The sequence below is a fragment of the Salvelinus sp. IW2-2015 genome, linkage group LG14, assembly GCF_002910315.2.
Source record: "Salvelinus sp. IW2-2015 linkage group LG14, ASM291031v2, whole genome shotgun sequence".
NCBI classification, from domain to species: Eukaryota; Metazoa; Chordata; class Actinopteri; order Salmoniformes; family Salmonidae; genus Salvelinus; species Salvelinus sp. IW2-2015.
Window position 1 is genome coordinate 30,034,525 of NC_036854.1, and position 70,375 is coordinate 30,104,899.

At 42.5% G+C, this 70,375-nt stretch overlaps 6 protein-coding genes and 1 long non-coding RNA gene across 9 annotated transcripts in view; 2 read left to right on the forward strand and 5 right to left on the reverse strand.

The window, feature by feature from the left end:
* The window catches only part of LOC111973136 (brefeldin A-inhibited guanine nucleotide-exchange protein 1), a 2,371-nt gene extending 2,362 nt beyond the window's left edge, over positions 1-9 (reverse strand). The window contains exon 1 of the mRNA XM_024000380.1: positions 1-9. This exon is cut by the window's left edge and continues 554 nt beyond it. The gene's annotated coding sequence lies outside the window, so the exon portion shown is untranslated.
* A 5,967-nt stretch (positions 10-5,976) lies between these two features.
* LOC111973262 (COP9 signalosome complex subunit 5) lies at positions 5,977-10,364 on the reverse strand. The gene is made up of 8 exons (XM_024000567.2): positions 10,039-10,364; positions 9,544-9,778; positions 9,220-9,348; positions 8,707-8,772; positions 8,262-8,347; positions 7,959-8,070; positions 6,936-7,084; positions 5,977-6,237 (listed from the first exon to the last, which is right to left on the reverse strand). The coding sequence occupies exons 1-8, from the start codon at positions 10,173-10,175 to the stop codon at positions 6,147-6,149; spliced, it is 1,005 nt and encodes a 334-aa protein (XP_023856335.1). The 5' UTR covers positions 10,176-10,364; the 3' UTR covers positions 5,977-6,146.
* Positions 10,365-10,807: 443 nt separating this feature from the next.
* LOC111973516 (centrosome and spindle pole-associated protein 1) lies at positions 10,808-30,318 on the forward strand. The gene is made up of 25 exons (XM_024000903.1): positions 10,808-10,894; positions 11,117-11,196; positions 11,363-11,453; positions 11,619-11,722; positions 12,071-12,151; positions 12,538-12,630; positions 12,815-13,206; positions 13,976-14,074; positions 14,745-14,839; positions 15,462-15,558; positions 15,724-15,781; positions 16,338-16,699; positions 16,810-16,928; positions 17,850-17,937; positions 18,192-18,312; positions 19,329-19,476; positions 21,875-22,006; positions 22,117-22,229; positions 22,445-22,594; positions 22,693-22,836; positions 22,933-23,046; positions 23,393-23,459; positions 23,644-23,773; positions 24,339-24,487; positions 30,227-30,318. The coding sequence occupies exons 2-25, from the start codon at positions 11,119-11,121 to the stop codon at positions 30,316-30,318; spliced, it is 3,117 nt and encodes a 1,038-aa protein (XP_023856671.1). The 5' UTR covers positions 10,808-10,894; positions 11,117-11,118.
* On the forward strand, positions 30,006-45,848 carry LOC111973272 (serine/threonine-protein kinase Sgk3). The gene is made up of 16 exons (XM_024000576.2): positions 30,006-30,489; positions 33,996-34,079; positions 34,604-34,676; positions 34,989-35,064; positions 35,390-35,459; positions 35,833-35,882; positions 36,073-36,130; positions 36,820-36,903; positions 37,018-37,149; positions 39,779-39,891; positions 40,602-40,638; positions 41,267-41,353; positions 44,608-44,703; positions 44,827-44,982; positions 45,219-45,308; positions 45,423-45,848. Exons 1-16 carry the CDS (start codon positions 30,364-30,366, stop codon positions 45,588-45,590), a joined length of 1,500 nt encoding a protein of 499 aa, XP_023856344.1. The 5' UTR covers positions 30,006-30,363; the 3' UTR covers positions 45,591-45,848.
* An 8,150-nt stretch (positions 45,849-53,998) lies between these two features.
* LOC111973311 (uncharacterized) lies at positions 53,999-57,580 on the reverse strand. Its single transcript, XR_002878551.2, has 7 exons — positions 57,472-57,580; positions 56,112-56,167; positions 55,821-55,873; positions 55,538-55,593; positions 54,991-55,037; positions 54,735-54,774; positions 53,999-54,508 (listed from the first exon to the last, which is right to left on the reverse strand). It is a non-coding gene; the product is annotated as an uncharacterized lncRNA (long non-coding RNA).
* A 2,039-nt stretch (positions 57,581-59,619) lies between these two features.
* On the reverse strand, positions 59,620-62,547 carry LOC111972605 (transcription factor 24-like). 2 transcript variants are annotated; one of them, XM_023999620.2, is made up of 3 exons: positions 62,237-62,547; positions 60,916-61,342; positions 59,620-60,331 (listed from the first exon to the last, which is right to left on the reverse strand). In XM_023999620.2, the coding sequence occupies exons 2-3, from the start codon at positions 61,327-61,329 to the stop codon at positions 60,224-60,226; spliced, it is 522 nt and encodes a 173-aa protein (XP_023855388.1). In that variant the 5' UTR covers positions 61,330-61,342; positions 62,237-62,547; the 3' UTR covers positions 59,620-60,223. The 2 variants fall into 2 exon arrangements, with proteins under 2 accessions (XP_023855388.1, XP_070302718.1); XM_070446617.1 differs by lacking the exon at positions 62,237-62,547 and having other exon boundaries at positions 60,916-61,353.
* A 1,017-nt stretch (positions 62,548-63,564) lies between these two features.
* Positions 63,565-70,375, reverse strand: part of LOC111973201 (protein phosphatase 1 regulatory subunit 42-like) — a 7,810-nt gene continuing 999 nt past the window's right edge. Inside the window, exons 3-7 of one of the 2 annotated variants that reach the window (XM_024000481.2) lie at positions 68,007-68,123; positions 66,010-66,127; positions 65,695-65,826; positions 65,295-65,430; positions 63,565-64,682 (exon numbers count right to left, since the gene is read on the reverse strand). In XM_024000481.2, the coding sequence (XP_023856249.1) occupies positions 64,604-64,682; positions 65,295-65,430; positions 65,695-65,826; positions 66,010-66,127; positions 68,007-68,123 (582 nt within the window). In that variant the 3' untranslated portion in view covers positions 63,565-64,603. Of the gene's footprint in view, positions 64,683-65,294; positions 65,434-65,694; positions 65,827-66,009; positions 66,128-68,006; positions 68,124-70,375 lie in introns of both variants that reach the window. The other variant, XM_024000480.2, reaches the window with a different exon arrangement.

Sequence of the window (70,375 nt, forward strand, 5' to 3'; positions counted from 1 at the left end):
CTATGTTGTGGGCTGATGTTTTGGTCACTTTTGAATGCTGGCGGTGCTTTCACTCTAGTGGTAGCATGAGACGGAGTCTACAACCCACACAAGTGGCTCAGGTAGTGCAGCTCATCCAGGATGGCACATCAATGCGAGCTGTGGCAAAGAAGGTTTGCTGTGTCTGTCAGCGTAGTGTCCAGAGCATGGAGGCGCTACCAGGAGACAGGCCAGTACATCAGCGACGTGTAGGAGGCCGTAGGAGGCAACAAACCCAGCAGCAGGACCGCTACCTCCCCTTTGTGGAAAGAGGAGCAGGAGGAGCACTGCCAGAGCCTGCAAAATGACCTCCAGCAGGCCACAAATATGCATGTGTCTGCTCAAACGGTCAGAAACAGACTCCATGAGGTGGTATGAGGTCCTGACGTCCACAGGTGGGGGTTGTGCTTACAGCCCAACACGTGCAGGACGTTTGGCATTTGCCAGAGAACACCAAGATTGGCAAATTCGCCACTGGGCCCTGTGCTCTTCACAGATGAAAGCAGGTTCACACTGAGCACAATGTGACTGGAGACGCGTGGAGAACGTTCTACTGCCTGCAACATCCTCCAGCATGACCGGTTTGGCGGTGGGTCAGTCATGGTGGTGGGTGGCATTTCTTTGGGGGCGCACAGCCCTCCATGTGCTCGCCAGAGGTAGCCTGACTGCAATAGGTACCGAGATGAGATCCTCAGACCCTTGTGAGACCATATGCTGGTGCGGTTGGCCCTGGGTTCCTCCTAATGCAAGACAATGCTAGACTCATGTGGCTGGAGTGTGTCAGCAGTTCCTGCAAGAGGAAGGCATTATGCTATGGACTGGCCCGCCCATTCCCCAGACCTGAATGCAATTGAGCACATCTGGGACATCATGTCTCGCTCGATCCACCAATGCCACGTTGCACCACAGACTGTCCAGGAGTTGGCGGATGCTTTAGTCCAGGTCTGGGAGGGAGATCCCTCAGGAGACATCCGCATCTCATCAGGAGCATGCCAGCTCAACTGTTGCAAGACGATGCTAGACCTCATGTGGCTGGAGTGTGTCAGCAGTTCCTGCAAGAGGAAGGCATTGATGCTATGGACTGGCCCACCCATTCCCCAGACCTGAATCCAATTGAGCACATCTGGGACATCATGTCTCACTCCATCCACCACAGACTGTCCAGGAATTGGCGGATGCTTTAGTCCAGGTCTGGGAGGAGATCCCTCAGGAGACCATCCGCCACCTCATCAGGAGCATGCCCAGGCATTGTAGGGAGGCCACACACACTACTGAGCCTCATTTTGACTTGTTTTAAGGACATTACATCAAAGTTGGATCAGCCTGTAGTGTGGTTTTCCACTTTAATTTTGAGTGTGACCTCAAATCCAGACCTCCATGGGTTGATCAATTTGATTTCCATTGATAATTTGTGTGATTTTGTTGTCAGTACATTCAACTATGTAAAGAAAAAAGTATTTAATAAGAATATTTCATTCATTCAGATCTAGGATGTGTTATTTTAGTGTTCCCTTAATTTTTTTGAGCAGTGTATATTTCCTCAATGAAATATTTGTGATATTAGGTGCTCATTGAAGTAAAGTGGAATATAGCTATGCCTAAATGAAACTGAATGTGTATAAAAGGAAGCTGATAGCATTTGTCAAAGTCAGCACCGGTAACTGCTGCTAAAAGCATTAGCTGGTCATTTTTATTCTCACAACTGGCTTTACACCAGAAATGAAGGATGAGAGGTGCAAAGGTGGGATGGGCACTCAATTTGTGGCAATTAGGTCCATCTATTCCTCAAGCAGGCCATCTATTCCCCAAGGAGGCCATCTATTCCTCAAGCAGGCCATCTATTACCCAAGCAGGCCTTCTATTCCCCAAGCAGGCCATCTATTCCTCAAGCAGGCCATCTATTCCTCAAGCAGGCCATCTATTCCTCAAGCAGGCCATCTATTCCCCAAGCAGGCCATCTATTCCTCAAGGTGTTCATCTATTCCCCAAGCAGGCCATCTATTCCTCAGACCATCTATTCCTCAAGCAGGCCATCTATTCCTCAAGCAGGCCATCTAAACAAGACTTTATTCCTTTTCCTCTCTGCCTCAGTTCCAGTGGCATGAACACATGCCTCAGTTCCAGTGGTATGCACACATGCCTCAGTTCCAGTGGTATGAACACATGTCTCAGTTCCAGTGGTATGAACACATGCCTCAGTTNCACATGCCTCAGTTCCAGTGGTATGCACACATGCCTCAGTTCCAGTGGTATGAACACATGTCTCAGTTCCAGTGGTATGAACACATGCCTCAGTTTCAGTGGTATGCACACATGCCTCAGTTCCAGTGGTATGCACACATGTCTCAGTTCCAGTGGTATGCACACATGCCTTAGTTCCAGTGGTATGCACACACTTATGTTGAGAGAGAAATACACACACACACAGATCTGAATGTGACAGCAAGTCTTTTCTAAACTTGATCTCTGGGCATGAGGCTGAGTTGACATGGAGAGCCCCTGATCGATTGAGATGAGATCTCCACTGTGCAGCTGCAAGGTCAGTGAAGCCCTCGGGACTGGACGGACAGCAGTTAATCACGTTCAAAACAACTGGCACAAGCAGCAGTTAACTTACAAGATAAACACAAAGTCGCATACATAAATGCTCTGTAGCAACTAACGTTAGCTAACTAGCTAACTATTACTACTACTGTTACTAGTACTGTAGATAACGGTAGACATAAACAACAAACTACAACAAACTAGCAAGGCAAATAACTTTAGCCTTTCAACAAAGCTGTCAGCGCTAGCCAGCCAAAAAATAGTCTTTCAAAATACATACAAATCTACCTACCACTGTAGTATATGCACGTGTCCTTGTAATTTGATGATAAAAGAGACTAATGCTAAAGATGCGGGGTGAGATGAGGTGAAAGTTTACACTCGTGTGTGGATATCCTTGTTGGGAATGGTTGCCATGGGAATAACACAGATGAGCGTGCAGACTGCGCAGCTCATCTGCATACTTTTCTATGCAATAAAAATATATTTTATGCAGATACTGTTACTTTCCTTTCTCTACTATATTGGAATAGTAACAGATTGCTTACTAGTACGCTAATTAACAACCACGGATTTATTTGAGTTTTTCGAGCATGAGCTGTTTGACACTTGTGTAAACCATTGACACAGTTTGTAATCAAATTGTGCACCATGTGCAGTAGCAGTCAGAAAGATAGAATGCTATTCTGCTCATTACTAATTACTTACAATGGTTGCCTGTATACACGCATGTAATTCTTGTCAACGCTCTGTTATATTTAACTACAAAAACTTTTTTCCCCCGATTATGACAGTTATGTGAAAAATGACCAAAACACAGGCCGTTATTAATGTGAAAAAAAATTACCGTGCCCCAAAACTTGAGGATATAAATTAATTTCCTTTTTTTTTTATAGTACATTTCAGTTAAAAATGAACCCAAACGTAACTGGATCTAGAACAAACATAGGAATTCACAAAGGAAGTGGTAGATGAATTACATGGTTTTGGCAGAAATTAATTGGCTGTGCAGTGCATTACATTATTGCTGCAGTCAGCATTCAGGTAAGAAAACAAAACATTTCCTTTAGATTGTTCATTTCTCTGTGAACCACAGTTTTTTGCCATTTGTATCTAGATCTTCCAAATTGTTATATATGCATCCAAAATATTTGTGAATTGGATTGCATTTCACACTTAATTACCTTTGGGCCATACTTTTCTGGCTGAGTATATAAAAATAAATATTGGATAAATATAGAGAAAGCCAGAATCAAACAAGCTAAATTCCATTCAGCACTTTTCCTTTCTTCAGAAATAGCCAGAAAACAATTCCATTCAAACACCATAAATCATGTAGTATTTTATGTACCTTTCTAATGATCAGCTACTTGTGTGGTATTGACCTCTGAAATAAAAACTGTTTTGCCTTTTCAGTGGTGAAATGTAAAACATTTTATGTCCATGATCCAGGATTATATGACGTCAAAGGTTAAATAAAGATCAAAGAGTGTGGAAGATGTCAAACAGACAGAAAGGCAGACAGACATACACACATAAACAGTAAAACAGAGTGAATTTAGTAACGATCTTGCAGCTACCCCTGAGGTCAGGTCTCTATTGCCTGCAGACTTGTACATGAGGTAACCCAACACCATGTTTATCAGTTTCTCCAACTTTCTGGGCTGAATGCTGTCCCACTTCTCCCCAGCCAAGATCACATTGCTCCCAGTAATAATGCGTATAACGCGCCAAGCAGGCCGGGGTCACAGTGCGATTGGCTCAGTAAGTTTCAGCAGTGACCCGTGCATTGTTATATAATGTCAGGGCCCGGGCTTCCTGCGACTGAATGACTTGCCTCCACTTATGCATGCAGAGCACTTGGCAGGGAGGAAATGTAGAGCTATGGGCCCTTATTTCCCCCCCAAACATAGCTCCCCTTTAGGGCAACCAGTGAAGTCCAACCCCCTTCACTACACCATGCTTGTTGATCGTGTTCTGAGATCCAAAGTAAACAGGGCCTATAAGGGCCTAGTGATAAATATCTATTCATCTTTAGCCTTATCAATCCTCTGTTCTCAGACCTACAGTTAGTTTTTTAAAACAGGATTACATCACCCCTGTTTATTATTCCAATTAATTTTCAATTAATTCACCAAATTAGGTGGAATTTCACTGTTTCATGGACGATTTGGATAATAGGAAGCATATTTAATGTATGCTTAATGAAAATAAATGTAACTTACATTGCAATAGTATTGAATGCTTGGCTTTCGTTGGAATTCACATTTACTAGTTTCCACTGTTGCATAGAAATGTTCATCTGGTGTTGATTATAAGATTTACATGCAGGCCTAAGTCCAATGCGTTCAGTACGGAACACTGGTCTTATATTTAAATGATCATTTTACAAACCTTGCATTAGGTAAAACCATTACTAAGAAAGCACATTCCATATACTCGTAGAGCATCTAGCCATAACAGTATTTAGCTCTTACAGTAACAGTACTGTAATACACTTAAAGGTTTGGCAAAACCACTAGCTACAGTGGATTCAATGGACCATGTGAGTGGAAAGCCAATTGTTCACTTGTTAATTCCAAAATTCACAAATTGCATTAAACACTATTCAATAAGTGTCCTCTTTCTGAAACACCACATTAGGATACACACCTCACCTACTATAATAATGTAAAAAGAAAATCATTACAAGAATTGGTGCCGAAGCCCATGTACATGACAAAATGCAGACCCATTCAATGTGCCCCAAATATGGTTCTGTGCCTCTGCAATGCATCAAAAATATACATTCCACCAGTACAATACTACAAGAAAAAAAGTATTATTACATGAAACTGTGCCAGGGCTGCTATGTGTAAGGAAAGGCAGACTGAGTGTCTGCTTCGATGAAGAGCAGACGGGTTGCGTGAATAGACTCGTGTGCACGGCTCCTGTTTCTGTGCGGCGGCGCAGCTTGACGACTCCGTCACCCTGAAGGACTGTGTACCATTGAGACAACCTGCACCGAGAGCCACTCCGCGGAGATATCTCGACCATGCCAGCCAGTGTTTACGTTTGAGCCGATGCAGCGGCTTGAGTTTGTTGTTACATTATTTAATGCTATGATTGGCCAGAGTTGAAATGACTGGCTAACTGGTTGTAGATTTTGTAATGGAGAAATATATAACCATGGTCTTTGTTAAATTGTTAGGTTGTACTCTACTCCAGCCAATGCCAAACAGCCATGGGACATGACAATGCAACAGCACTGTGTCATGCTGAACCCAATGGAGCATACCGTTCAAATGTCTGCAATCTACATTATTTAGTGTACGCTTAATGAAAAGCAATTTCAGTTAAAACAATATGGTTCATCAACCTCAGGAATACTTCACTGAAAACTTTAGTCAAGGAAATAAATCTCGAACGTAGATAGACTTTAAACGCCACTATTTATTTACGTACACACATAAGTTGAGATCAATCATTCACTAACTTTCTTCAGATAATAAGTGACAGATCATTCTGCTAACAAGAATCTAAATGCTAAACATACACAGTAATACACACACGAGGGGTGAACTCGACTTGGGCCCGTTTTGGGCTTAGTTGGCAGACGTGTTGATTTGATTGAAGAGCTTATCCTTGATGACTTGAGACATCAGACCATGGATCGCCTCAATGGTCGTCTTGCAGCTAGAATAGCCAGGGGAAAAAAGGAAAGTGAAGTTTTGCTCTGGACATGAAGAGGTGACAAAGATGCCTAATCAATCAACAGACCGGTCAGATTAATAAACAGACAGGTGTTGCATTCACGGGAGAAACTCAAGAAATCCCAGCTATTGTATAAATAAGCAGCCACTGATTAGTTAGGTAGGACATGCCATCAGCTAAAAAAGTAACTAATCATTCTTATCACATCTACACACAAATAATGTGTGATCAAAATGGTAACAAAACATATCGTAATAATAGGGATATTGGATAATTTAAAGGCCTAAGCAGACCACAGAGATTTAGATTTTCCATTGATGGCATTCATCAGACAATAACATAAGACAGATTAATGACAATTGATTTCACTTTGTCAGCTGTTTATTTCACTACTGTGGAGTTTAACAGCATCTCAAATTGGTTTACAGTTTTCAATAATATCAGCAATCATCAAACAGTAAATGACGAATTATCAACAATCCAGTCAGTCAGTCAATACCTCCGCCTAAACAAAACATACGGTGATGTATGCTTCTATGTCAACAAACTATTGACCATGAAAATATTAGAGAATCACGCTATGAATCAATCACTAAATAACCCGAGGTCTGGTACTGAATGCCAAATCAATAAGTTAGCCAAAATGCCTAATAAACATGATCTAAACTGTGTTGCCTTACCTGTCTCGTGTAGCTTTGGCCAGTTTGTCCTCAGACTTCCTGTCGTGTGTGTCCAGACCCAGCATGAAGCTTCCTCTTCCCAGCTGAGCCTCCGACTGCTCCAGCTTCTCAGACAGGTCAAACACCTGGCCTGTGGTGTATTCTGAGTTCTGCGGACACAAGGTCACACACATTGGATTATGTACCTATGTTATATTGTCATGTAGCATGATCAGACGAAAGTATACAATTAGGTTAATCAAAGTGCGTGGAAGCAGTAGCCTATATACTGGTCCGTGTGTGGGCTTTCTTTCTTTCCACACACACACCTTTACCAGGGAGAATGTTCATGCACATTTTCACCAGCACCTATTTTCTTCACCGCTACTGAGACATTCAATACAAGTATGCCGAACTTGATAAAGGCTTAAATGGCTTGCCAAGTCGCAGTGAAAAGGGTTCGTGAAAAGGTTTGCCTAAGGTGAGGCCGTGTTTTCCACGGAGCAGGTAATTAGGAGACAATGACAGGGGCCCAGACTGTGGTAACAGTGTAGTCACTGACAAAGCCCTTCGCCAATGGAGCAGCCAATTCCTGACAACTAGTCAATCCATCTTAATCCAGAATGCCCAGAGTGCACTGTTTGGATAGTCTGTTGCCTTTAGACTGTTTAGCCAGAGCGGCGGCATCCACAATGGGAATTCACTGGGGCTTTCAATCTCTAGAATGTACTGGCAATAAGGGAGATGATCCATAGTGAACCACAGCGACATCTGTGTCACATCTCCAACGCATGGATTATTTGTTTGCAGGTTAACGTGGTGGCCTCAGTCATATTAATTAACCCATGTTTGTAAATCTGTTTACAGACTTTAAAAAAAACATAAAATGGCTATTAATAACAATCTAAATAAACAGAGGGATTTTTATTCATATGCAAGACCTCTACTTCAACTGACCATTGATTCTGCATTGAATTGTTAGATATCTCATTGTAAAGTGTTCTTGAACATTGCTTGATATAGAGTTATATTCCAAACACTTACCGTCAGAAGACTTGAAGAGCTCAGAGTGTTGACCCAGTATTTATTCCAGAGGAGCTCCAGTAATTTCCGGTCGAGGGAAGACTTGAAATAAGTCACCTCCAGGGCATAATACCTAAACAAATTACACAATGTCAATTAAATAAAGAATATATTACCTTTTTATTTGTTATAGGCTACATCAACCTAAACACGTTTTTATTTGAAGTAATTTGTCATGGTTATACATAGACAATTTGCAAGATGATGCTTAAGATAATTTGTGTGCCTAAACATTCTGCCAGTTAAATGTCCAACAGGACTCACTGTTTGCAGTGCACACCGAAGTCTTCAATCTTGTTCAGGGGAATGGTCTGATACTCAGAGGGTCCTTCATCAGGAGGTTTGTAACCCTGAAAACACAGACAATTATTAGACTCATTGATAAATTGATATTTAGAGAGAGGAAATGTGGTCTTAAAATATTAGCCCCATTTGATAGACACTCAGCTATCCATTAAGGAATTAGCCAATTAAGGAATGGAGACAATTAACACAAGATTGACAATTAATCATAATATTATTTGATACAAGATACAAGAAAATCTTTAAAATAAGTGTTCCATGTTGTATGGGTAATAAATACTGTACAAAAATGATATATTATGTATTTATGAGTGGAATATTTTTTGCAGTAATTTTGTACCCAACTTGTCTAATGTAATACAGATAAAGACTGAAATAATTGCAATAAACACATTTTACTCCTTACTTTGGGATATGTTCTGAAGGCGCCAAGATTGACTTTCCCTGCAGATATGGTGCGAGTGGGGTCAATCTGGGAGGGAAACAGATACAGTAGAACAGGAAAATGCATTCTGAGGTCAGACAGTCTCTAGAGATCACCCCAAGCCGGCCACCAGGTGTGAAGTTTTTTTCTTAACTACTGCTGCCAGTGTATTCAAAGTACACACTTAATTACCCTATGCCCTTGGGACTGGAGCACTGCGAATCCAATCAAGTGCAAATAGCATCTACAGTTACAAAAGCCAAATATTTGCCCGTGCCTCTTGGTGAACGACTACCATACATCAACAACCACTAAAGGGATGCCTAAACCTGATTGCACCCCTCTCAGTTACTCATGCATGACTTTGTACCCGCAAATTCAAAAAGAAAACCAAAGTACTGTATTTAGGGAAGGAAATGGAAATTCAAACATGGGTATTTTGCAGGTATTGAGCTATTGAACTATGGGCTAAGGTTGATCTTTCACTGTACTCACCACCACTGCCACAAAGGGCTCTTGAAACTGCTGGTTGAGCATCTGAGTGCTGACATCGATACCTGACAACCAGCAGCCGTAGCCTGGATGACTGTGGTACCAGCCAATGGCGTTCTCCAGCCGACCAACCTGACAGTTCACAAATGGCATCAGCATCAAGTCAATGAAGAGAGTGTCCATTAAGAGATAATGGACACTATGTTAAACCTATGTTACCCTTGTGATAAACAGTTCTCACTAAAATATCATATGTTTTATCAATCCTTTTCTGCAACATTGAGGACAAAAAACATGTCCCTCCCTTCCAGGAGTCAGTCATATTACCTGTTTGGCATTCTCAATGTAGGCAGCCATGTATTCATAAGCCGCAGCCTGCGCGTTGACCCGGGTCTCTGTGCCCTCCACTGGTAAGGCAAAGCTGTCCATGATGTTCATGGTCTCCCCGTCCACTTTCCCCAGCATCAGTCCCATCACCTCTAGGTTGCCCCCGGACCTGGCGTGCATCACCATTTTCAGCAGCGCCAGAGCAGAGATCTTGCAGTACTTAAAGTATTGATGACTACGGGACAGCAATCATAGTAGTGTGAATTATGGATAAGGAATAATGACATGCATTTGTTACTGCCAGTTCAGCTAGCTAGCTAGCTAGCATTAGCAGCTAGCTAGCAATGTAGGGAGAATTCCCGTTGTTGAAATGCTAACTAGCTAGCCAATTTAGCTAGCAGCTAGCTGGTCAAGCTACGTTAACTCAGTCCAACAATGAACTAGCAAACAGTTGCAAAGAAAAGCAACTGACGATTTGTAAAAATGTATACTTACTCCTTTGTCCATGGCTTCGCAGCAAGGATTTCTTGTTGTTGTTTTTTGTCATATTTATAGATTTCATCTATGCTCTGAACTTCCTGCATACTGTTTTGTAGCTCCCATGTTTTCTGTGCCATGCTACTCCCTGCCATTTTGACAAACTAGTTTCACTACCTCTCTCAAATATAAAGTAATACCAGAGAAAAAAGGTAGATAGAACTAGAGTGCTATCAAACGCTGAATAAAAAACCTCTAGCTAGCTAATTATAACATAATAAAAAACCGGTATCCCTTGCTCATCTACTTGTTCAGGGAGCCATGACACTGGTCTGTACCATGCTGTGGGAAAGGAGGACATACACGTTTTAAAATATAAAATATTAGGTGAACGTATTATTTTTGTTCAGTTCATGACTATAGCTACATAGAAAACTATCATATTAACCCAGAAATGCATGGCATTTAACAAATAAACTCATGATTTTATTCACCAACAGCTCAAAAAAACACCCATTGACGTGATGGTTTAGTCCAAACAACACAGCAGACGACGTGATACAAATCGAAATACTGACATCTTCTGGGGAATGTTTGAAATGCAGACCCTTTTTACTGATTTGTTATTTAGAAACAAAGTAATTAGTACATTTAATTTAGATTTGAAAGCCAAATAATGTCAATGTGTTGGTATTGTTAGAGTTGTGAAGCACAATTTTTGAATCTTAAAAACAACCTGATAAAAAAACGTATTGAAGTTCGTGTGGCAGTGCGAAGTCTCGCGACCCTGCTGAACTAGCTGCACCACTTTATGGTCATTCATTCAGACAGCGCACTTCATAATTCATTGTTTGTCACAAAGATTGTTCATGCGGTAGGTACCATGTTGGTTTGGGTTAATATTTCCCTAAACGTGTTGCATGAAGAAGAAAAAAAATTGTTTTGGGACAAGTTTCTAACATTCGCAAGGACTGTAATTAAAATTAGCTAACGTTAGCCATTTTGCTTTGTGTATAGTGGTTGCCTAACAACGGAAATATGGATGCTTTAGCCTAGCTTTTTCCTCATTTCGAGCATGTATTTGTATTTTATGCAGAAATGGATAACCTAGATCGTTTTTTGGCTAAAGAGAGGGCATGTTTGAAAGAGGAGGAACCACCTTACATGACAATCAAGGTGTGTAATTGTGCCAATGTAATAATGAGTAATGGCTGCAAACTCCAAATGTTTGGCCAAATGTTAGTTTCATGTTAAAAGCTTTCCTCAAATGTTGTCAATGATTTGATTCCATAAATGATTGAAGTAAATTGCCAATATTATCTTTATTTTACCACTGCAACAGACAAAGTCAGACAATGTAAACTCTGTAAAGGAGAACGCTGCTCCATTTGACTGGGCATCAACTCAAAGAGAACTTCCAAACCCTGGCAGAGGTACAGTGTAGCCTATGGTTCTATGACCACCAATGTGACAAATAAAGTTTGATTTGATTTGAATTGTCGTGGGGTAAGGTGTGGTTTGTTGTGTGTCTGTGGAATTGCTAGTGATATGCAACACTTGCTAATGATTAAAGTCTGATGGGGTTTTTTTTCTTCCAGAAGAGAGCTCAGGATTAAGTTTGCAGTTGGGAGCAGAATATGAGCAGAAGAAGCAAAAACTCAAGCAAGAGCTTCGTTTGGACTACAGACGATATGTGGCTCAGGTTTGCTGTAGTTATGTTTAGAACGCAATCTATTATACTGTTCCTTACTAAGGTACCATGATGGGTATAACAAAAATAACCGTAAGTTTCCAACTGCATTTTCTTAGTTCTCACAAAAACTTGCAGGAATTTACTGGCGAGGGAAGAAAGGTAGGGAATCCCCTTCTCTATCTGGCCACATCACATCAGCTGAGGTGTTATTGAAAGTAGCCTTTAAAATGGAATTTCCTTTGAAGAACAGAGTTTGGGTTGGATCCATCTTTACAGGACAGTGTCTATTAAAACAGATTGTTGCACCCCTTTTGTTATTTCCCGTGCCACACTGACCCTTCCAATCTCTAACTCTAGAAAAAGGATCTGCATACTGGTGAACCTGGCCCACAGGCTCAAGGCCTCTCCTTACCCATTGGTGAGAGGAGATTTGCCAAGGTAGCCATTTACTCTGTGTGTGTGTGTGTGTGTGTGGGGGGACACATACTTTAGTGGGAGTTAACAGAATGCTAGGTCACCATGGCCTGGCTAACATACCGACCAAGCCCTCTTTCATTGCACCGAGAGGCCCTTTTACCTTAGAATGACTTAAGGAGTGATATAGTACAGTGGTTTACATTTGTTTCCCAATGTTGATTGTGCAAGATAAGATTTGGTGTCCCACAGCAACTACTTTAGTTGATACTTGTGTATGCTGGCATGCTGTAGCTAACTTAGCATCATGTTTACCTGGTCAAATAAAATACTCTTCAATGGATTTTTTTTTTAAACAACTGAATGGCTTATGATTTGAAGATGGGCAAGTTTGTGTTGTCTTCCTCCAGGACAAATTAAGAGATGAAAGAAACAAGGAATACAACCTCTTCCTTAAAGGACGGCCAGGGCAAATAAGGAGACTACTTTCAAATGCCTCTCAGGTAACAATAGATTATGCATACCTTGAATAAGATGTATGTCTTTTTTGTGAAAATATCTCTACCTATTCAATGTGTTTTTAATAAGTTTACGTTTGACGCTCCTGTTTATTGGCTACATTTGACTAAGATCCACAGCATGTTGCCACATTTTGATCATTTAACACATCTCTTTCCTGATTCACAGGAGCAGGCCCCGGAGACTGTGAGTCCAACTGTACTTTATTCTCCCCCAGCCATACCAGAGGCCCAGCATAACACCCAGCTTAACCATGGAGGCCAGCCTTGGGAGCGACTCCCATCCAAGAGGGACGCTGCCACCCTAACCGACAGGGGGACAGGGACAGAGGGTCAGGCCCCACGAGGCCGGAGGCACTGGGAGCTCCACAGACCAGAGGAGTCCCTGGAGCGCTGGAAGAGGAGGAGGCCCAGGAGGAGAAGCAGGCACAGGGATGAGTACAACTCTGAGGAGGAAGAAGAGGAGTTTGAGTTCTTGGAGAGGGGGAGATCCAGACGGAGCCGAGAGCCAGAGTACACTGGGAGAAGAGAGAGGAGAATAGTTAATCACAGCCCTGACAGGTGCTTCACAGGAGAGTTGATCAGATCCAGCACTACCCCATCTATAAGCTATGTTTTTTTTTCTATCGGCAAACTACCTGCCGCTGTAAAGAAATACACTGAGTGTACAAAACATTATGAACACCTGCTCTTTCCATGAGACTGACCAGGTGAATATGGGAATATATATATAAAACACAGAAAAATCATGTTTTTGACTGCACTGGGCCTTTAAACAGGAAGATTACAATGATCGCTATATATTTACACAGTGTACAAAACATTTAGAACATCTTACTGTGTAAATATATAGCGATCATTGTAATCTTCCTGTTTAAAGGCCCAGTGCAGTCAAAAACATGATTTTTCTGTGTTTTGTATATATATTCCCACACTGAGGTTGGAATAATATTGTGAAAACTATGATAATGTACTTTTAATGTATTAGTAGTTTGAAAAGACCACCTGAAAGTTCAGCCTGTTTTGGTGGGATGGAGTTTTGGCTTGCCTGGTGGCAACATTAGTTAAGAGACCGATAAGAAAGAGGGTTCCAAACCTCTCTGCTAATATCAGCTCATTTTCAGGTTTTCCCTCCACACTCAGACCACTCCCAGAAAGTCCTAGCAAAGTTCTTCCTTGAGAAATTGATCTTTGCTAAGAAACAATTTCTTTCTTTTTGACAATTTTAATTGAAAAGAATCACAGTAAGGTATTTAATTGTTATCTAGAAATGATTTGATATTGAGATAAAAACCGGGCCTTTTAACAGAGTATTTTCTTTCTATGGCAGAGTTCTGCGGGAGAGGAGGGAGGTGGAGCCGCCTGTTGTCCATGAAGAGGACTTCAACGACCGGATCAGAAAGTCCCAGTCGGTGACACCAAAACCCAAGTACTGAGTGACCCACTGGAATTAAACTCATTAGATCAGTCAGGGCCTGTTTCCTTAACTAAAATTGAGGATAAATGTATTAAATGGCCACTAAGGTAATCACTTTAGCAGAGTTGGCCACCACGTGTATAAAACCTCTCTATCGATCTGTTCCTGTATTGATTGTTGAGGAAGTCTACAAAGGAAGCAGAACTGTAATGTACAAGATTTATCTTTAGTCCCGACTCCCAGGCTTGTTTATTTATTGCATTCCTGTGTAAAATATTTTGTTCTTCCATTGCATTTGATTGTCATGCCATTTCTGTGCTTCTAAATAGAACCACTGTTCAATAAGCTGTGTAAGAGAGCAATCCCTCTCATTGAGGTTTGGGTTTTAGCCCCAGGCAGACACTCACTTCAATTCCATCAGGGGAGCTGCATTGATTTGACTGTGATGGGTCTTTACTCTTTAGTGTCTGGGTCACTGGGTAAAGAGAAGACTGCAGTCAGACACTGGGATCTGTTGTGGTAGTGTGTGAGGTGGTGGTGCGGGTTGACTTGGGTGGGGCTGCGAGGAGTACTTATTGGCTAGGCCATGTGTTTTATGAGGTGGTTCATTGATTGGGTGAACTGAACTGCAGATGTTAACCTAGCTACTGTCTGTCTATGTAACGGTGTAACTGTTCTCCAGTGCTGTGATGCCAGCGGCCATGAAGACCGCCGAGAGATCCAGGTCTGCAGCCCACAAGGACAAGGCCCAGTTTTTCACCGGACTCATGATCGGCGGTAGGAGCCACTCATTTAATGCATGTTTAGCATGTGTGTGTGTGTTCAGGTCTGATCTTTAGATACAGGTAGGCTATATCTATATACCGGTAGCTGTAACTAATAACATTAGATGTGTTATGTATGTGGCTATATGAGAAGTGTGTAATGTGAATGACGGGTAACCTGTAATGTATGTCTTATGTTGAATGTGTAATGTACAATTTCTATTTTGTATAAAGCAGTACTGTGTGTCTGGGACATTTAAAGTTCATTTAACTAACATAAATGTGAAACGTCATTAGCTGTAACACGGGTGGGAAAACTACGGCTGCTGGATAATTTTTTTGGGGGGGTGAAAATAATTATTTTGGGTACCAAAAAATACTCCAGACCAAACTTGAACATCTAAAACGTAGAAATTATAATGGACCTATATATTTTATATTGTCAAATAACTTCCCTTTTTCTGACCCACAAATAGATTTTGACAAACAAATCGCTCCAAAACAAATCTGTGCGTCCCTCTGTTGAATTTTGAAATCCCGATGTGGCCCTCGAGCCAAACAGTTGACCCATCCCTGCTCTAACACATGCTTGTTAAGTTGAAGGGCTATTTGTTGTGTGTTGGGATATCTCTCAGGGGAAACAGAGGGGGATGTGGCCACACAGAGGCGGAAGGACCGCTACAGACAGGAGCTGCTGGAACAGATGGCTGAGGGGCAGAGGAACAAAAAGAAGTGAGTTTAACACTGGGAGATTTCATGGTATCTTTCACACCAGTATGGGTCAAGTTGGTTGTTAGATATGACCAGGGCCCTATGTTGGGTTATAAACCGTGAATGTCAGTGGATAGTGTGTAAAAATTGTTTAAATATTTTTGTAATATATATATATTTTTTTAGGGAGAAGGATCTTGAGCTGAGGGTTGCTGCCACTGGGGCGATTGACCCAGAGAAACAGGTAAAAGGGTTTGTTAATATTTTTCGAGGATGTATTGCATACTGTATTGTCCTTGGAATGCATACTGTATGACATTTGGGTTATGAAAGTATGGTTAACCATATGAAAGAGAATGTAAGTTCATGACTTAACAAATATGCTGTGGTGGTAACAATATTGTAATGATGTGTACTCTTACATTTTGCCAGAATGTAAATCATGTATTTCAAGCTCTGGAGAAACAAACAAATATGTCATAACAAGATGTTTGTTTGTTCACTCATTTCCAGTGACTGTTTTGACTTGGGTTTTTATGTTTTCAGGAAAGACTTTGAATCATGTCTGAATAGCTTGTCAGGTCTTTTGGAAAGTAGCCCTTTTCACAACAATGGCATGATCAGCACATTTCACATCGCTCTGAATCAATTACACTGATAATCGTTTAATATATTTCTGCCCCTGAATTACTTTGTACTTTACCATAGATGGTGACTAAACTTTCACTCTGATGTATTCAAGTGTTCCATCATTTTTGACCACCATGAGTCACATAGTCTCTTTCCACGTGTACTCCCAGCCTGACCGCATTATGCAGTTTGGGGCGGTGAACCGCGAATATGAGGGCCGGAGACGTGACATCCCCTATAGACCCGGAGTAGGCCTTGACGCCCCGGGGACCAACTCTAGCCCCAGGCCCCGCCAGGAGATGCCTGAGGCGGGCACAGAGGAGAGAGGTCCCCCTGGGAGGCCCCGTGTTGCCTTCCCCTCCCCTCCAATGGACTACACTAACATCTTGGGTCAACTAACAGGGGCAGGGGGGCCGCGGTTAGGAATGGGGGCTGGAGCAGGGGCAGGCATGGGGGTGCCTGGGGGCGCCCCTCTCAATGAAGACTTCCACAGGAGCCTCTCTAGTACCCTGGTAGAGATAGTCGCCCCAAGGTACAGTGAAACAAGATGAGGTAACAAAAGTCGATCTTTACTTGGTCAGTCGTTGTTTAAAAAAAAAAAAAATGTGTGTATAAAAATTGCGTGTGTGTTGCTTTTTCCAGAATTGCTAGCTTACCTCCTCCATTGCCGCCCACTCTAACTGATGCCTACAGGACTCCGTATGATGAGGCCTATTACTACTATGGAGCAAGGAATCCACTGGACAAAAATCTGCTCCACTGTTAGTATCTCAGTTAACAACTGTGCAAAATATACTGTACTGTGTTTTGGGAAAGAGGCCTCGTGACAGGATGTGACCATAATCCTTTTCTCTCTTCTTATTTTGTGATATCGTGCACTCAGAGGTTTAGGATCTGGCAATCCTTAAAATTAGACAGATTTATTGCAGACAATTGTGATTCACTGTCATTGAATTCTCTTGGTAATATATGGTGACTCCATTGTTGGCGGTGAGTAATCCACTAAGCCTTAAATAAACCCCCCGGGGCTCTCCATGGAGGTTCATTACCATTTTATTATGAAGCCACTATGTCACCAGATCATGGGCCAACAGGGCTTGGCACTGTTTCCCATAACGCTCATATGACCCACTCATGATTTATACGGCTCATGGACAGACAGCTTATTGGAAATGAGTTCCACAGACTCCTAGTCCAGATGTATGTGAGCAACAGCATCCAATATGCTCCACTTCTGGAGAAATGTCTCCTATTGTTCAATAGTCAATACTCACTATACTTTATCAAATGGGAAGGTATCCATCCAGGGCAGTGGTGGCTGGTTGTACTTTAAATGGGGAGGACAGGTTCATAGTCAGGCTGGAAAGGAATGCATGGAATGGTCTCAAACACAAACACCTGGTTTCCATGTGCTTGGTACCATTCCATTCATTATTATAAGCCGTCCTCCCCTCACCAGCCTCCTCTGATCCAGAGATGTGTGTGTGTGTGCCGGGCAAAGACGTGAGGGCTGCTGTTCTGTGCCAAAACATGGCAATCTACTAACATAGCTTTAGAACACCCGTTGTAGCTGCCTTTGTTAATTCAGTAAAGGTCTGACAATGTTTTGGACACTTTTTTGGTGTGTATGTGTGTTGTTTTGATATCCAACTGATATAGTGTTCTCCTATCGTTCCCTTTAGATGGACCTCAAGGAGGTGGAGGGCAGCCCATGGTCTTCTCAAATCTGCCTCCAGGAATGATGCCTCCACCTGGACATCAAGGGGCCCGGTGGGTGTCCTTAGTACAGGAATTCCATACCGTTCCACATTGTCTGGAGACCTGCACACAAGTCACCCACTCACACACATTTGTTTTCATACAGCTCATTGCTAAGTAACACAACTTCAGGTTTGAGTTATTTAAAGAAACAGAAGAGGGCACCGTAAGCAAGCATTGAGAGCTGTGTGGAGGCTATATGTCTCTCACAACTAGGGGTATTGTGTTGATATGGTTACCCATAATGTTTGAATGTCTTTCTCCAGAGGAGCCTATCAGCATGCTGTGGCCCTCCCTGGAGCTGGGCTGGGTGTTGGAGCGATAGGAGAGAGGCCCAAGCAGTCCAAGGAGAGTGTGTTGAACTACCAGGGAGCATTGAGACAACAGGTAGGCTACACATTGAAAAATGTATTTAAACTTTGTTTAAACAAGGGAAAATCCCATTGACATAAACAATATCACAGGACATTATGATACATTATAAAGTGGGTGGTTCGAGCCCTGATTGCTGATTGGCTGAAAGCTGTGGTATGTCGACCGTATACGACGGGTATGACAAAACATTTATTTTTACTGCTCGAATTACGCTGGTAACCAGTTTATAATAGCAATAAGACACCTCTGGGGTTTGTGGTATATTGCCAATATACCATGGCTAAGGGCTGTGTCTGGGCTTCAATTTCTCCCCAGCTGTGGTATGGAGGCGGGGTAAGAGTGGTGGAGCCGTACTCTCATTGGTGTGATAAAAGACTGAGAGAAAAGTCTGTCCTCTCGTCCTTACCTCACCTTACTGATTCCCTCTCTCTACCCCCCCCCCCCTGCTCTCTCTCCTTCACCCCATATCTCTCCCTACTGGCCATCTCTGTGGACTCACAACTGGCCAAGATTGACTAAGTCCAGTTGTAGTGAAGAATAAACCATTAAATATTGATCCAGTTTCTTAGTCATCACAGCATTATTATGTGGACCAATAACTGCATATTTGGGAAAATATCAAAATGTTTTGCTGTGTTGTGCGCTACTGAACATGACCCTGTGAGAGTGAAGGTGGAGGGCGGCTTAGTGAGATGCTAACTCTGCTAGCTAGCGGCGTCAGACTGTTTTGTTTCCCTCTGCTGATGCCAGAGGAACAGGAAACCAATGATTCAGATTAGTGACAGACTGCAATATTTTGACAGGAAGAGATCAGGCAAGAGTGGAGTCAGCACTTTTCCAAGGTAAAGGGAATAAAGCAGGAATATCACAAGAGCAGTAGAAAAGGGAACACGTTTCATTTCCTACATACTGTAGAGCTCAGTTTGAATATATTGACTTTTTCTTATCTCTCAAATTAACTCAGACATTTTTTTTAAATGAAATTTAATGACCAGTACTTGATGGCATCTTCCCCCCTCTTGCCACAGATCCAGGAAAGAGAGGAGCGAAAAAGACAGGAGAGGGAGAAAAGGGATCGCTATGATGCCAAGATCGAGGCCGAGATGAAGGCCTATGATCCCTGGGGGAAGGGGGGAGGAGGGGCCCCTCTCAAAGACGACAGGGGAAATCTCATCAGTACGTTACCTTTTGATTTTATATAAACTCAGCAAAAAAAAAAATGTCCTCACTGTCAACTGCATTTATTTTCTGGCAAACTTAACGTGTAAATATTTGTATGAACATAACAAGATTCAACAACAGACATAAACTGAACATGTTCCACAGACATGTGACTAACAGAAATGGAATAATGTGTCCCTGAACAAAGGGGGGGTCAAAATCAAAAGTGGGGGGTCAAAATCAAAAGTAACAGTCAGTATCTGGTGTGGCCACCAGCTGCATTAAGTACTGCAGTGCATTTCCTCCTCATGGACTGCACCAGATTTGCCAGTTCTTGCTGTGAGATGTTACTCCACTCTTCCACCAAGGCACCTGCAAGTTCCCGGACATTTCTGGGGGGAATGGCCCTATCCCTCACCCTCCGATCCAACAGGTCCCAAACGTGCTCAATGGGATTGAGATCCGGGCTCTTTGCTGGTCATGGCAGAACACTAACATCCCTGTCTTGCAGGAAATCACGCACAGAAAGAGCAGTATGGCTGGTGGCATTGTCATGCTGGAGGGTCATATCAGGATGAGCCTGCAGGAAGGGTACCACATGAGGGAGGAGGATGTCTTCCCTGTAACGCACAGCGTTGAGATTGCCTGTAATGACAACAAGCTCAGTCCGATGACGCTGTGACACACTGCCCTAGACCATGACGGACCCTCCACCTCCAAATAGATCCCGCTCCAGAGTACAGGCCTCGTGTAATGCTCATTCCTTTGACGATAAACGCGAATCCGACCATCACCCCTGGTGAGACAAAACCGCGACACGTCAGTGAAGAGCACTTTTTGCCAGTCCTGTCTGGTCCAGCGATGGTGGGTTTGTGCCCATAGGTGACGTTGTTGCCGGTGATATCTGGTGAGGACCTGCCTTACAACAGGCCTACAAGTCCTCAGTCCAGGCTCTCTCAGCCTATTGCGGACAGTCTGAGCACTGATGGAGGGATTGTGTGTTCCTGGTGTAACTCGGGCAGTTGTTGCCATCCTGTACCTGTCCCGCAGGTGTGATGTTCGGATGAACCGATCCTGTGCAGGTGTTGTTACACGTGGTCTGCCACTGCGAGGACAATCAGCTGTCGGTCCTGTCTCCCTGTAGCGCTGTCTTAGGCGTCTCACAGTACGGACATTGCAATTTATTGGATTGGGCACATCTGCAGTCCTCATGCCTCCTTGCAGCATGCCTAAGGCACGTTCACGCAGATGAGCAGGGACCCTAGGCATCTTTCTTTTGGTGTTTTTCAGAGTCAGTAGAAAGGCCTCTTTAGTGTCCTAAGTTTTCATAACTGTGAATTTACTTAATTGCCTACCGTCTGTAAGCTGTTAGTGTCTTAATTGTTTATGGTTCATTGAGCAAGCATGGGAAACAGTGTTTAAACCCTTTACAATGAAGATCTGTGAAGTTATTTGGATTTTTGCAAATTATCTTTTGAAAGACAGGGTCCTGAAAAAGGGACGTTTCTTTTTTTGCTGAGTTCATCATAGTCGTTAGTCCTCTTTAGTTGCTCTGTCTTTACCGTTAGATTTAGGTTTATTCATATACGTAGCAACTGTAAAAACCAAAATGATAACTTCTCTGAATTTGTCTATGAAACCTTAGTTTTCAGTCACTTGATTTAGTCTAACATGCTGACCACACCGCTCCATCACGCCCGTGTTGATTTTGTCCACCCACACCAGATGCGACCAGGATATGCAGGTTGAAATATCCAAACAAACTCTGAACCAACTGTATTAATTTGGGGACGAGTCAAAAAGCATTAAACATTTATGGCAATTTAGATAGCTAGCTTGCTGTTGCTAGCTAATTTGTCCAGGTATATAAACATTGGGTTGTTATTTTACCTGAAATGCACAAGGTCCTCTACTCCGACAATTAATCCAAGGATAAAACGGTAAACCGAGTTTGTTTCTAGTAATCTCTCCTCCTTCAGGCTTCTTCTTCTTTGGACTTTATATGGTGGTTGGCAACCAACTTTAAGGTGCATTACCACCACCGACTGGTCTGGAGTGTGGACCTCAGTTCATCTTTCAATCACCCACGTGGATATATGCTCCTAAAAACCAATGAGGAGATGGGAGAGGCCGGACTTGCAGCGCATCAAGCTTCACAAATAGAACCAAGTTCATTGACACGCGCAAGCAGTGTGGGTGCAATGATTGAATAACATGTACGTGTACATTTATTTTGCAATGCATGCGATGCCGGCGGTGTGGTCAGCATGTAAGCCTCCGGGTTATTTCTCTGTCAACATCTCTGTTGTCATTGCATTGGCCCTGGTGCGAGGAGGCACTGTAGCGTAAGCTGTGAGTCACCACTACATTGAAAGTCTCTCTGTAGCTGATAACGATGCCTCCATGCCTCCAGGTGATCTGAACAGAATGCACAGGATCAACAAGGAGGTGTACGTAAACCCAGAGTCCAGGGACAGGAGATGGCCGCAGGGCTCTGTAGGCAGGATTGGAGGTGGAGGGGGACTTACCCCCAGGGGAATATCAGGTAGCCCAACTCTCACTGGCACTCTGTAAATGTCAGTTTTCACTGTCCTGGTCTTTTGTATGTATGTGTGTGTGAATTGATGAGTCACCCTTCTCCATCCGTCCCTGCAGGTTTCTCCTTTGCCCAGACGTCCCAGTTCGCCCGTAGCAACGTGTTCAGTGATCAGCCTACTCCACAGCAGCTCCAGGATCAGGACACATACAAAGACTACCTGAAGCAGCAGGTACCTGGCCCTACAGCCCTCAGCCTACACCCAGGGAGAACACCTCCACTGGCTCCACGGGAGTAATAATGGAACCATGCTATTGATCTGTGGATACTATGGATCAAACAAGAACCACAAAGGTTCTTGATAGGTGTTCAAAAGAGCCCGTCCAGGCTGTGCTCACAGACCACGGTTAGAGTGATGAACAGTGCTGTTTGTTTTGTGATGGACAGATCGAAGAGAAAAGGAGGAAGGAGGCGAAGGAGAGGGACCGTGAAAGGATGGAGGAGGAGAGGGAGGAGAAGAGGCTGGCAGAGCAGAGGGTTCTTATCCAGCAGGAGTTTGAGGAGGAGCAGCAGAGGAGGAAACGGAAGGAGATGGAGGTGAGGAGGAGGTTATCGTTTTTGATTAGATACATGAACCCACATTGGTTGAAGGATGCAAGTATTGAAACTGGATTCTGTATTTTCCCCTGCTTTAGCAAAGTGCCAAGAATGAAGAGCTGATCCGCCAGGCTGAGGAGCGCCGTAAAGAGGCGGACAGGAAGAGCAGGGAGGAGGAAGAGCGTGAGAGCAAGACCCTGAGACAGCAGGTTGAGAGGGAAAGACGGGCGCGAAAGGAAGAGGTGTGTAACATGTTCAGAAGATACTGGATACTGTAGAAACTACTTGGTGTTGTACTGAGCCGTCTGAGTGGGAGTTGTGCCATGTCCTTTATGCAGAGTCAGAGAGATCCGTCACCACCTATCCCAGCCCTGCAGAAGAGACTGGGGAAGCAGCACCTCACTCCCAGACCTCCCTCTGCTGTCAGCCAGCTCTCTTCTAGGGCCCTGTCTGTAAGTAACTTAGTCACTCTAACCCTAGCTTCATGTCCACACCCTGGCTTAACCCTAGCCATAACCCTAACCCTGGTCGCGTTCGCCTGCTCAGACATTGCATGCAATAAACAATGGTTGTGTGACACTTAATGGACTGTGCAGTCGGGCACCAGATTGCTATAACCTATGATGTTGTAAGCTGATACGTAAAATACCGATCCAGGCGTTGTACGATGCTTCAGCAAAGCCTGGGCAGAGGCTTCATGTCCACACCCTGGCTCAACCCCAACCCTAACCTTAATCCCTGCAGAGACACACACAAACACACATACACACTCACTCTCCTTGTTCCTTGTGTCCCCAGGAGCGTTCTATGTCAGCACCACACTCTCCACCTGTACCTGCCAGGAGAAACCAGCTCCGAGCCACAGGTTAGATAGAGCAGGGTTCCCCAAACTCGGTCCTGGGGCGTTTTGGTTTTTGCCTTAGCACTGAGATAGAGCACTCAAAGAAATACTGGAGAAAATACCTGACTTTACTGATATCTTCTCTCAACTATGTTTCTTTCCCTTTCTCCACGGTCTGTCTGTCTCTACCTGTCCATCTCCCTGCCAGAGGACCAGCAGCAGGGTGTGATCAGCGAGTTGTCCACGCTGCGGAGACAGCTGCGGAGCGAACAGAGACGGCTGGAGGGGCAGCTGCTGCAGAGTGACAGAGAGGAGATAGACACAGCCATCTCCACCAGGTAGGCAGGACAGACACACCCCTTACAGTAACACCAGGGCCACAGTAGGTCACGTTGACAAATCTAAACCATTTACCTTGAACAGTCTTGTCCTAATTGCCCAGGGTATGTTCAGGAGGAACAAACATTTCATGAATGGTGAATTCCCTTGGCTTCAATAACAGAACTTTGCTCTGGTCACGCATGGCTCTTCAAAGTGCTGCATGTATTCAAACACTAGTGCACCTTAAGAGCACTGGAGAATACATCTTTGAGCCTTTGCCAGTTAGAAGGCTTTCCTCAGGTCGTATAAGCAACCTATGCTGAATACCCCATCATGTCTGCTTCGGGTCTGAAAGAAACACTTGAAAGTGTCGAACATCCACAGGCCCAGGTACTATAGCTTTATTCTGACTCATCCCTGGAACAATACACTGTAATCTATGTTAATAAAAAAAAACTGATTTACCAGGTACTTATTCGTTCTGTAAGCTGTACGCTCGTCGGTTTATGGTTGCAAACAAAACATGCATATTTTATATGGGCGACTGTGGCGTGTTGATGTTCCATTCCGTGTTGTGCCCAGGCGCAGAGGGCGCCCCCATGGGGACGTGTTTGAGATGGCACTCATCAGAGCCCAGGGGTCGTCCAGACGACCCAACTCTGGAACGGCTGCTGCAGCTGCCCATGTCAACATGCAGAACATCAGGGAATTCAACCAGCTCAAATACAGAGGTAAGTCAATGACACACTCTTTATACTATAACTGGACATGGGTCTTCTCCCTCTCACTTGTCATTCTCTTATTGATGCCCTCCCCAGATCAAATATAGAGGTTAATTGACAGCATATAGTGCATTCGGAAAGTATTCAGACCCCTTCACTGCTGCATCACCCAACCTCACCCCAATTGAGATGGTTTGGGAGGAGTTGGATCGCAGAGTAAAGGAAAAGCAGCCAACAAGTGCTCAGCATATGTGGGAACTCCTTCAAGACTGTTGGAAAAGCATTCCAGGTGAAGCTGGTTGAGAGAATGCAAAGAATGCCAAGACTCACCTTCCAACAGGACAACAACCCTAAGCACACAGCCAAGACAACGCAGAAGTGGGTTCGGGACAAGTCTCTGAATGTCCTTGAGTGGCTCAGCTAGAGCCCGGACTTGAACCTGATCGAACATCTTTGAAGAGACCTGAAAATAGCTGTGCAGTGATGCTCCCCATCCAACCTGACAGAACTTGAGAGGATCTGCAGAGAAGAATGTGAGAAACTCCCCAAATACAGGTGTGCCAAGCTTGTAGCGTCATACCCAATAAGACTCGAGGCTGTAATCGCTGCCTAAGGTGCTTCAACAAAGTACTGAGTAAATGGTCTGAATACTTATGTAAATGTGATTTTCCCATTTAATTTTTTTTAATTTTCTTTTTAATACATTTGCAAAAATGTATTAACCTGTTTTTGCTTTGTCATTATGGGGTATCGTGTATAGATTGATGAGGGAAAACCATATTTAATCTATTTTAGAATAAGGCTGCAACATAGCAAAATGTGGAAAAAGTCAAGGGGTCTGAATACTTTCCGAATGCACTGTACATCCCATGCAATTACAAGCCTATACACAATTTTCTTCCTATAAGATAAACTCTATGATCCATTGCCAAGGCTTAGTTCATTCCTGCTGCTGCCCATCTGCTCTGTAAATTTAATTTAAGATCTATTTTGTTGAGGGATTCTGTGTTCTCTAGTTGCCAAGGTGACTGTCATTGTGGAATCCTGTTGTTTATGGTCAGGAATCCTTCTGCTATGATGCCGTTGGCTGTTGATGGAGCTAAATGAAACACACACCATACTGAACTACCCTGGCATCATGGCTCAACTATTCTGTTTACCTTGGCCGGATGTGCAGCCCTCATCAAATCTCCTTTCCGTCTCCTCTCCGCCACGCTATGGCATTACTCTCATGAGGTCATGGGTTGACTCATCTTAAAAGCCATCCATCAGTAACGGACAGTTTGGAAGGATAAACACAGAGGGAGAGAACACAGGGCTGAAACAAAGGAAATTACCTTTGAATGGATTCCCAGTGCTGAGTTTATTTGGGGGTCCAGAGAATACTTACACACAAACATTCACAAATGTGCATGTTAGAAAAAAGGACAAGTAGGTGCTAGACAAGCCCAAGCCCTATCTATGTGTACAACAACAATTGACCCTTCCCCACAACAATTGACCCCCTCCGCCCCACTCGGTTACTGTTGCAACCCCAGACAACCTTCCCGCTGGAAGCCCAATTCCCCCATCTAACCACTGGTGAAATCCCCTCACAATGATCTCAAAATGTTTTTAATACACAATGAAATTGAACACAGACTACCTACCACTTGCTAATCAGGAGGTTTTCTGGTATGTTGTGGTGGACTGTCATTACAATTGCTTCAGGGCAACCTGGTCAAATGAAGGTTATAGTGTGGCTAGCCACTGGAAGGTTCTGAAAGCACTGTTGGCACTAACCCCTTTTGGAGCTAATTAGTGCTCTCACAAATCATATCCTGATGTCGACAGCAGATGAGGGTTGTATTCATAACATGGCTAGCTAGCTTACATTTAGAAAAAACAAGGTATATTAACAAGATATACTTACTAGCTAACTAGCTAGTGTTAGCAATGTTGGGTGGTCAATAAGACTGAAAACTAGCTAGCAAACCAGCTGAGCTAGCAAACAATGTAACAAAAGTATAATTTCAGATTCTAAAAATACTCCAACAGGCTCTGCGTTTCAGGAATCACAGTAGCAAGTACCACTGGTGCACTGTTACATTATTTAGTCATTTAAACCATTTGTTTTTGGATGACCATTCTCAGTTTTTGTAATGCCCTCAATGGCTACCATGTGTTTCAAACATGAGCTTGTCCGAGGAAGACAGTTGCTATCCATTGGAGCTCTGCGATTGGTTGGCCAAAATTCTGAGGCTGGCTTAGCGAAGTTAGTGCACAGGGTGATGACAACATTGTATGCCTTTATTATGTATACAGGGGCAGATTTTGTGATTTGGAGGCCGGCGGTAGAGGCCATTCTGAGCCCCCCCATCCCTCCTCAGATTTGATTTATGGGATTTGTAGTAAAGACATGTAATTTAACTGTACAAGTGTATTACCGTTTAATGTGCCATGACAACAACCAGTCATGATGTTTTCATCTGATTGTCAAAGAAATCAATTCAAAATGTAGGTTACCTTTGTACATTCATCCAAAATAATTCCAGCATCCGAACAGTGCACTATGCACCTGCCAATTTTGCTTCAATTCGCAAGTGGCTGAAACTATCTCACCAGAGAAAGCATCCTATTGAGCGAAACAGTGCCCCGTTGTTTTACTATATACACTGCTCAAAAAAATAAAGGGAACACTTAAACAACACAATGTAACTCCAAGTCAATCACACTTCTGTGAAATCAAACTGTCCACTTAGGAAGCAACACTGATTGACAATAAATTTCACATGTTGTTGTGCAAATGGAATAGACAACAGATGGAAATTATAGGCAATTAGCAAGACATCCCCCAATAAAGGAGTGGTTCTGCAGGTGGTGACCACAGACCACTTCTCAGTTCCTATGCTTCCTATTTTTTGGTCAGTGTGTGTGTGTGTGTGTGTGTGTGTGTGTTGTGTGTGTGTGTGTGTGTGTGTGTGTGTGTGTGTGTGTGTGTGTGTTGTGTGTGTGGTGTGTGTGTGTGTGTGTGTGTGTGTGTTTCAACTATTTAACTGTACTAGATTGCTTAAAAGGCCTCAAGGAAAATATTGGATATCGGTATCGGCCAAAAATGTCATATCGGTGCATTCCTAATCCCTACCATTAGAAGCTAAAAGAGAGAAGCACAGAAACAAACATAGCTAGCCTATATTAATTTGGGTAACTGTAGTATGTCTTGTGATATGTACTTACAATGTCCTCTATGTTCCTGTTGGAGAAGTTCAGGTGAGTGAGTTTCTTGAGGTACGTTGGGAGGGAGTAACTTCTCTTGTTTTTGAAAGTGGTTGCTGGATTTGGCAATCAGATCCATGGTGAGGCGGACCATGATGGTCGTCACAGACACTGCTTCAGAGTGGAATCCTTTCCAGCTTCAGTCAAGCGCTCACAGAACAACCACCAGAAACATCTGAACAAGGGAAAACACATGAACTAGCTGTCATTGGAGTTTATGCCATAGAAAATGTCTGTCCTTTTCAAAAATATACACTGCTCAAAAAAATAAAGGGAACACTTAAACAACACAATGTAACTCCAAGTCAATCACACTTCTGTGAAATCAAACTGTCCACTTAGGAAGCACACTGATTGACAATAAATGTCACATGCTGTTGTGCAAATGGAATAGACAACAGGTGGAAATTATAGGCAATTAGCAAGACACCCCCAAAAAGGAGTGGTTCTGCAGGTGGTGACCACAGACCACTTCTCAGTTCCTATGCTTCCTGGCTGATGTTTTGGTCACTTTTGAATGCTGCCGGTGCTTTCACTCTAGTGGTAGCATGAGACGGGGTCTACAACCCACACAAGTGGCTCAGGTAGTGCAGCTCATCCAGGATGGCACATCAATGCGAGCTGTGGCAAGAAGGTTTGCTGTGTCTGTCAGCGTAGTGTCCAGAGCATGGAGGGCTACCAGGAGACAGAACGTTCTGCTGCCTGCAACATCCTCCAGCATGACCGGTTTGGCGGTGGGTCAGTCATGTGTGGGGTGGCATTTCTTTGGGGGCCGCACAGCCCTCCATGTACTCGCCAGAGGTAGCCTGACTGCCATTAGGTACCGAGATGAGATCCTCAGACCCCTTGTGAGACCATATGCTGTGCGGTTGGCCCTGGGTTCCTCCCTAAGGTTACACCAGCCTAATCTCGGGAGTTGATAGGCTTGAAGTCATAAACAGCGCAATGCTTGAAGCCTTGCGAAGAGCTGCTGGCAAAACGCACAAAATTGCTGTTTGAATGAATGCTTACGAGCTGCTGGTGCCTACCATCGCTCAGTCAGACTGCTCTATCAAATCATAGACTTAATTATAACATAATAACACACAGAAATACGAGCCTTAGGTCATTAATATGGTCGAATCCGGAAACTATCATCTCGAAAACAAAACATTTATTRTTTCWGTGAAATACGGAACCGTTCCGTATTTTATCTAACGGGTGGCATCCATAAGTCTAAATATTCTTGTTACATCGCACAACCTTCAATGTTATGTCATAATTACGTAAAATTCTGGCAAATTAGTTCGCAACGAGCCAGGCAGCCCAAACTGTTGAATAACCCTAACTCTGTGTGCAATGAACGCAAGAGAAGTGACACAATTTCACCTGGTTAATATTGCCTGCTAACCTGGATTTCTTTTAGCTAAATATGCAGGTTTAAAATATATATACTTCTGTGTATTGATTTTAAGAAAGGCATTGATGTTTATGGTTAGGTACACGTTGGAGCAACAACAGTCCTTTTTCGCGAATGCGCACCGCATCGATTATATGCAACGCAGGACATGCTAGATAAACTAGTAATATCATCAACCATGTGTAGTTAACTAGTGATTATGATTGATTGTTTTTTATAAGATAAGTTTAATGCTAACTAGMAACTTACCTTGGCTTCTTACTGCATTCGCGTAACAGGCAGGCTCCTCGTGGAGTGCAATGAGAGGCAGGTGGTTAGAGCGTTGGACTAGTTAACCGTAAGGTTGCAAGATTGAATCCTCGAGCTGACAAGGTAAAAATCTGTCGTTCTGCCCCTGAACAAGGCAGTTAACCCACCGTTCCTAGGCTGTCATTGAAAATAAGAATGTGTTCTTAACTGACTTGCCTAGTTAAATAAAGGTGGAAAAAAACAAAAACAAAATATTTTTGGCCAAATCGGTGTCCAAAAATACCGATTTCAGATTGTTATGAAAACTTGAAATYGGCCCTAATTAATTGGCTATTCCGATTAATCGGTCGACCTCTAGTGGATAGTAGTGAAAATGTAGAGGTGAGGTGGTGGATAATAGTGATGGAAATAATTGGACAGGTCAGAGTGGCCGTATAGGCCAAGTAACAAGTGAGAGACTAAAGGGGAGTGTAGCAGGGGGAGGCCTGGCAGGGTAGCCTAATGTCTGTCTGCCCAGGATGAGATGAGCCTGCTGTTGATGTTGCTGCTCACTGACCCCAGTGTGGTTTCTCCTCTGCCACGCTAGCAGCTAGAACCAGCAACTCCCTCCACAACTGCTGAGGATCCATTTGACAGTGCTCTGCAATCAGCTCCACACAGGATCAATGTGTGGGGGCTAAGCTTGGGGTTTATTGAGGTGGTTGAAACGTTAAGAGGGTTTTAAGGTAGAAATGTAACATGATAGAGCAGGTATGCTCATTCTCTTATATGACATTTAGAGCAGTATCCTTTCTCTAGAGTACATTTCTATCTATAATCTAATCACTCTCATCTCTTGTACACAGCAGTGAACCAGGATGGGGATGGTCCAGTCGTCAATGTGAGCTCTGTCCAGGACCGGACGCTGTGTAGGAGTGCCGAGGGGCTTGACCTGTGACCTGTTGACCCTTAAACCTCTGAACTCTGACCGCTCCAGCTCAGGATGGAGGAGCAGTCCAGCTACCCCAATGTCAGCATTCCCTGCTACCCCAATGTCAGCATTCCCTGCTACCCCAATGTCAGCATTCCCTGCTACAACGAGCAGAGGGACAAGAAGAAGCGCTACACTGTAAGTAATGAGTTTAGTACACTCCCAGTCGGAATTAGATAAAACGTTGCGGCCCCGCCCGCCTTGGGGGGAAAATAACCCAGCAGCAATAACTTGAACTTTTCAACCACATTTTTTTTGTCTCCTTGTTTTAGTCAATTACAAAACTTAATTTAAGAAAAGTACAAAATGTCTAAAGATTACTTTTCAACATTGCCTCCTCCCGAGCTTTCTCATTACTTAGAAAAATGTAAGAGAGGGACCTACCAAATGCCCCTTTTCATGATGGCGCTAGCAGTCATGTGAGTGCTAGCAAGCTACCAACCGGAACATTAAGCTAGCTAGATCACAGCTTAGGTCAGAGGTCAAGCCCCTCAGATGAAGCAGATGCTAAACTACAGGACTGTTTTGCTAGCACAGACTGGAATATGTTCTGGGATTTTTCCGATGGCATTGAGGAGTACACCACATCAGTCACTGGCTTTATCAATAAGTGCATCGAGGACCTCGTCCCCACAGTGACTGTACATACATACCCCAACCAGAAGCCATGGATTACAGGCAACATTCACACTGAGCTAAAGGGTAGAGCTTCCGCTTTTAAGGAGCGGGACTCTAACCCGGAAGCTTACAAGAAATCCCACTATGCCCTCCGACGAACCATCAAGCAGGAAAAGCATCAATACAGGACTAAGATCGAATCGTACTACACCGGCTCCGAAGCTCGTTGGATGTGGCAGGGCTTGCAAACTATTACAGACTACAAAGGGAAGCATAGCCGAGAGCTGCCCAGTGACACGAGCCTACCAGACGAGCTAAATTACTTCTATGCTCGCTTCGAGGCAATTAACACTGAAACATGCATGAGAGCATCAGCTGTTCCAGACGACTGTGTGATCACGWTCTCCGCAGCCGATGTGAGTAAGACCTTTAAACAGGTCAACATTCACAAGGCCGCTGGGTGAGACGGATTACCAGGATGTGTACTCCGAGCATGCGCTGACCAACTGAAAATGTCAGTGAAGACACTTGCCAACCTCTCCTTGTCTGAGTCTCTAATACCAACATGTTTCAAGCAGACCACCATAGTCCCTGTGCCCAAGAACACTAAGGTAACCTGTCTAAATGACTACCGACCCGTAGCACTCACTTCTGTAGCCATGAAATGCTTTGAAAGGCTGGTCATGGATCACATCAACACCATTATCCCAGAAACCCTAGACCCACTCTAATTTGGATACTGCACCAACAGATCCACAGATGATGCAATCTCCATTGCACTCCACACTGGCCTTTCCCACCTGGACAAAAGGAACACCTATGTGAGAATGCTATTAATTGACTACAGMTCAGCGTTGAACACCATAGTGCCCTCAAAGCTCATCACTAAGCTAAGGACCCTGGGACTAAACACCTCCCTCTGYACCTGGATCCTGGACTTCCTGACGTGCCGCCCCCAGGTAGTAAGGGTAGGTATTAACACATCCGCCACGYTAATCCTCAACACAGGGGCCCCTCGGGTGCGTGCTCAGTCCCCTCCTGTACTCCCTGTTCCCTCATGACTGCACGGCCAAGCACAACTCCAACACCATCAAGTTTTCTGATGACACAACAGTGGTAGGCCTCWTCACCGACAACGATGAGACAGCCTATAGGGAGGAGGTCAAGAGACCTGACCGTGTGGTGTCAGGATAACAACCTCTCCCTCAACGTGATCAAGACAAAGGAGATGATTTGGACTACAGGAAAATGAGGACCGAGCACTCCCCCATTCTCATCGATGGGGCTGTAGTGGAGCAGGTTGAGAGCTTCAAGTTCCTTGGCATCCACATCACCAACAAACTAACATGGTCCAAGCACACCAAGACAGTTGTGTTGAGCACAGCAAAACCTATTCCCCCTCAGGAGACTGAAAAGATTTGGCATGGGTCCTCAGATCCTCAAAAGGTTCTACAGCTGCACCATCGAGAGCATCCTAACAGGTATGGCAACTGCTCGGTACAAGGCACTGCAGAGGGTAGTGCGTACAGCCCAGTACATCACCGGGGCCAAGCTTCCTGCCATCCAGAACCTCTATACCAGGCGGTGTCAGAGGAAGTTCCTAAAAATTGTCAGACTCCAGCCACCCTAGTCATAGGCTGTTCTCTCTGCTACCGCACGGCAAGTGGTGCGCCAAGTCTAGGTCAGAGGCTTCTAAACAGCTTCTAACCCCAAGCCATAAGACTCATGAACAGCTAATCAAATGGCTACCCAGACTATTTGCMCCCCCCCCCCCCCCSCTSMTGCTACTCTTATCTATGCATAGCCACTCTAATAACTCTACCTGCATGTACATAATTACCTCGACACCAGTGCCCCGCACATAAACTAACCATTTAATTTATTTTCTTAACTGCATTGTTGGTTAAGAGCTTGTAAGTAAGCATTTCACTGTAAACCTGTTGTATTCGGCGCATGTGACAAATACAATTTGATTTGATCAACACTAACAGACTATACAGCTACAATAGTGAGTGGAGTTACAAATGGACTATACTAAACAAGTGAAATGTCTATGGAAAACATAGCTATGTGTAGCCTACTTGGACACTCTGTCCCCACAATTTGCCACTCTCCCACACYGAATATCCTGAAGCCACAGGGCTCTTCTCGCAGGCTTCATTTCCCTACATGGGAGCTTTGTGAACCWTAGGTCGGGATTTCTGACCTGGTTACATGGCAATTTTTTTGCATTTGTTTTGGTATTTCTGTATAACAAAAAATCAATGGAGAAGTTAGCTCTTTTACAATGGGGAAGAATGTTTGTGGGCGTGGTTGAGGGGTATTCCTTCTTATGACGTGAATATCGACTCTGAGTATTAAGCCTGTCGAATGCTTCCCAGTCTAAACAGTTTGCATATATTCTGACAAAATGCTGTGATATTTTTGTTTGTGGTGGTGTTGAGGCAATTTGAAGTTCGGTAGCCGAAGTCTACGCCCCTTCGTTGGTCCACAGTACTACTCATAGTAGGAGTGGAAACTATGGACGGGATTCTTTAATGAAGTTTGTTGTCATTCAATGTGAGTCGACTATACACATTTTAACTTGAGGAATACTGCACCAAACATCTTAGTTAGATGTAAAATTGTGCGACCTAAGACCTCTTCTGCAAAAACGTCAAAATGATTTAAAGATATCTTGATTTATCTTAGATTAATTCTGACTATTTTGAGGAGCTGTACTCTGGCTACGTTGTTGCTACGGTGTTTCAAGAGGTACAAACAGTAATATTGCTGCTTTTTTCTCTCGTTTTTCAACCAAAGGTCCTTTTAAGGGAGTATGCGAGGTACAAACTTTTGCTTCACCTAGCCGAGTTCTGCTAGGAGCAAGACAAACCTAGTATGGGGACGCTTTTGTAGTGTTGTGGCAACAGCTGTTCAACAGGCTGTATGGCAGACTGCATTATTACAGTATCTATAGAAAGTAGGGCATCATGTCTTTTGTCTAGATTTATACTAAAATGTGTTTCCCCCCCACATTTGTCCAGGTTTACAAAGTGATGGTCAATGTAGGAAGACATGAGTGGTTTGTCTTCAGGCGATACGCAGAGTTTGACAAGCTCTACAACACAGTAAGTGGAATTACTTTTTTTATTTCCTCTTTGGAGGACAAAAATATTTTTTACAGCTTTTCTGCTACATATACACTTAAGTGGAAGTGTTACTGTGTAAAAAATACATGTTGTAATAAGACTGCAGGCTTCCTTTCTTACTAAACCATTTCATCAGAGATCAGCCGACTAAACTGGGCCAGGCTCGGTTTTTATCAAAACAGAATCCCTTACCTTATCAGCTGTTTTAACTTTGAAGGTCTTAGCTTTTTATTTTATTTAATTTTTTAGCTCTTTTTTTTTTACTCAAGGAGGTGAAACCTGTGGAGTTGATGTTGTAAGACGTGTTAATGACATTTCACACACGTTATATTACTCACTGTATTTAGACTATTACTGTGGATTTGTGTAGAGTTGACATTTAGAAAATGAGGTAATTCAAATCTCATGGTTGGGGTAGAGATGGAGAGTAATTTTGGTCCCCATGACATACCTAGCCTTATCTTTGATATAATCTGATTTGTCTGTCTTTTTGTTTTGTGCAGTTGAGGAAACAGTTTCCATCTTTGAACTTGAAAATCCCACCCAAGAGAATATTTGGGGACAACTTTGACCCAGGTGACATATTGATTAATCTGTCGTTCTCTGGTAAAAGTACAGTACACTACCTGTAACTGCACTCAATGTTTTTAGTAGATCAGAAATCAATACATGCCCCTCTGTTCTCCACTGTACTTCAGCCCAGTAATTTGTCTGATTTTTAAATGTTTAACAAATTAGATCATGTACACATGACAAACTGGATTATGGATAATATGAAACTAAACCAGAACAACTAAGTGATTTTGTGTCTAGAACTTGTCTTTCATTTGTGAATACAGGGTCAATATTAAATATACTATTTATAACATTTTCCATTTCTTTTATTAGAGTTTATCAAGCAAAGAAGAACAGGTTTACATGAGTTCATTCAGAGACTGGTCTCACATCCTCAGCTCAGAAACCAGTAAGTATTCTACAACTGACTTTACGGTAAATGAATAAAAAAATGACCCGATTTATTGCACTGTACTCGGATGGTTTGACAAATAAATCTGTATCCAAGGTCAGTTTAGCGTTTTCTCCCCTAATGGGTATGGTTAGGATCTGGGGATGATCAGCTGATCCTAGATCTGTGACGAAGGGAGGATCTAACCCTGTTTTATGGTAGTATCTCCTAACCCAGTGATGTTTAACATGGAGTCTAAAAGCAGCGCTTTTCTAACAGCTGTGGCTTTGTGTGTGTCTGTCAGACCCCTAACATGTGACCTCTCTCGCCAACGATCTGACAGGCCTGATGTCAGAGCATTCCTGCAGATGGACAAATCTCAAAACTTCTCAGACCCATTAGAAGATGACAAGGTAGGCAATGACAGGACAGTATGATGTCTGAGGGAAGGAGATATGACTCTTTCAAAGATTGAGCAGTCATGTCTTTCAAATGAAGAAATGTTGACTAGCATCTCTGCTCTGATACAGCACAAATGAATACTTGAAGTATTCTATGTATTGGATATTGTATTTTCAACGTGTGATCATTGATTCCATTATACAACCGTAATAATGCAGCAGATTCATATATTGCATTATCAGCATTGTCATTCTGTACAGTATGTGTGGTTCAAACCCCTTGAGATTTCTGGCAGAATAAAGGGTTAGATCCTATGGCCTCACTTTTTAACCTGCGTTAAACCTGTGTTTTTAACAGATAATCTGTTCCATCTCTGGTTTACAGAACGGCTCTACCTCCAGAAATATTAACCTGGGACCGTCTGGAAATCCACAGTAGGTTATAGTCTCACATTAAATTGAGGCCTGCAGATATTTCTGTTTTACCTGTGAAAATGTGTGTGCTTTCTGGATGTCTTTTTCCTCCAAGTAACCTTTGCAGGCCTTGTCATAGCCATTCATTTGTTCTAAAAATATATTTCTAGATACTTTTGTTTGCCAACCTTTTTTGTTTTCCATATTTCAGTGCAAAGCCCACAGACTTTGACTTTCTCAAAGTCATTGGAAAGGGGAGCTTTGGAAAGGTATGTGATTATGTACAATACAGTACATTACGCAGGGTTGCAGAATTCCGGGAACTTTAAATAAATAGCCTGGTTTTCCAGAAATCCTGGTTGGATGATTCTGGCATTCCTGCTTAATCCCTCCTGATTCCGGAATTCTCCGAACAAGATTTCAGGAAAACCAGGGATTTTATTGAAAGTTTTGCAACCCTAATATTACAGCTCTTATAATGTCTTGGTCACACTTGTCAAACTCATCCCACAGAGGGCCGTGTATCTGCGGGTTTTCGCTCCTCCCTTGGATTTGTTTGATGAATTAAGGTCTCTAATTAGTAAGGAACTCTCCTCGCCTGGTTTTCTAGGTCTTAATTGAAAGGAAAAAACAAAAACCTGCCGACTCTAGGCCCTCCGTGGAATGAGTTTGACACCCCTGGTCTTGGGGCTTGAAGTAGGTCACTCAAAAGAGAAAATCACAGCAAACCAAACAATGAATATTGACACAATCAGGTATTTAGTTTGGTCTTTCCAGTGTGGTAACGAAAAGTTTTACTACTTTGTCTATTATTAGATACACTTTCTGTTTGAGAAGTGATAGTCTCACAGTTCTGTATTTTCGCTGCCTCGTTGTTGGTACCGTAGTGTCCCTGCTGTGGTAACTGGGGGGGTTTAACAGCGAGTCCACCATGCTGTCTCTTCTCGCCCGCGTGAAGGTTCTCCTTGCTAAACGGAAACTGGACGGAAAGTATTACGCAATCAAGGTCCTGCAGAAAAGTGTAATCCTCAACAGGAGAGAGGTAATTTATTCCAGAGTATTATTGAATTGGAAATGTTTCTTATTCTGTTTCTCGATGTTGGGTACGTTATTTGTACATTCACCCTAATAATAAAATGTTTCCTGTTTCCAACAGCAAAAACACATCATGGCGGAGCGCAATGTGCTACTGAAGAACATGAAACACCCTTTCCTGGTTGGCTTGCATTATTCCTTCCAGACGACTGACAAGTTGTACTTCGTCTTGGATTTTGTCAACGGGGGAGAAGTGAGTAGTTTCACTCTTATGAATAATAGACACACACTGTTGAGTCACTGAGGTCAAAACACAGGAAACCTGCTAAAAAGCCCTGGGATATGAGCCCTGACCTGAGGGCAAAAACCCTTTATACAGGTTGGGGCCGGTCCCACAGACCCAGATTAAATAGAATATACATTGAAAGTTTATAGACAGTTCATACACTATCCAAACAGAATCTGTTGCGATCCAATCCCAACCCACCATTTGAGAAGCACTGGTTTAAGCTATACATTTAAACTCATACATTTCGAAGCTCAACGCCTCCTTTTCAATAAAAGGAACTGTGCAGTTGGTGAGAGCTGAATTTCCACATTTGAATAAATGCCTCCTGACCACTAGTGCAGTGTTGGCCAATGTAACTCTTATAAAAAATATTTATTTGCATTTTTATACATACCATTCTGGGACTGTCAAAAAAAGCCAAAACCCAGAGTGGTTCAGAATATGGAAGGTTTGTAATGTTTCTCTAACATTGGTATAATGGCCAGCCTGTAAAAATATTTTGACTGTATTGAAATACTACAGATATCTTTACAAAAAGCTTCCGAGGTCTATGGATATTCCAGATCTGAAGGCTATGTGCCTTAGCTAACATCTCTGATTATCGTTGTCATCAGTATGTGCTTTAGCTGGGGGGACTATGCTAGAAATCTCCTCCTAAATCACAGAATCTGAGAACTGGCAGTGCAGGTAAGCTACACATGGTGTTTTTCCAGCGAGCTGAGGCTAATCTCGTAGCTCATGTCATGTTGATGCTAGTATTCAGGCACTCAGTTAATCCCCTCAACGTGCTGCTTGAGACAATTGTAATAGTGATGTGGAATTTGCAGATAGGGCAGGAACTTTGACCCACGGCCGTGTGTCATGACTCGGCTACGATTGTTAGCAACCTGGGCTAAATATTGTGGAAATACAGTGCCCTCCACTAATATTGCCACCCTTGGTAAATATTAGCAAAGTGTACTGTTAAACAATAAATATATATTTATTGTTTATCCTCTTGGTCTTTCATTAAAAAAAACTTTAATTAAAAGAAAAAAATACATTCTTATCATAAATATTTTTCTCAAATATGTGTGCCACAATTATTGGCACCTGTTCATTCAATACTTTGTGCAACCTCCTTTTGCCAAGATAACAGCTCTGAGTCTTCTCCTATAATGTGTAATGAGGTTGGAGAACACAATGCAAGGGATCTTTCCTCCATACAAAATCTCTTCAGATTCCGAGGTCCACGTTTTCTGTGGGGTTTAGGTCAGGGGACTGGGATGGCTATGGTAAAACCTTGATTCTGTGGACTGAGAACAGTTTTTGTATTGATTTTGAGGTGTGCTTTGGATCATTGTCCTGCTGGAAGATCCAACCACAGCCCAGTTTAATCTTCCTAGCAGAGGCAGTCAGGTTTTGATTTAATATCTGCTGGTACTTGATGGAGTCCATGTATCTTTTTTTTTTTTTTTTCTCCTTTTCTCCCCAATTTCGTGGTATCCAATTGTTAGTAATTACTATCTTGTCTCATCGCTACAACTGCCGTACGGGCTCGGGATAGACGAAGGTCAAAAGCCATGCGTCCTCCGAAACACAACCCAACCAAGCCGCACTGCTTCTTAACACAGCGCGCCTCCAACCCGGAAGCCAGCCGCACCAATGTGTCGGAGGAAACACCGTGCACCTGGCTACCTTGGTTAGCGCGCACTGCGCCCGGCCCGCCACAGGAGTCGCCGGTGCGCGATGAGACAAGGATATCCCTACCGGCCTAACCCGGACGACGCTAGGCCAATTGTGCGTCGCCCCACGGACCTCCCGGTCGCAGCCGGCTGCGACAAAGCCTGGGCGCGAACCCAGAGTCTCTGGTGGCACAGCAAGCGCTGCGATGCAGTGTCCTAGACCACTGCGCCACCCGGGAGGCGAGGGAGGCGAGGATGAGGTGCTTTTCTGCATGGCTATCTTTCTGTCTACACCATGTTTGTTTGTTTCCAAAAAGCTCTATTTTGGTCTCATCTGACCATAGAACCCGGTCCCGTTGAAAGTTCCAGTAACGTTTGGCAAACTGTAGGCGCTTGAGTTTGTTGTTTGATGACAGCAAAGGCTTTTTTATGGCAACCCTCCCAAACAACTTTTGGTTATGTAGGTGATAATTTCTAGGGGTGCCAATAATTGTGGCACACATGTTTCGGAGAAAAATATTTATTTCACATGTATTTTTTTCAATCATTTTACTTGAATTAAAGGTTTGATTTTTGAATATTTTCAATGAAAGACCAGGAGGATAATTGAATTTGTAATAATTTTTTTGTTAACCTTTATTTAACTAGGCAAGTCAGTTAAGAACAAATTCTTATTTACAATGACGGCCTACCGGGGAACAGTGGGTTAACTGCCTTGCTCAGGGGCAGATTGACAGATTTTTACCTTGTCAGCTCGGAGATTCAATCCAGCAACATTTCGGTTACTGGCCCAACAGAAAAAAAATTGCAGCCCGTTTTGCTCATATTTACTAAGGGTGCAAAAATGAGTGGTGGGAACTGTGTCACGTCATGCTCCTATTAGTTCACCACGTCCTTTGGAACTGTCTCACTGTCCTCTATGATTCCAGCTCTTCTTCCATCTTCAAAAAGAACAGACCTTTCCGGAACCCAGAGCCAAGTTCTACATCGCAGAAATGGCAAGCGCACTGGGCTATCTGCATTCTCTTAATATAGTTTACAGGTACGTGGGTTGTTTGTGCGTATGTAACAATGTGTGTGGGCTTTGACTCAACAGGCTAACAGACCCAGGTTCAAATCCAGTTTGTGTTGCAAAGGCTGTATTGGATAAATGAGTCACCAATGTAGCCTGGTTGTCATTGCTCTGGTACACCAGCTGGCTGCTGGAGGTCTGTAGTAGAGAATTTTCCTATGCTGTAAAACACGGTTTTCCACAATAACTATCCTGAATGAGCAGTGAATGCAACACACCCTTTTCAATTATTGGGAAAAGTCCCACTTCTAATGGCATCTTATGGGAAATTCCTGGAACTTTGAACATTTGGAAGTGTTCCTATTTAAAGCCGTCCACTGTAGTAATTTTCATTGTCAAACGTCACGGTTGCACGTGTATAATCATACATTAATTGACATGTGAGGGCAATTTTCCCTTAACAAGTACCTCAAGCCATCCACTCTGCCTGTGGTTTCAGTTTAGTGTAATGCTGGTTCTGTTAATCATGTACATTGTAATCAACTGGATGCAAATCACTAAGATTAAATAACCCCTCTTTTCATTATTTGATTGTTTTGATACCCTCTGTTGCTTTTCAATTGGCCACTTTCCCAGAAGTAGTAAGATAATAAGCCATTGTAATCCATTAAGCACAATTCTATTATCCAATAATAGTGGCTTTGGATAATGAATGTTCATGAGATGTATTTTTTTCACAGGGATTTGAAGCCAGAAAATATCCTTCTGGACTCTGAAGTAAGTGTGATGTCCTAACTCGGTTTGCAGTGCGTAAGTAGTCTGTTCTATGTGGAGTAGCTTAGGGCTGTGTTCATTACAACCTGCACTAGCAAAACTTATGCAGTCTGTTTACTAACAGCTGTTCACATACAAATGCGTCTTGAAACTGGAAGCATCCTCCCATGGCTGTAGTCTACCTGGTATTTTTACATTACCCCGAATATTTCTGCAATTGAATTTAACCTCAGTTAAAAGTTGTACTTTAGTAAAGCCATTACGAAGTGTTTGCAGTGTTTACTACAAGTCAGTGGAACAAATTATGAGATGTGAATATGAATGTACCAAGCATTTGTGGTGAAAACAAGCATCTGTGGTGAAGCCTAATCCTTCACCAGCTGACACATCTTGACACATCTGTCACGAACGGCAGTTTCACTTTCAGTTTGTTAAGTAGAGAATGCTTGTGATTTGATTATGTTTTACTCGTTCCTGACCGGCCTTATTGAGAAAATGAGGAAATTTGTAAGTGGTCTACTCTGTCCAAAATTCCACAATGACAATAGATTATTTAGTACTGACTGAGGATAATGGGCCATCTGTGTGGCGAACAGTGTCTAAAATGTTCCCTGTCTCCCCTTCATTAAAGGGACATATAGTTTTGACTGACTTCGGGTTGTGCAAGGAAGGCATTTCCCAAGCCGAGACGACAAGCACATTTTGTGGGACACCCGAGGTAACATTAAGCGTTTAGTACGGTTGATTAATGCCACGTGTCCTTTTTGCTGCCGTTTGGTTCACATGACATGTCACAATTTAGTGTCAAGTCACTACTAATTATTAACAAAGGAAATTGTACATAATGAAAATTAAGAGGGAGGCATGAAAGGGGTTAATAATTTGCCATGCCTGTCTCCATTTTAAGTGCCATATACAGTACTATGTATAGAATGGGCATGAGTAATGTTTTCCAGGGCAGTGTATGTAATACGGCGTAATAAGAACCTTTTAATCTATAGAATAGGGTTGCAAAGCTACCAGTAATTTACCAAAGTTACCGAACTCTACGGCAATCTATAGTAACTCGGGTAATATATACTTGAATAACTTTAAAAAATAATGTATTCATATACAGTGGGGAGAACAAGTATTTGATACACTGCCGATTTTGCAGGTTTTCCTACTTACAAAGCATGTAGAGGTCTGTCATTTTTTATCATAGGTACACTTCAACTGTGAGAGACGGAATCTAAAACAAAAATCCAGAAAATCACATTGTATGATTTTTAAGTAATTAATTTGCATTTTATTGCATGACATAAGTATTTGATCACCTACCAACCAGTAAGAATTCCGGTTCTCACAGACCTGTTAGTTTTTCTTTAAGAAGCCCTCCTGTTCTCCACTCATTGCCTGTATTAACTGCACCCGTTTGAACTCGTTACCTGTATAAAAGACACCTGTCCACACACTCAATCAAACAGACTCCAACCTTTCCACAATGGCCAAGACCAGAGAGCTGTTTAAGGACACCAGGGATAAAATTGTAGACCTGCACAAGGCTGGGATGGGCTACAGGACAATAGGCAAGCAGCTTGGTGAGAAGGCAACAACTGTTGGCGCAATTATTAGAAAATGGAAGAAGTTCAAGATGACGGTCAATCACCCTCGGTCTGGGGCTCCATGCAMGATCTCACCTCGTGGGGCATCAATGATCAYGAGRAAGGTRAGGGATCAGCCCAGARCTACACGGCAGGACCTGGTCAATGACCTGAAGAGAGCTGGGACCACAGTCTCAAAGAAAACCATTAGTAACACACTACGCCGTCATGGATTAAAATCCTGCAGCGCACGCAAGGTCCCCCTGCTCAAGCCAGCRCATGTCCAGGCCCGTCTGAAGTTTGCCAATGACCATCTGGATGATCCAGAGGAGGAATGGGAGAAGGTCATGKGGTCTGATGAGACAAAAATAGAGCTTTTTGGTCTAAACTCCACTCGCCGTGTTTGGCGGAAGAAGAAGGATGAGTACAACCCCAAGAACACCATCCCAACCGTGAAGCATGGAGGTGGAAACATCATTCTTTGGGGATGCTTTTCTGCAAAGGGGACAGGACGACTGCACCGTATTGAGGGGAGGACCTCAATACAACCTCCTTCCCTCAGTAAGAGCATTGCAGATGGGTCGTGGCTGGGTCTTCCAGCATGACAACGACCCGAAACACACAGCCAGGGCAACTAAGGAGTGGCTCCGTAAGAAGCATCTCAAGGTCCTGGAGTGGCCTAGCCAGTCTCCAGACCTGAACCCAATAGAAAATCTTTGGAGGGAGCTGAAAGTCCGTATTGCCCAGCGACAGCCCGAAACCTGAAGGATCCTGGAGAAGGTCTGTATGGAGGAGTGGGCCAAAATCCCTGCTGCGGTGTGTGCAAACCTGGTCAAGAACTACAGGAAACGTATGATCTCTGTAATTACAAAGAAATGTTTCTGTACCAAATATTAAGTTCTGCTTTTCTGATGTATCAAATACTTATGTCATGCAATAAAATGCAAATTAATTACTTAAAAATCATTCAATGTGATTTTCTGGATTTTTGTTTTAGATTCCGTCTCTCRCAGTTGAAGTGTACCTATGATAAAAATTACAGACCTCTACATGCTTTGTAAGTAGGAAAACCTGCAAAATCAGCAGTGTATCCAATACTTGTTCTCCCCACTGTATATACTGTATTCATTTTCTATATCGGTGTCCATGAGTTTCTTGTAGATAAACTATATGGTTCCAGAGAAAACAGCCTAATTAATAATAAAAAAACATCCAATTAATGCATTATTTTCTATTCAATCTGCAAATCTTTAAACTATTGACTTTTTTCACAACTGACACCAGTTTTACGCCAAAACATTTACAGCCGACATGTTAAATACATGTATAAATAAATATGAAGGACATGTCAGTTGTAAATGTTTTGGTGTAAAACTGGTGGCAGTTGTGGGAAAAAAAGTAATGAAAATGAATACAGTATATATGAATACATTTTTTGAAAGTTATTCAAGTGTATATATTACCTGGCCTCCTGAGTGGTGCAGTGGTCTAATGCACCGCATCACAGTGCTTGAGACGTCTCTACAGACCCGGGTTCGATCCCAGACTGTGTCACAGCCGGCCGTGACCGGGAGACCCATGAGGCGGCGCACAATTGGCCCAGCGTCATCTGGGTTAGGGGAGGTCTGGGATGTCCTTGTTCCATCGCGCTCTAGTGACTCCTTGTGGCGGGCCGGGTGCAGTGCATGCTGACTTTGGTGGCCAGTTGCACGGTGTTTCCTCCGACACATTGGTGAGGCTGGCTTCCGGGTTAAGCGAGTAGTGTGTCAAGAAGCTGTGCGGCTTGGCAAGGTCGTGTTTCGGCTCTTGACCTTCGCCTCTCCCGAGTAGCAGCGATGGGACAAGACTTTAACTACCAAATTGGATATCACGACAATTCGGGGGTAAAAAGTACAAAAAATAAAGTATATATTACCTGAGTTACTATAGATTGAAATCCTTTACCAGCTGACTCATCTAGACACATCTCTCATGACAGTGTCATTTTCAGTTTGTTAAGTAGAGAATGCTTGTGATTTGATTATGTTTTACTCGTTCCTGACCGGACTTATTGAGAAAGTGAGGAAACTTGTAAGTGGTCTACTCTGTCCAGAATTCCACAATGACGATAGATTATTTAGTACTGACTGAGGATAATGGGCTGTCTGTGTGGCGAACAGTGTTCAAAATGTTAAACACTGGTATTCACTAAGTTGATGGTTTATATTTAAGATAATGTTTTATAGCTTTGTCATTCTGTTTTATTTGAAAATCCTCTTATTTGATTATTTTATATATCTTACATGTGATAAGGGCCCTTCCTTTGCAAGTCTAGACCACTGTTCTGGATTGAGACTGAAAAGGCCAGTCAATGCTAATGTATGTAACTGTAACTCTGTCCTCTCCCCAGTACCTAGCTCCAGAGGTCCTGAGGAAACAACCGTATGACAACACAGTGGACTGGTGGTGTCTGGGATCAGTGCTCTATGAAATGCTCTTTGGCCTGGTGAGTTACTGTTGTAGACAATGAAAACAGGAACAATATTTACTGTCAGAGTGCACCCTTGACATGCTGCCTGATCACACGCTGCCCTTACACTAATACAGCTGTCTCCCCTCTGTTCCACAGCCTCCGTTCTACAGCAGAGACACCCATGAGATGTATGACAACATCCTCCACAAGCCCCTGATGATGCGTCCCGGAGCGTCCAACACGGCCTGGTCCCTCCTGCAGGCTCTACTGGAGAAGGACGGCACACACAGACTGGGCTCCAGAGATGACTTTGTGAGTAGCCAGCATCAGTCTCACAACTGTGACTAGTGTATTGCCATAGCTGATGGCATCTGACACCCTCTGGTGGAGAAATATTGTCATGTCAAAGAGTTGCTCAATAGCTGCAGTGTTCATTTCTCCTGGGCAGATGGATTGCATTACACCACTTTTATCAGTATGAAGTAAATAACAGTTGCCTTGGTAATTCTAGAACCTAAACATAAATTATATTCTATATTTTTTTTCAGAATGAGATCAAAGCTCACTACTTCTTCTCAGAGATCAACTGGGATGACCTGGAACAGAGGAAGGTTCCACCTCCATTCACTCCCAATGTGGTAAATGTTCTCAGGATTATATCTGATTCTGATCACACAGACACACACAGATATGTAAGACACCAGACCACAGGCATGAATGAACTGAATGTTTTTTCCCTCCCTATTTTGCAGAATTCTCCTCATGACATCACAAACTTTGATCCAGAATTCACAGGCGAGACTGTTACGAACTCTGTGTGCTATACTGAAGATTCCATAGTCAACGCCATCGTGATGGAGGCTGATGATGCCTTCCTAGGTTTCTCCTATGCACCACCATCAGATGACTCCTTTCTATGAAAGACTCGCTGTGAGGACCAGCCCCAGAGTTCTGTGAAATTGCCTTAACTCAGTGTTCTTCTATCATGGTCCTGTTGATCCACAGGGTATGCAGGCTTTTGTTCCAAACCAGTAGAGCTTGTCGATTAGTTGAATCATGTGTGTTAGTGCTGGGCTGGAAGGAAAGCCTGCACACCCTGCTGGTCTCCAGGATCAGGACTGAAGAACAGTGCCTCAACCTGTCCAGATTCTTTTGAATAAAAGGGAATTCATACTGTGGATGAACCCGTTTTGAGAAAAGATAAACCGAGCAGAAGTGGTGATCAGACAGCACTTATGAATATGGTTTGGGCTGCAGTGTGTCAAGAAATCTTTATTTTTACCTAATTATATTTATATAACAGAATATATTTTTAAGAAATGTAGGCCATCTTTCTTGACACGTATTGTTTGTTGGCTTGTGTTGATCCACATAAAGTGGTGTCAATGTTGGTCCTTTTGTTTGAAGAAAAGATAAACATTCACAGTGTCTTTTCAGGATGGGATGGGTAAAACTAATCCCCAAAATAAAATCCAGGTTTAGAACTAGAATCCTTCATTAAAACAATACCACGGCATTGTGCCCTCCACTTCTCTCTACAAAGCTACGGGATGGTGCTGGAGAAATGTAACCGCTCTCAAATTCATAGACAGCTATGGATACAAGGACTGACCATCCATGATATCAAATGTATAGTTTTGAGGCTATACAGTGTTTTTTACATTTACATTGTTTACAAACTTATTTTGGGTTCTAACGGGTACAACAGGTGAACTAAGCTAAGAGTTATATTCTTCAATAATCAATGGGTATAAACACTGAGTGGACAAAACATTAGGAACAGATGTTCCTTCCATGACAAACTGACCAGGTGAATCAAGTTGAAAGCTATGATCTCTTATTGAGGTCACTTGTTAAATCCACTTCAATCAGTGTAGAGGAAGGGGAGGAGATGGGTTAAGAAGGAATTTTAGGCCTTGAGACAGTTGAGACATGGATTGTGTGCCATTCAGAGGGTGAATTGGCAAGACAAAATATTTAAGTGCCTTTGAACGGGGTAGGGTAGTAGGTGCTAGGCGGACCGGTTTGAGTGTGTCAAGAACTACAACGCTACTGGGTTTTTCACGCTCAACTGTTTTCCGTGTGTATCAAGAATGGTCCACCACCCAAAGGACATCCAGACAACTTTACACAACTGTGGGGAGTGTTGGAGTCAACGTGGGCCAGCGTCCCTGTGGAACCCTTTTGACACCTTGTAGTGTCCATGCCCTGATGAATTGAGGCTGTTCTGAGGGGAAAAGGTTGTGCAAATCAGTATTAGGAAGGTGTTCTTAATGTTTTGTACACTCAGTGTATATCATTCATTTATAATTATGTAGCAACTAGGGATTCTAGCTTCAAAAGTGTAAGTGGGGAATAAAACAACTTCCTCAATCATTTCTGTTCCACTTTCAAAACAGACTGTGGCCTTAATGAAATGACAGTGAACATGTCATTATATTCTCTCAGAAGAACAGCTGAAAGGAATTGTGTTTTGTCTCTTCTCTCTTTAAAAGATGGCTTATCTTAGTTCATTTTTTTTCTCAATGGGGGAATACTTGAGAGGTCACTGAATAGAGTCTTGTGTTGACAGGGGTAATTTCAGTTCATATTTTCATTTTGATATAGTTCATAGACCTTTTCTGTGATGGCTCCATCCATGACTTTACCTTGCAAACAGATGCTGAGCCATCTGATTGCTTTCTAGCTATGTTGGTTGCTTGCCTGTCTGTATTATAGCTTACATCTCGTAATCTTGCTTTAATTGACACTCAGATATTACTCAGAAATCCTCAACCATTTTGGGTTTTCACACAATTTCTAAGTAGTGAGTGTGGTCAACAGTCCTCATTGTTCAATATAATGCTTTAGATGAGAAGTACTGTACACAATAAAATAAGAATGAAACTATGTTGTGTTTTAGGATGTACAGTGCATTCGGAAAGTATTCAGACGCCTTGACTTTTTCCACATTTTCTTACGTTACAGCCTTATTCTAAAATTGATTAAATAAAAAATGTTCCTCATCAATCTACACACAATACCCCATAATAGCAAAGCGAAAACATTTTCTTTTGAAATTTTTGCAAATGTATTAAAAAGAAAAAAACTGAAATTAACTGAAGTATTCAGACCCTTTGCTATGAGACTCGAAATTGAGCTTAGGTGCATCCTGTTTCCATTGATCATCCTTGAGCTGTTTCTACATTGGAGTCCACTTGTGGTAAATTCAATTGTTTGGACATGATTTGGAAAGGCACACACCTGTCTATATAAGGTCCCACAGTTGACAGTGCATGTCAGAGTAAAAACCAAGCCGTGAGGTTAAAGGAATTGTCCATAGAGCTCTGAGACGGTTGTATCGAGGCACAGATCTGGGGAAGGGTACCAAAAAATGTCTGCAGCATTGAAGGTCCCCAAGAACACAGTGGCCTCCATCATTCTTAAATGGAAGAACCATTCAAGACCTCCGACTGGGGCAAAGATTCACCTTCCAACAGAACAACGACCCTAGGCACACATCCAAGACAACACAGGAGTGGCTTCGGGACAAGTCTCAATGTCCATGAGTGGCCCAGCCAGAACCCGGACTTGAACGCGATTGAACGTCTTTGGGGAGACCTGAAAATAGCTGTGCAGCGACGCTCCCCATCCAACCTGACAGAGCTTGAGAGGATCTGAAGAGAAGAATGGGAGAAACTCCCCAAATACAGGTGTGCCAAGCTTGTAGCTTCATACCCAAAAAGACTTGAGGCAGTAATCTCTGCCCAAGGTGCTTCAACAAATTACTGAGTTAAGGGTCTGAATACTTATGTAAATGTGATATTTCAGTTTTTATAAATGTGCTAAAATGTCTAAAAACCTGTTTTTATTTTGTCCTTATGGGGAATTGTGTGTAGATTGGGGGGGGGGGGGTAACTAGCTTAGCTAGTTTGTCAGTAACAGAAAATTGAAAATGTTTTCCTATTGAAAGAGTCAGTTTTGTCTTTAGACATTAGTGGAGCTCTTCAACTTGCTGAAGACTGCAAACCATTCAACGTAAGTTTAGGGGTAGTGAAGCCATCGAGAGCTTTCAATGAGCTGTCAGTGTAGCTACTGGGATTGAGTCATGTGGTCCAGAGGGTGTAACCTAGGCAACCCTGTATCCACGGGAATGTGGTGACGTGAGAAGCAGACCTTCATAGATGACAGGAAGCTCTTATGATAAATAACTGATGGTTATATCTGTCCAATTTGATTTAGCTATATATTATAAAGTCAACTAATATCACCCAAATTCATATTCCCTTCAGATCCCTAGCAGAGTGAGGCTGTGTATCGGTTCTGTATCAGTGTGAACCTTTCGGACCTAATGGAACTGGAGTTTACACACCTTCCTCCGTTCCCTGAGTACACCCTGGATCTCTGAGTTTCCCCGTGGTTCCATGTGCTGGGAGGTGAGAATGACACCACTAATTGGCTCTGTCCCTGAATGATATCTGATGAAGTAGCCTCACATGCCATGCTTACATGTAGCTGTTGTTTAAATACAATACGGGTTTGAAACCGACAAGCATCTGGTAGAGCTTATCCATGTCAAAGCACTGGATGTCCTGAAAGTCCATCCTCCCAGGCCCTCCGGTACCAGTCTGTCACCCTGTTTCTCAGAGGTAGGCTCACATTCTGGTAAATGTATCATAATGGTAATTTTGCCCAAACATTTTGTAATGTGCACGTACAGCCCAGTACATCACTGGGGCCAAGCTTCCTGCCATCCAGGACCTATATACCAGGCGGTGTCAAAGGAAAGCCCCAAAGTTGACATTGACCTCCCCCTTGTTTTTACACTGCTGCTACTCGCTGTTTATCTATGCAGTCACTTTACCCTTACCTACATGTACAAATGACCTTGACTAACCTGTACCTCTGCACATTGACTTGGTACCGGTACCCCCTGTATATAGCATCGTTATTGTTGTTTTATTGTTACTTTTTTGTTGTTGACACTTTCGTTTATTTAGTCAATATTTTCTTAACTCCATTTTAACGGCATTATTGGTTAAGGTCTTTTAAGTAAGCATTTCACTGTAAGGTCTACACCTTTTGTATTCGGCGCATGTGACAAATAACATTTGATTTGTATTGCAAGTCATGATTTTGTTTTCAATAGATGTGACTTCGATTATCTCCTTAGAAAAGGTTACTTAGACATTTATGAATTTTCTCTTCCTTTTTGAAAACAAACAATTTTGGGGCCCAACCCCAGTAGGGGAAGAGTGAAAATAAACAGGCGTTTGAGTAGCCAGCCATGCAGTAGTGCCCCTGGGTGAGATATTAGGTGTTCCTGTCCCCTCCAATAACATTGTCCAGCCATTACCCCGAGAGAGCAGTGATTCTCAGTGCCAGTATTTGCATATTCTGTTGACCTAGTCTTCTGGAGGAATTCAACACAACGAGCTCACGTTACTAAACATATATGTTAATAAGTGTAAGAAACAGTCATTAGTTGAGTCGCACGATGTACACAGTGAGATCTTTGTTCTGACGTGTAGGTACCTTGCATGTTCCTCAAATAATCAGGAGACAGCAAGACAACCCCCCTGAGTGTTATGGTTTTGTTTCCCTTGTAATGTTGTATGTAGATGAGCTGTGTAACTCCATGAGGAATGGACGTCTGTACAGGGTGCTGGGCATACCGGCCCATGTCAACCAGTGGCTGAAGGTCACCTGGAACGTGGAGGCCAATAGCGTTCCACAGTGGGAGCCTGAGTGTAAGGACCTATATGCATGCTTACAGTGGTACGTCAGTTTACATTCAATCCTATTCCTAATCTATAGGCCTTGTTTTCAGCTTCTCTGAGAAAGCCATTCATAGGGAACATTCATGTGCTTGTCTGTGTATTACCTGTCACATGCCTATACTATACGAGGCGGCTAGGGAGGAGCTATAGGAGGACGGGCTCCTTGTAATGGCTGGAATGGAATCGAACGCAGTTTCCATGTTTTATGTCTTTGATACTGTTCCATTTATTCCATTCCAGCCATTACAATGAGCCAGTCCTCCTATAGCTCCTCCCACCAGCCTCTGCTGTACTATACAATATTTGCATTGACAACAAGTCACACCTCAGTAGTAAGATACCCTGGCACCATCAGCTGTAACTTCCAGGCCCTGTTGACGGCCACAGCCTGTTCTCCCTGGAGGTTCTCTGCCATCGCGGCTAACTCGTTTGGCTCTGCTGTGGTTCCTCCAGGCCTGTACAGCAGCCTGAAACTGGGCCTGCTGCTCAGCCTGGTCCAGGGCAGGAAGGACAACCCAGACTCACTGCACTACCTGGATCTGCTAGCCCTGACGTCTGACACATTCAAACTGGACAAGTACTACAGCTCATCATTCAGTCAGTCAATCAATCAATCAACTAAGTTCTTAGGAAACGCAGTATCATCACTCATTGACCAAATTCCCTGAAATACAGTAAAAATGTACTATGCTTATATTGAAGTCAACACCCTCCGTTACCCTGTCTTAAGGCCAAATCAAACGGATCACGCGTGTACACACTGGAATTAGAATGCACGGTAGTTAATGATAGAAAACAGAAGGGCACAGAGCATCACCATCGTCAAAAGCAGCATGCACTTCAAATTAGAAAGCAAGTCTTTTTCTTGCATCTACACATAGCAATGCTTGTTCGCATTTTGTTTGATTTGGCCTTCAGGTTGATGAATTACAGCCTGGGTCTGGCTGGCAATGGGGTGAGACACCCTGAAACAGGGGAGATGTATGCCTCGCTGTCTCGGGATGAGCGGGCACGGCCAACATCCATGCGGTAAGGACATGATGTCAGGTGCTGAGCCCCGCTTACTTTGTAGCCTGGAAGCCAGTCTTATTCAGCTCTAGCTAATGTGTTGTCTTGTCAAAGCAATGAAGAAACATTATGGCACCTCCTGTGATACACAACGTGTAGAGTGGATGCTGACAAACAGATGTCCTTTCCCATCCAGTTTCAGCACCCTGGCAGTCCACAGCCCCCTCAAACAAGACCCCCAGGACTGACAGTGTAGTGCTGGGAACAGCGGTTGGTCATTGTTGGCTTTCACTGTGGTGTTCATTAATGTTCAATTTACATTATGATTTCAAATGTATTGGACTACATCGCTTGATAAATGTGCCCACAATGAATGTCACTATTGTGTTGTCTGATGTGGTGATTCTGCAACATCGCCATTCCAAGTGAGCAATTTGAAGCATTTTATCATGTCCCACAATGCCAGTAGAACTCAGCACTGGCAAAGACAATGTATTCCGGACTGCAGAAATATAAAATCTCTCAGAGCCAACTGTGTATTTAGGCGTGTGCTTTATGTAGGCAAAACAGGAAGGGAAGACTATTTACTCTTTCCAGAGGAAGCAGTTAATTGCTCCCACAGGCTGCTGCCCAAACAAACCCAGCCCGAGAATAGACGATGCCTTCAGGTCCCCTCTACTTTGGCTTCAGCACCAATTCAGGATGGACAAGAAACGGTAGTGGTAAAGATAGTACTGATGAATACAGTACTTCAATGTTAAGGTAGTAGGTCATAGTATTTTTACACGGGGGGGGGCTGCCCAGTTCTGGTCCAGGAAGGCTACTATTCTCCTCTGAAGCTCCCTGCCCAGCTGGCTGAAACCTTTGGCCTCGTGATTCAGTGTCGGGAAAATACATATGCACACTATTAGATGCCCCCAAAATGCTGTGACAGACCACATTTGGACTTATCTTTGGTAGTGCTCGGTTGTTTAAACTGGGGGGGGGGCATGGTGCTCTCCTTCCCACAGCTCTTGGCCCACACAGGTGATCCAGACAGATCTGAGCCCTGTAGCAGAGAAGATCCAAGGGTACCAATGTGGTAGCAGGCGTTCTCGTGTAACAGTTGGGATAATGGGACAATTCGGAGTACAATGCATTTCTCATCCCTGGATTGAGGTAGGTTTTCCGAGCCATATGTCTCACCAGCTCCGCAGTGTCTTAATCAGACCTTAGTGCAGCTGTAAACAAGCTGGTCGGATCTGCTGGCTAGAGCGCCTGCACTTCAGTGTTCTCTAATGCCATATTTGTCCACAAGGTGGCACACCATTTATAGAGCCTAATTGTGTACCTGACTCAAGACATACATAGTTTGGGAAATCTCTTGTGTTGTCAGATTGTGAAAAGCAACAGCAAAAATGTACCCCGTTTCATCAGGGGCACAAAATAATAAAAAGCACATCACTATGATCTGAACGCCTGTTCCCACTATTCATCGTTGTTTATCTTGTAGTTATTGTGCATTGACAGTTAATGATTTCACAGTAAAAATCTGCTTTTCTTTTTGAATTGTGACATGTTAAAGCAAACAGAATCATTAGCAATATATTTAACTTCCACAAATGTCCCAATAAAGTCATATGGGCTCCCGAGTGACACAGCGGTGTAAGGCACTGCATCTCAGTGCTAGAGGCGTCACTGCAGTCCCTGGTTCGAATTCAGGCTGCATCACATCCGGCCGTGATTAGGAGTCCCATATGGCGGCACACAATTGGCCCAGTGTCGTCCGGAGTAGGCCGTCATTGTAAATAAGAATTTGTTCTTAACTGACTTGCCTGACTCCCAGGATCTCCCTTGCTGAGGCCCACAGTAAGCTGTCTCCGAGGAGCAAGTTATTGGAGGATACAGTGATCACCATGTGAAAACTCCTCTAACATGGTAGAACACCCAGGACCAGAGCCACATCAGCAGCCAAACTCAGATCCCATTTGTTGCCATATTTGTAGCAGCTATAAAAATGTTGTAATCACCACTACCTTCAACACACAGCCCGGATAACTGACAGTACAAGAACAAGCCCCCCCCAGGACTGCACCATTGGTAGTTACAGCAGTCCAATCGATCCCTATGGTTTATTTGAGGATCATTTCTACAGGGGCCCTCTAGTAATGGCTACAGCCAAGAGTATCCTGGCCATCAAAGTATTTGCTCTAGTTATAGTCTGTGTAGTGAAGAGATCCTGGTAGTTGGTCTGGGGACTTCTCCCTCTACCCACAGGCCTCAGCGCTCATTATGTCACTGTGACCTGGAAGCGCTCCACAGGAGAACTGACCCAGGAGCAGCTCTATCAGAGCATCCTACACTTTAGTCGACACCTACATCACCGAGTAGGACCAGGACCACAGCTAGGTAAACTTCCATTACTTATGGTTCAGCGCTAAGATTAGGGTTTATTCTGGGTAACAAGTGGCTTACAATAGAATTTCACAGTAAAATTTGAGTTGGTTCCTAAACAATACAATAGGTGATTATGTAAGGTTCTCATTTGATAAATATTTAAATGAAGCCAGAAGAACACAATGTACTATAAAGTAGTTTTTAATAACATGTATCATAAAGAACAGGGCAGAATAAAATCAGGATTTTTTTTTACTTTATTTAGACATGGTCACATTGAGACCATGTTTGTTTTTTTGCCAGGCAAGAAAGTTTTGAAAAGGGGCAAAGGATATTTAGGTGTCACGGGTTAACTTGAGTACATGAGCCACCTTCCAAACCTTGAGGATTGTGTCAATAGTCAAACACAGCTAAAGTAAATTACCAGTTTCTTAATTGATAATCAACTGTAATCATTAAGACAAATGCCTAGATAAATAAAAGGTTAAATTAGATTTGCTGGCAACAAAATTACTTTAACTTTCTACAATAGTTTATTTATAGTGCTGGTAATTCAGATGAATGGCTTTTCAGAAGGGTAAATCAGCAGAAAAGGCATCACAATTCCAGTAAAATGGCTGAACAGTTCTAAGTTGACACCTCAAACCAGGAAGAAACTCACCATAAGACACTCATCTACTGCAGGTCCAACAAACCTACACAATAAAAATACAAAAGTCTTGGTAAACCTTATTTTGTCAGGGATTGCAGGTTTAGCTATTAAATTATCAATGATAATGCTGGTGGTTCAGTTAGTCACAGTCTCAACACCCCAATTTAGTCAGATGGGTAAACGGCAAAAGTGTGAAGTCATCACAACTCCAGTAGCAGAACAGACCCAAGGAAAACAGTTTCTTGGCTATGTTAAGCCCTCAAACTCACCATAGGGCTGAGATTTAGATCTTTATACTGGACCATCAATCTAGAATCGAAGAACAGTCTATTAGCATTTCATTTGATTGTAGTTAGGCAAAATATGCAAGAGATTATACTGATAGTTCAGTTCGTCACATTGTCAGCACCCCAATTTAGTCTGATGGGTAAACGGCAAAATGTAGAACTCATCACAACTACAGTTGCATGCACTTTCGACAAAAGACGTACACATCAGGTTTGGCCCTCAGGAGGAAAAACTCACCACAGGGCAAGATTTACTTCTTCAGTCTACATGCTAGCCAATCAAATCTAGGAAAGAACACACGTTCAAATTAATATCATTTGATAGATGTAATGTAAAACATGTCAGAATACACTGGTAGTTCAGTTAGTCACATTCTCAGCACCCCAATAATAGTCTGATGGGTAAACGGCAAAAATGATAACTCATCACAACTCCAGTATCAACATTATCCAAAGGGAAAACAGATGTCAAACAGCCAACTCAATTGGGCTAGTTGTATACTGGCAGGTTAATGGCAGTGGAGAAAAAGGTATAGGCCAAGGGTCAGCAACAGGAAACACCCCAAAGTGTACAACACAAATGACTGGGAATTCAGCTGAAAAACACATTCAATTTAGGAAATCTGAGTATCCCCACAAATATATATGTGATCATGTCTCAATGTAATCAAGGCATTTTCAAATACAATGTGCTTAATTGTCAATTTGTAGTACACTAAATTATAATTGTGTTCCTGCCCCCCCCCTTAGGCACGCGGCAGAGTACAGTTGCAGACCTAACTCACCAAAAGACTAGATGATCCTCCTACAGCGTCTTCAGCATCCTGCCAGCCCATCAAGTCTGTGGGAGAAAAACTCATTGTTATCCTGATGATCATTGGTCTCCAACTGAGAGATGGTGGTTTGGAAATTGTATTATCTCCTTAGAATAATGCTGATGGTTCAGTTAGTCACAGTCTCAACACCCCAATTTAGTCAGATGGGTAAACGGCAAATGTGTGAGGTCATCACAGTACCAGCAAAACAACTGACTAGCAGAGCACAGCTTAGAGTTAGGTATGGACGCACCTCGGTACCACAGTAACGCATCCAGCACCATCTATCCCTGAAAGACACAGAACCTGTGAGGGGGAAATGACAATTAACTCTGCATCAAGAATAGTCAATCACATACACAGTAGTGGTATGGTCAGTGATAATACTGGTGGTTCAGTTAGTCACAATCTCAGCAACCTAATTTAGTCAGATGGGTAAACGGCAAAATGATAACTCATCACAACTCCAGTACTATCAGACCAGAGAAGTATTGCACATTCTTGGCCCTTAAAAAAAATCTTGGATCAAAATTGGACAACTCACCTTGAGTGAAACAAATAAGCCTGTATGAATGTCTGGAACCATTAGTCTCCATCCAACTACAAGATAAACAAAAACACATTTACACCATAAATCAGCTTACACGGCTGTTGGGTTTGTCAAATTCACAGTTCAGTTAGTTCTGAGATTCATATAGTCATGGTCTCAGCCACACCCCAATCTAGTCAGATGAACAAAAAATGACCACATTGGATCGTTAAGTGTAACGTAGGTGATCGAAAAGTGTGCGACCTTCTGCACCATCGAAAATTCAACAAAAAAATTGTACTGACAAGTAATTGCCCTTTAGGACTGTGGAGCTATTGATTTTCATATTGCATGGATAAGCTGTACTGAAGGAATAACCAATGCACTCAGACTTCAATAAGACCGACAATGAATGATGAACTTCGGGTCATGGGGCACATGACAGCTCGGGAGCCCAGCGCGCACACTACAGCCTCTGCTATGAAGGTTCAACAGCAGGTCACGACTTTTACCAAGACCTTTACTCCTTTGGAGGACCAAAGCCGCTAATCCCAATGAAGTCATTGGGAAGACAATTCCCAGACTACCGCGGCCTATGACCCGTTAACCCTGGTCAGATTCGGTGGACAGTAACGTTACTAACAATAGGGGCCAAAATGCCAAAGGGACCATTTATCATCGGATCTGGGACAAGCAGCTGCCAGTATGATTTATTACAATACTGTGGGGACGTTTATGCCCAAATAGCCTAACACCGTTTGACGAGTCATGACTTTCTTTGATCATGTGATGTTACGGATCCATTCTATTCACATGACCAGACATGTTGGTAGTAGGCTCCAAAACGGCAACTTGGGTGAGCGATTACCACCAGCCCACATGCACCGACACATTACTGCATTAACGTTGGCTGTCTGCTCCAATTTTGAGCATAAACGTGGGGAGATCAGTGGTTAAATACCTAGCTATGAGTACTACCTAATGATAATAAAAATACAATAATGAGATACACCCTTCGACAGCCAGTATTCATATATTACCAGTCTGTTTTGCCTGGCCTAGCTACATTGAGGGGCCTGCAAACTATTGCGGTCAATGAACACGTGGTCGGGATTCCTGGCCCTCGCGCTCTGTGAGCTAGGCAGAAGCGGTTCGCTTAACTAACAGCTACTAACCATACAATTGTATTTAACATAAGTTATTTTGAAAACATTAAGGTCTTAAAATATGAATTTCTACGCCGGTAACATTGCACTGAAGTTCAAGCTAGCTAACAGGGCTAACCTAAGCCAGCGTTTAAAAATCGCACTAGCTAAAACACCGATTTGTATTATTATTAAATAAAGCCGACTAGCTAATGTTATTAGCCACCTACCTGTTGAATAAACGGGAAATTCAACAAGTAATTAATGTTGGTGAGAGCGCACGTAGGCTCCATGCGTCCTCCTCCGTTCTTCTTCCAGAGAGAAAGAAAGAAAATGACTTCCAGTTTATAGACATGCGCAGTCTGAGCTCACATCACACAGGCACTAATCCTTGGGACTTCCCGTGTCTGACGTTTCCCCATTGAATTTGAACGGGTTTAGATTTAGGTAAAGGTAGAAAGTACGGTTAGGGTTACGGTATGGACGTCCCAAGGATCCCAGGTAGTAACCCTACCAAAATCACACTACACAAAAGATTGTCTATTATAGTGACATAGTTATAGTTAAGTGACCGGCGAGATCAGGTGGGGCCATTATAGCCAATGAAAGGGCAGATACGCGTGTGACCAACAGAATAGGACTCATCTTTGTATCTGTGCCATCATTGCGTCTGTGACAGCATGCGCAGTGCCATTTACACTATCTCCATTTTCTTCTTCTTCATTGGCTGATTGCTCTCAACTCATAGCAATCCCCACCCAGTTGACTACTTTAAAATGGCGGAAGCCCTCAATGGCAATGTCCATGCTAAAACTGGTTATATCCATGATGAGTCCTCAATGTATCACTAAGACAACAGACACAACTCCAATACTTGCGTCCACTTATATCAGTGCATTCATAACAACCTAACCATTTCCAAACTTCTATTCGATCAAATAATTATCACGTAGCAAATTACCAATTAAATGTTTTGTTGACTAATTTTGACGCTCATTGACATCCACACAGAAATTCCTCAATTCGTGAACAGATTTGGGTAGAGTAAAACTCATCACTTAGCCTCTTCCTCTCTGACTACACAGTTTCATCATGAGAGACTGTTTTTTTTAGTTATTCTTTTGGATTATTAGGCTAAGTCTCCAATTTGCACATTTCAGCAATGTAACGTGTCTGAAGACATAAAAGTGGACTTTCTAAATTGATCTCGGTCAATTCGATTTCAACTTCATAATGCCTGAATTATCTCAAAAGTGGCCTATAGTCACACTATAAAACACACTAATACTCTTTTGTATTATGAATAGGCTTAGGGCCTATAAAGATACATTCCATGTATGTGCCTTGCATAACTATGGTCATGACGTGAAAATAATGTTTTATGAGGAGTGTGTTTTGGTTGCAAAATTGTGCATTTGTGTAAAATACATAACAGGTCTAATAAAAACCACCAAAGCATGATTATCAAGAAGCATTCTAAGACATAACTATTATGTAAAGTATATTAACTACACTGAACAAAAATATAAATGCAAATTGCAACAGTTTCAAAGTCAATTGAAATAAGTTCATTTGGCCTTAATCTATGAATTTCACATGACTAGGCAGGGGAGCAGCCATGGGTGGGCCTTGGAGGGCATAGGCCCACCCACTTGGCAGCCAGGCTTATCTACTTGGGACGATCCCGCAGGTGAAGAAGCCGGATGTGGAGGTCTCGGGCTGGCGTGATTACACGTGGTCTGCGGTTGTGAGGCCGGTTGGACGTACTGACAAATTCTCGAAAACGATGTTGGCGGCAGCTTATGGCAGAGAAATTAACATTCAGTTCTTTGGCAACAACTCTGGTGGACATTCCACGCTCCCTCAAAACTTGAGACATCTGTGGCATTGTGTTGTGTGACAAAACTGTACATTTTAGAGTGGCCTTTTATTGTCCTCAGCACAAGGTGCACCTGTGTAATGATCATGCTGTTTAATCAGCTTCTTGATATGCCACACATATCAGGTGGATGGATTAATTTGGCAAAGGAGAAATGCTCATTAACAGGGATGTAAACAAATGTGTGCACACCACACCACGATTTTTGTGCGTATGGAACATTTCTGAGATTTTTTAATTCAGCTCATGAAACATGGGACCAACACTTTACATGTTGCGTTTATATTTTTTTCAGTGTAATATATTTATCTGAGTCAGCCACATGCATGCAAAAAAAAGTCATATTTCCAAAGAATGTTTACTCATAATTCCTTTTTAGGCAAATAATAAAATGGAATCCCTCTTGATTGTTAAATGATATAGCTTGTCTTCAATGAGAGAACATGTTTATTTACTTACAACTAATACATCTCAGTAAACGTATTTACAACCTACGGAGTGGGAGACATGTATTCTTTTTATTTCTCAAGCCATTATCAACAAACACATTTACAACCATTCACGTAAGAAAGAAGGGGAGATGAAGAGGCTCCTACCATTGTTGAGATTCTGACAGAGCACTTCACATGACAGATGTTAAGTTATTCACACATGCATTTAGTACAAATGTTTTAACTGAAAGTGCATAGCCAACAAGTCAAGCCCGAAAGCTCATTACCCAACACATGGAATTTAAAATAAAATAAAAGTATACACGGTAATACCTCTAACAACATAACTGCAGAAAACAGAGCAGAGCAAGGCCAAAATAACAACAGAGAAACACTATTTAAGCTTTCTCAAATGTTATATACATAATCACATAATATATTAATTTACAATGTGTTTCCTACAATTAAAAGAGTTGACTGTCTCGTGACTGCCCCCTTTACATGATATGAAACGTCAAAAGCAGATACTTCAATTGTTTGACAAATAAAAAGTATAATGTCAGACGACGAACCATGGTCTGCTATTCATTAAAAGTCCTCACAGGTGGATTCTGCTGAAATAATCTTCATAACTAATGGTCGTCTGAATGAGAAGTTATGCAAAGGATAGATTTATGTCTGTGAGGTTGACGATGATGCACCTCGATTTTCTGTCTGTTTTGAATTGTTCAGAAACTGACCGCTGGCTCCGACGTATAACCTGGATCGCATCGGCCACTTCTGTTGAGATAAAAAAAAAGAGAACACATCCTCTAGTGAGTGCAGTTAACGAATTTCAATGCACCTGGAAATAGAAATGAGAAATTATGTAAGATATTGCTTTAAATATTTAATTGAACATAATTTATGGTGCAAATTGGTGCTTTCAATAACCAATAATAACAATTCCGCTCTATATCATTGAATTAATCATTAATCATACGATGAAGCCTATTCGTGTTAAAGATCTGTGTGATATAAAAACTGGTGCATTAATAAATGCATTTTATGCCTGCATGAATGACCATTTCATGTTCATGATTAGAGTATCATCACTTAGGCCTTAGACCAGAGTTATCTTATATGCTCGATTTTAATGTTAATTTAATGTAAATTATTATTATTGTTGTTGTTGTTATTATTAGCCTACTATTTTTATATTATCATGATTTTTTATTCCATTATGTGGTATATCGAATAGAGCTGAAAATACAATTCTCGCACCACAACACAATTATTACACACAGAAACACTTTGTCAGGTTAGTTTCAAATGTCATTTCGAAATCAATTAAAAATCTAAATGTAATGGCCGGGTCTACTTACTTTCACAGGGTGCAGGTAACCATCACCTTTCAGCGAGCGTAAGGCCTCTGTTTGTCTAGTGCTATCTCCCTCATCCATCCCTTCCTCTTGCAAGGTCTGAGTCAGATGGGCAATGTACGTGGTGGCCAAAATCAACACGTCGAGCTTGGACAGTTTGGTGTCCGGTGGCACCGACGGCAGAGTCCTCTGTAGCTCCAGGAACGCGCTTCTCAGGGTCTGCACTCGACTCCTCTCCCGCGCTGCGTTGGTTGCTGCCGGCCGTCCTCTGCCACAGAGCCCACCGGCCTGGACCACCCTGGAGAGCTGCAGGGCCTCCGGACGCCGACTGTCGGTGGTCAGCATGTCAGGACTGGAGCTGGGGCTGGATGTGGGACTCTCATCCATAACTGTCACAGGGCCATTTCCACTATCCATGCGGATCGTCTGTCTTCCAACCATAGGGAGCACTTATTAACCTGACGAGTAACAAATGTCTTGTTGATGAATGTACATTTCCAGATGTGTAATTCCTAAACAAACTGAAAACACCAAGATTGAAAGAAAACAAGTTATCTGTATTTAATTTTCTTTGAATAAACCTTAGATTTGCCTACAAAAAAAATTAACGTTAATGTAGGCCTATTCACCAGTAGATTCGTGTGCGTAAATGCATTAGATCTATAACAGGCCACGTAGGTTGCTGAAAATAAATAGGCATACAAAATCTTCATCCTTGCCTTGAAATGTGTGTGCACTTTGAACTTGTGTATGGCTAAACATTCCATTGAATATTCATGAGTTTAGAAAAAGAATCATGGAACGTTTGTATTGAAACAAATTATGTATCCAATTACGCCTATTGGTCAATTTACATTACACATATAAAGCATTCATTAGGCTATATGTTCACTATCAACATGGCATAACAACATTGCAAATTGATTGTGATGAATTTGTATCATCGCATTTAATTGTTCCTTCATTATTGCAATAAAACGGGAACATAATCATATTGAGGCCAACGTGTGCTTACCCTAAGCAGGCTGCGTTCCCAAGTTCCATTTGACATAAGAATGTGAATCATATCATTAATATCACTATTACTGTATATGGGGCAATTTCATCATTATTTGGTGTGATGCAGAATAATGTAAATCGTTACCAATTATTGTGCATGATCCATCATTGGCCTACTTTCACCGCGTAACTTAATATGTTTACATAACCGACTCTGCTTGATGATGATGCTGTTATCAAGATATCAAAACACCCTCTGAAACAAAATAATATTACTTTGAAGTTATTCCAAGCCATGACGTCGATGAAAATATGGAGAGCTTACCTTCAAATTTACCCAAAAGCTTTGTCTTGAGTAACGACATCAAGGCAATGCGAAGAGAATCTATAGTGCACCCCAGACTCCACTGCTGCTTCAATACGAGATGGAGAAAAGTAGTCGTGCCGCTCCAAGTCGGGATAATATTTATAAAGAGGCGCGGTCGTGGAAGAAGGTGCGCAGTGGGGATGTCCACGTACGTAGCGCTCACCTGAGTGTGTGCGTAAACGTCTCAGGAGCCTCTAATTTATTGCATATACAAAGAGCTGACAACTTTTTCACTCCAGAGTAATTAATCACAAGCCCTTAAGACTCCCTGCCAATGGGAGAGACTTACTGCTCTTTTCCCTTTCGCAACATGTTTCTGTCGAAGGGGAGAGTGGAGAGACCTCTTTTCAACGCCGGAGGCTGCATTTTTTTCTAGAAAACTCATTTTGGGGGACGGTACTTCTCCCAAAACCATGTATTTTTTGTCATAGCCTTAGGTCATATCAATAAAGAGGGGACATCTGTGTTATTAACATCATATGGGTCATGAACTGATTATATGCCTTAGCCTACCTGCCTTCCTACCCAAGTGCTCTGTCATTGCTTCCCACTATTCTACAAGAGGCAGATACCTATCAGATACTTGCCCAAATAAACAGTCCCTAATATTTTGGTGCTAATACTTGTTGCAGACTCCAACGGTTGCAACAGACCATGATGACAAGATGACTAGGGTTAAGGTGATATGCAAAATTGACTAATTGCCAGGGTGCCTTGAGTTGTAGGTCACAAAATAGTCTAATTTCCATTAAACAGCTAATAAATAAACTCTAAACAGTGCAATCAACAGGCATGTATGAGGAAATACTTGCGAGACTCATAAATTAATCACTCTGATTTCCAGGGTCAGAAAATTGAGATCTCGGCAAATTAATTAATGGAATTATTCATAACATGCATATCCTCAGACTGTTCTTAATAAAAAATGTTTTTGTAAGGATGGAGTAACAGTATTGCTCCGGGCCACTAATTATGAGGTAAAGCAAAGAGGGTTAAGTAAGCTTCGTTCCCTAATTACCCCACATCTTTTAGGGGTTACTCTGACATGTCTTTAAAAACACATTCAGACGTTCGGGGGGGGAATTTAGACAGGGGATAATACAATAACCAAAGCAATTTTACTCCTCTCTCAGCGAGTATTATTTCCACATTATGAGGGAGTGACCGCAAGGAGTGACATTAGGCTATCACGCTTTTTTGTCAAATAATATGATGCTCTGCAATGACTATTTTGTTTAAAAAAATAATAACAAGAAGGCTCCTGTTCCAATTAAAACCTTCCCCATTTATTCTACAATAATATTTTATGACAATGGTGGGCAATTAAGTGCATATCTGACATCATTACGCACGGTAGGTGTCCCACAAAACATGTCATTAATACAGCAGGAAAAAAAAGACAAACTACACTATCAAGGACACAGATAGCAGTTATACTCAAATTAATTTAAAAAAAAGTTATTTAATTTGTATAAAACACAAACTCAGATTGGATTTACGTGTGGACTTATTTGACAGAGTTCTGGGATATAACTTCCAAATTAGTGAAAATTGTATTTGTAAAAATCCAATAAAGCCATTTGTATGAAGTGAGTTGGACTTCCCAGCATGGACACACCCAAACACCATTCTTTGGCATTCAGTCATTTCATAAATAAACACATCAGATCTTACACTCTAAAATCCAGGTATTGTAAAATTCTTATCAAGTCAACTCAGGTACACAAAACAAACATCAAACAGGCAAAGGCCAAAAAAACATAGATATAATATCAGACACTGTTTTTATAGGGCAGCTATTGTTCTGTCATAATATTTTAAGAAGACTTCAAAGGTAGTACATATATTATGACCATAGTGCCATAGTGCCTCTACTGCAGTCCACCAGTCCCTGACAGTGACAGACCATAGTGTAGACTCTTTCGTATTGAGTGTGTCAGGGGTCAGGTCCACCCCTGATGTGTGGTGATAGCAGTGGGAGGTTATGTGCAGTGCTTGACTTGGACTGGAATAGGTGCCGGTACTCATTTTGGGTTCCTGAACTGTTTATATTTAGTTGCAGGAGTTCCACAATACTTTCTAGTATCTACTAATATACTATAAGAGGTGCAGGAGCTCAAGCATTAGAATATTTTAGGTGCTGGTACTCAGCTCCAGTGAGCTCCTGCCCAAGTCAAGCACTGGCTATATATTATGTGTAAGGGTCAGGCGTGAGAGGGTCACCAGAGTGTATGTATGTGTGTGTCTGTGTGTTTGAGGGTCACCAGAGTGTATGTGAGAGGGTCACCAGAGTGAATGTGTGTTAGCAGAGCTGGCATGTCCGTCTCACAGGCCGCAGACTTTAGCATTGTCGGCCACATCACTAAGCAGCCCCGCACTCACTGGGATCTTCACGTTCCGTGGCCTGGGAGAACAGAGAGAGAACTGACTAGTAAGTGATTATCAGCCTCTTCATACTTAATATTTGAGTGGTATGAAAAAGTAGAAAGCAATATATGTAAATTGGCTATTAAAGAGAAAGCCCTGAATGAACTGTTCATATGATACTGATGGTCAACACCAGACCGACAGCAGGGAAGATTTATTTGCATGAAAAGAAAGAAGAGCATTTGACTAATTAATAACAGGCCATTCCTCAGGCATGTATATACAAATGGAAGGAAACAAGCAGTTAAGTTAAACGTTAAGTTAAACGTCAACTAAATACACGTGTTTTATTCAAACTGAGATACAATATACATTTGCCTCTAATTTTGGTCTGAATTAAAGAAGAAATTAATAAATTATCAGACATGGGTGGAAGAGCCACTGTATTCTAAATCTGTCATATTGAAAAGTCTAAAAACACTGAATGTTTCTTTTGTGTCCCATATGGATGTATTAAAACTGTCTGTAACAATACATGACCAAATAAAACATTTTGTATTGATTGTACTGGTGACAGGCATTGACGATATCTTGATGTGAAAACCGTTGCTGCTGCACTGGGTGATAGGACTATAGATTGTTACGGCACCTCATTGCTGTGCTGTCCAGTTGTGAGTGTTCTGAGCGGACCTTCCTGCTGGGTCTCCCACACTCCGGAGGATTCCTCTTTCCCAGGACGTTGGCGTAGTTATATTCGGATGAAGGATGGGGGCCCATGTGGAAGTCTGCTGCAACACAAACAAAGCCAGTCATACAAAGCAAGTCATACACACACCTTGTCACAGTTCTAAGGATACTTCGGACATACAGACAGCAGGACCAGAGTAGGGAGAGCGTTGTTGACCTTGGAGCAAAGTTTGTGAGGCTGTAACATGGGATATGCACATTTCTAAAGTGCAAAGTGAGTGTCTCTTTTAAAATATTTCTTAGATATTTGTATATGTCTCTAGCAGAATGATGTAAAAATATATAAAAGTACATTATCTTACCAGTAAAGGGATAGGTGATCTGGCCGGTCATAATTCTTTCATCTTTCAGTTTTTTCTTGGCGTCTTTCGACGCTTTCCAGTTAATCAGGAACTGCCTGGACAACTCATTAATTTCCTTCTCATCAAGCTCGTCTATAAAAACAACATTATCATCGTCTACAATTAAATTACGTCCTGTGTGTTATAGAGGTGATATATTTTCTGTAATTGTAGAGAATTACGTAAAAGGCATTAGTTACTGAAACATCATATAATGTGAAATGCATAATAAAATTCCTATGATCATTAGGTGGATGTACACAACTATTTTCTCACTCAGGCATTTGCACACAGTTATCAGCCTGTCTCTGTACTTGGGTTTGTGGCACACAGGATTTCCACTCAAATCCATTCGATGCAGCTGAGGCCATTGGCTGAACACCAACTCTAAGTCCTAAATAGAATACAAGAAAAATACAGAGAAACTTACGTTTTACATAGTGTACTTACAAATGTAAAGGTGTCAGACACTATATTGCAGAGTCTCTGTACAGTCTTTACATGACAAAGTGTGGGAAACAAAATGGCACTTTAACCTTTGAGGAAGTGAAAATGGAGCACTCAATAGTATCCATTTATAATGCGTCTACGGACTTACTTTCGACAATGATTAAGATGTCATATAATTAATGTAATCAAACAAACCACTCTCCAGTGGTAAAATCTTACTATCAACTAAAAAATGTAATACATAATTCAAAGGTAGCACTGCCAAGAGAAAAATCCAAGGGAAAAGGTGTAAACAACACATCAGCAGTTATTTTTTTTTTTTTAACAATGGTGTTGTGTGACTAACAAGTTTTCCCTGCGGGCGCCTTCCACCGGCTCCTCTAGCGTGTTGCCTGTCCTGCAATGTATGTTTATCTAAAGGCACATTAATCCAAGCCTGGAAATATGTATACTCTCTGGACGCGCCTCTGATTGTTCATTGCCTTCCTGTCTCGGCCAAAGCGCTTCCACTTTTCCAGCCCGCGCTGCAATCAGTTCAGAGGGGACCCCTTCGGCGCGCTCCCAGGCTTTGATAAATGATCGTGTCAGGGCTGTCACTCACAAGGGCCTTTGCGAGGAGCGGCTCAGCGCCAAATTGCATCCCCTGCGGGAGTGCGGAGACTAGAGCAGGCCGGACTGGACGAGCACTGCACGGCGCTAAACTGCTGGGCCCTGGTTTCTCACTGGACTTAATGATAGGCCAGTTATGAACCTGTATTTGACCAGCGATTAAATTAGTCCGTCCTCTCTGGTCCTCTCTGCCCCATGCCGTGTGAACGGCCTCGGTAGATACCAGCCCATTTGTCACCCTGGCAGACTGCCTGTCATAATATATTTTAAAAATCTATAATGCTTCCTCTTGATTCTGACCACACTGGGTTGAAGGCGGGATTGATCCTTCACGGTCCTGTCTTTGCAGGATCAATAATGGAAGAGGGGTTGTATAAATTAAAGGAGATATCCACTAAATATGAGAACATGAGAGCTCCCTCTGACACATGTACAGCAATTACCTGCAAAAGGTTGCTCTGCTCAGTGGAATATCATTGTGTTGAGTGCCAATGTTACCCACGCTAACGGTGGGCTTCAATGCTGTGTCCCAAAGTGACATTATAGCATGGATGAAGAGACATCCTTTTAAAAAGAGTTCAACGATCTAGCCTTTCAGATCCACAGAGAGAGAAAAAGTATTTTCCTCAGAAGTGGAGTCACAGGAACGCACAGCAGGTCGTTTTTCAAGGTCAACACAGCGAACAGAAACCATATCTCTGCTTCAAATGAATCTCCCATCAAGTTTAGTGGTGCTGCTGGGGAGGCGGTATCAAATGCTGTACTCACAGAGAAAGAGGAAAAATCAGCCTCCTAAGGAAGGAGAGAAACTTGCGCTTGTTTAAAGCTGTCAGCGAGGGCAGTCCTAGGGGACCAGGCCACTGATTTGTTGAATAATTCTAACCTTGTGCGAGTTGCAGAGACTGTGAACCTCTGGCGGGATTTGCAGGATTTGGTTCTTTAGCACCCTGCTCTCCATATCATTTCACACATCACTTACAGAGAGCAGCGCTGCTATGTTCATGTTACCCTGATCTGCTTATAGTCCGCGTGTTGATTTGAATACACCCCGGCACACATCGCTTCTGTGATGTGGTGTGGGTTCTTTTTCGATCGCACGGTACGCTCACAGTTTACACTTTTGTCACGTAGGGTAAGAGTAGAGTAAGTAGTGACTGGTATTAGCTAACTCCATCTGTAGCAGTGCTTTCATGAGGAAACGTAGGAGTTCTTACCTGCATGTCCTGTAGCTGGTTGTCTGCAGCAAAGAAATGTGTGAGTTTCTTTAGAATGGCGAGATCTCTGACATCATCTATGTTGTTCTTATTGATATTCAAGACACCTAGAGATTCCTGCAAAGATAAGTGAAACATTTGAAAAACTACTTAATAATATTTACAACCAGTATATATTATTGTCCCTTGAGTACGCCTGTAAAATGGTTCAACAGATTGCTTTGGTTCTATAATGGTTCTATTAAATACTGCTATTGAAATTTGATATTTGTCTTAGTTTCAGTTCCTTTAACTAGAGCTGTTGATAAAAAGCGGGAGCTTTTACATTTGCACTGCAATTTCTTTAATTATCAAAATAAACAAGAATGTGAGATTTGCAGTTTGTTTAACCAGAGTCTAAGGAGTAAACAGCCATGGTTGATCTGTGAGACCAGAAAGTGCCACAGAGCTCTCTTTGACATCATCAAACCCAGCACAATACCGCTTTTACAGGGACCACTGGCCTTATGGAAATCTGAGAGACCTTTGCCAGACAAGCACATAATGCAGGTCGTGAACATATATGGTCTTATTGCTCAAGAGGGTGGGAATTATGAGGTTACCAATACAGAGCAACGTGAGATCTATGGTGGAATCCTGGTGCATAACTTGCATTTCAGTTGTCAATTGTGGTGTGAAATGAGCTGAAACAATCTCCTTTACTATAGGATGTGGTTGGTGATGTAGTTGGTGTGTTAAGGCGTCTGCATACTAGGTTTGTCTTGCTCCTAGCCAAACTATACTTCTGGTCCCTCTTTGGACACTGTGTTAACGAACCTCCAGACGAGCTTCAATGCCATACAACTCTCCTTCCGTGGCCTCTAACTGCTCTTAAACGCAAGTAAAACTAAATGCATGCTATTCAATCGATCACTGCCCGCACCTGCTCGCCCGTCCAGCATCACTACTCTGGACGGCTCTGACTTAGAATACGTGGACAACTACAAATACCTAGGTGTCTGGTTAGACTGTAAACTCTCCTTCCAGACTCACATTAAGCATCTCCAATCCAAAATTAAATCTAGAATCGGCTTCCTATATCGCAACAAAGCATCCTTCACTCATGCTGCCAAACATACCCTCGTAAAACTGACCATCCTACCGATCCTCGACTTCGGTGATGTCATCTATAAAATAGCCTCCAACACTCTACTCAACAAACTGGATGCAGCCTATCACAGTGCCATCCGTTTTGTCACCAAAGCCCCATACACTACCCACCATTGCGACCTGTACGCTCTCGTTGGTTGGCCTTCACTTCATACTAGTTGCCAAACCCACTGGCTACAGGTTATCTACAAGTCTCTGCTAGGTAAAGCCCCGCCTTATCTCAGCTCACTGGTCACCATAGCAGCACCCACTCGTAGCACGCGCTTCAGCAGGTATATCTCACTGGTCACCCTCAAAGCTAATTCCTCCTTTGGTCGTCTTTCCTTCCAGTTCTTTGCTGCCAATGACTGGAACGAACTGCAAAAATCTCTGAAGCTGGAGACTCATATCTTCCTAACTAGCTTTAAGCACCAGCTGTCAGAGCAGCTCACAGATCACTGCACCTGTACATAGTCCATCTGTAAACAGCCCATCTATCTACCTACCTCATCCCCTACTGTATTTATTTATTTATCTTGCTCCTTTGCACCCCAGTATCTCTACTTGCACATTCATCTTCTGCACATCTACCATTCCAGTGTTTAATTGCTATATTGTAATTACTTCGCCACCATGGCCTGTTAATTGCCTTAACTTACCTAATTTGCACTCATTGTATATAGACTTTTTGTTTTCTTTTGTTCTACTGTATTATTGACTGTATGTTTTGTTTATTCCATGTGTAACTCTGTGTTATTGTATGTGTCGAATTGCTATGCTTTATCTTGGCCAGGTCGCAGTTGCAAATGGTAACTTGTTCTCAACTAGCCTACCTGGTTAAATAAAGGTGAAATAAAATAAATAAATAAATAGGCGAAGCAAACGTCTGTGCCTCGCATACTCCCTTAAAAATAAATTTGCTTGAAAAACAAGAAAAAAGTGCCAATATTACTTTTTGTGCCTTTTGAGATGGCTTAGCAACAACATACAGCTACACTTCCTCAAAATAGTCAGAATCGATCTAAGATAAATCAAGGAGTCTGTCTTAGTCGCGCAATTTTTCATCTAAGATGTTCGGTGCAGTATTTCTCAAGTGAAAAAGTGTGCATGAAAACTAGTAATCTCTCGTTGAATGACAACAAACACGTCATTGAAGAATCCCTACTGTTGCCCAATCACCAACGAAGGGACGTAGACTTCGGCTACCGAACGTTGGCTTGCCTCAAGAAAAAATGTTGTGT

Bases quoted from the DNA above. Each gene is read 5' to 3' on its own strand.
- LOC111973272 (XM_024000576.2), top strand. From the start codon at position 30,364: ATGGAGGAGCAGTCCAGCTACCCCAATGTCAGCATTCCCTGCTACCCC. The intron at 30,490-33,995 runs GTAAGTAATGAG...ACATTTGTCCAG, and splicing joins ACAAGAAGAAGCGCTACACT to GTTTACAAAGTGATGGTCAA. The intron at 45,309-45,422 runs GTAAATGTTCTC...CCTATTTTGCAG, and splicing joins CTCCATTCACTCCCAATGTG to AATTCTCCTCATGACATCAC.
- LOC111973262 (XM_024000567.2), bottom strand. From the start codon at position 10,175: ATGGCAGGGAGTAGCATGGCACAGAAAACATGGGAGCTACAAAACAGT. The intron at 7,085-7,958 runs GTAAGTGTTTGG...TTGTGTCCGCAG, and splicing joins GCTCTTCAAGTCTTCTGACG to AACTCAGAATACACCACAGG. The intron at 6,238-6,935 runs GTAAGGCAACAC...TGGCTATTCTAG, and splicing joins GCCAAAGCTACACGAGACAG to CTGCAAGACGACCATTGAGG.
- LOC111972605 (XM_070446617.1), bottom strand. From the start codon at position 61,353: ATGGTTGGAAGACAGACGATCCGCATGGATAGTGGAAATGGCCCTGTG. The intron at 60,332-60,915 runs GTAAGTAGACCC...TTATCTCAACAG, and splicing joins GTTACCTGCACCCTGTGAAA to AAGTGGCCGATGCGATCCAG.
- LOC111973516 (XM_024000903.1), top strand. From the start codon at position 11,119: ATGGATAACCTAGATCGTTTTTTGGCTAAAGAGAGGGCATGTTTGAAA. The intron at 11,723-12,070 runs GTTTGCTGTAGT...CTCTAACTCTAG, and splicing joins ACAGACGATATGTGGCTCAG to AAAAAGGATCTGCATACTGG. The intron at 23,047-23,392 runs GTAAGTAACTTA...TTGTGTCCCCAG, and splicing joins TCTCTTCTAGGGCCCTGTCT to GAGCGTTCTATGTCAGCACC.